This window comes from Marmota flaviventris, chromosome 12 (genome assembly GCF_047511675.1).
Source record: "Marmota flaviventris isolate mMarFla1 chromosome 12, mMarFla1.hap1, whole genome shotgun sequence".
Lineage (NCBI taxonomy): Eukaryota > Metazoa > Chordata > Mammalia > Rodentia > Sciuridae > Marmota > Marmota flaviventris.
The window spans coordinates 104,329,767-104,389,223 of NC_092509.1; the positions used below are offsets into that span (position 1 = coordinate 104,329,767).

Below are 59,457 nucleotides of genomic sequence, written 5' to 3' on the forward strand. Positions count from 1 at the left end.
GCTTTCCAAACAAAGGCGAGTCTGGCCTCTGGTCTGTTCTAGCCTCCCTGTGACAACTTGAGGGGATGTTTAGCTTTAAAACACTTTAGATTTTATTTACATCCATTTATGAGTTTATGTATTGAGTACTTGTCTCCTTCAAAATACACTGGGTTTCTTCAGGGCCAGGTCAAGCGTGGGTCAGCTGGTCCCCGTCCAGCTCGGCCTGGGGGTAGGTGCCTTTCATGGTGCGGCTGTGGCCACACTCGTCCCACTGGGAGACTAACACTGCCTTTCGTGATGGTCCACGCATGTCTCGTGCCCTGTCCACCCCTCTCCTGGCCTTGAAGTCAGGAACTGCTCTAACTACGCCTGTCTTTTTAGCATAACAGAGTTTGGACCCATAATAAGGACCCAATATTTACTGAACACTGGCTGTCGAAGGAATAAGCGGTCCCCAATACCAAACCGTGTGCCTGTTCCAGAACTTCAGGACAGACGCAGTACCTTTCTCATGGTAAGCGCTGGGAAATAGTGTGACACAAATACAGATAGGGCCTGATTAGGAACCGATTGACGGGGAGGCTATCAGAACATAAAATTAACACAAAAACCTACATAGACACACTTACTCATGTAATTATGCCTGGACACTCACCTCAGGTCTCAACAGAAGGAACTTTCTTCCCGGCCTGGGCCACATTACCTTTCTGCACATGCAGATGTGTGTCAGGGCCTCCTTGACTTAAAGGGCACATCAGCAGGTGGTATGACATGGCGGACACCATCGTCAGTGCCCAGGCTGTTGATTTAGTGTGTGTTCTTCCCCAAAGCCATTAGGTCACGTACCTGTGCAGCCAGACGACTGAGCTCAACAGCAATGTCGGATCCCGAGTTCCCCAGGCCGATCACAAGGACCCTCTTCCCCCTGAAGGCTTCTGGGCCCTTGTAATCACGGCTGTGGAGGTAGTTGCCTTGTAATTGCTCTAGGCCTAGGCGCAACGGGGAGGGGTCTGAGTGATTTTTGGAAATTGTGAAGACTCAATTTTTTACTATTTTTTAAAAGCCTATTATCAGCCTTAGTTTTAAAAATTCCCTAACTGACGTGCCTTCCCCATTTAGTTCTTGACACTAAGCCCACAAATAATTACCTCTGGTGTCTTAACATCTCAAGGTGTTAGAATTTCTGTTTGGACAATCATATAATAGTATTTAATGCGTATGCAGTGCTTACTGTGGGCTGGATCCTCTGCTAAGTGCTTGTCATGTTTTAAACAATCGACTCTGGATAACAGCCCTGAATGGTCAGCATTGATATCTCTATTTTAAGAGGTGAAGAAATTGGGACAAAGAGCTTCAGTGGTCAGGCGCTGGAGGAATAGGGAGTGAATCCCAGGAGTTCTGACCTCACACAAGTAACCGCTGCATCTACTGCCCACTAACATCCACAGTTGGGTCTTCCATTCTTCCTGACCTTCCACTATTTTTTGTCCTGTGGACCTCAAGCCTGGAAATGGGACTCTATCTTTGAGGGCACTGTGTTCCTTTTGCAAAGAAGGAAAGAAGAGTAGTAGAGGGGGCAGAGAGGCTGTGACATTTGCCACTTTGGGACGGCCCAGGAGTGTGCCTCCGTACACACCCCACAAGCACACACACACTCCCAAACCACTGGGATTACAAGAATCAATTTGCAAATTGTGGAGGAAGATGAATTTAGAGTCTTAGGGTTTTTCCTATAAATAAGAAAATGTGCCTGGGCTGGGGGAAATCTCTGGTAACTTAAGAACAGTTAGGTCCCATCTATTGAAAGATCTGTTGTCAACCCTGATGTTTGCATATGAGCCCCAGATTATTATATATTTTTTCATACTTACCAGGAAAAGAAGCCGTTGGCAGATTGGGGTACACGTGATGTCCTGAGCAAATCATCACAGCGTCAAAAACAGTGGATTCCTGCTTCCCGTCCTTCTCAGTAACCACTGTCCATTGGCCAGTGACTAGGAAGCCAGGACATTTCTTGACACTGGTAACCAGAGTCTTAAAGAAAACCAGAAACGTTCCTTTTATTTATAATTTTTATGTTTTTTTTTATTTCTTTCTTGCAGTATTTTCTGTGGAAGAAATCATTGTTGTGAGCTTTCCTGGCCATTGGGAAATGTATGGAAAGATTAAAATAGGAGTCAAGGCAAATCTTCAGTGAGTCTTCAAATTGCATAAGGAACATCACCCAATCAACTAATGAGATGTCTTTCTGACATCTCATTAGTTGATTGGGGGTAAATGACATTGAGCCTTTTGTGACTGGTGCCTTGGAACAATCCAGGCCATGCTCACTGCCGCCCCTTGACATGGCTTCCTGCCCTCCCTGGCTGGCATCTGTGAGGTACAGATGGTGTGTCCCCGTGGACGCAGAGGCTCTCCCTTGGAAATGTGAGCAACTCCCACGGGCTGAGCTCACGTGCATCACCGTGGACTCCTTCCTGCCGTCCCGGAGGGCTACTGCCGTGTTTTTATGATGATCTACTTACGTTTTCTCCCAAACTGGTTTCCATGTTTGTATTTCTTTGAAGATGACATGAACCTACCAGCCACCTGGCTTTACCCACAGCTTGTTCTGCGTGGTATTTCTTCATTCTCCTCTGAAGCCAAACAAACCCTTATCTCAAATCTCACTCTTGTTCTCTTGGTTTTCCTGACTCTAATGTGGCCTTGGGTCCAGTTCTGATAACCCCGTGCACAGGTTGCTGCAAGGGTCTCTAAGGAGCCTGTCTTCCGTCCTCTGATGGCCACGGGCCTGCTCATCACATGGTCTTTCTAAAGATCACATTGATTCTGTCTCCTGCTCAAAATTATTTCAGTTACTCCACAGTATCTAGGATCCATTTTACACATCTAGTGCCATAATTAAAAGTCCACATGATTTTGTTCCAATTTACTTTTTAGTCTTATTTTCCTATAGTCCCACAGTGGGCTTCCCCACTATCTAATCCCCTCCTCCCTTTCTAACTGAACCCTGATTTTGTTTGGAGTGACCAAATAACCAGCAAAGGGATACACTTCCCAGGCTCTGAAATGTAAGCAGACAGCGCTGGATAGGCTCTCCAGGGGAGTCTGTGAAGGGCACTGATTCAGACAGAGAACATTCTTTTGCCCCTCATCCCCTCCTCTTTTTCCTTGCCTAGAAGGTGGTTGTGATGACTTTAGCTTCAGCAGCTGTTTTGGATGGTGAGGCAACCTTGATGATATAACTTCATGCTAAAATGGTAAAGACCTTGATGGCTGTGGTGCCATCACCCCTCTTGGGATGGGCCCAACCCAGGTTTGATTTACATGGCTGCACAGTCACCCTCATTGTTTTTAAAGCCACGGAACATGCAGGTTTACTGATGTATGTGGCTAAACCTCTCCTAACTGATATGATCTCCCTCTTGGCCAACTTGGTTTGCTCACTATTCTCTATATAAGTGAGTCACGTTTCCCCTCCATAATTTTAGTCATGTCACTCACTTACCCAACACCTACCAACTCAAATTTTATTTTTTTTTTTTTTAGAAAAGTTCCTTCCTCAAAGGGTATCTTTCTTATTTTTTGGTACTTGGGGTTGAACCCAGAAGTGCTTTACCACTGAGCCACATTCCCAGTAAACTTTTTATTATTTTTTATTTTGAGGCAGGGTCTCACTAAATTGCTTAGGGCCTTGCTTAGTTGCTGGGGCTGGCCTTGAACTTGTGATCCTCTTGCCTCAGCCTCCCCTGTCACTGGGATTACAGGTGGGCGCCACCACGCCCAGCCCCAAAGTACACTCTTGCTTTATGATCTCCATAGTGTTATTTTCTTTATGAACTATAGACAGCTTTTTAAACTTTCCTCTTTTGATTTAAATTGTCACTTAAATCTTATGTTGTCACTTACTCTAAATGTTCACATTTACGTATTTGTTTTGATATGTGTTTATTGAGGGCTGAGTCTCACAACATACAGCACAGTGCAGAGCCCACGTTGGGAACTTCATTAATGTCTAAAGTGAGGCACCTCGTGCATTTGGAATATCATAAATAAGTGAAATGAATGAGTGCAACGAGTAAATGAGTGGAGTGAAATGACAACTAGAAAGTTTTATTTTAGCTGTGTGTTTGGAACTACTCCAGGTAAATTCTTATGTAAATAGGACCCCCAACCCATAATTTTGCTGATTATTTTGCCCATTCTCTGTGTGTGCACTGAACAGTTGAGGCCAAGGGTTTCAAATAAGCATAAAACATCCTCATCACAGAAACAGCACTTCGTGTCATAGCCTTTATGACCCTTCAAGGAGAAATGCAGTGAGCCAGGTGGGTGAAGGGTGGGCCGTGACTCTGTCGGTCCCTAAGTTGTACCTGTTCAAAGTGTCAGAATTTTTAGCCCAAGCCACTCTCCCCTGAGGCACAGCTCATTGACATTGAACCCACAGAATTTGAAATACTGGCTAGAGAAGTTTGGGTTATTTCCCAAACATCAGAGCCTGCGGGTGGGAAGGGCAGTCTTATGGGATCTCAGCCTCCAGCATTTTCTAAGGTGTTTTGGAAGCTCTAGGAGACCAGTGGGGAATGAGCCTGGGAGCAAAAATCCCAGTGAGTATTTTATCATCTGAACCAACAACGGGTTGGAGAGGTTTGGGAGCACTCAGCTCTGCTTTCCACGGCAGGTGCCCCCTTCTCCAGCCTGTACCCCACGTGAACAGCAGCCGTGCGAGTCCCAAGGACCCACCTCAAACCGTATGTGTTCTAGGAGGCTCTTGGTGTGAGCGAAGGCCCGGAGGTACTCCTGGAGCTTGCTGTGGTGCATGTAGTTGGGGTAGTCGTCGGGGTACGGGAAGTCTGGGAAGCACATCATTTCTTTGGAAGAGTTGGTGAATACGGACCGGTAAATGCTGGCTCTGCCTTCCTCTGCGTGCTCCTAGGAACAGCAACAAGGCTTTAAGAGATGGCCAAGGAGGGTGTTCCCCTGAGAATATTCCACTCTTATTTGACTACAGCCTTTTGAATATTAAAAAAAAAAAGCAAAAGTTAAAAGTTCTCTGTAAGACGTGGAGTGGAAGCCTGCACACAGAGCCTGGCACAGAACCCGGCCATCTTCCACGTTAACCTTCCTATCCCGATTGCCCTAAGGTCAGCTCTGCTCTTGGAGTCCCTTAGCCTCTTCCTCTTCTGATCTTGCACCACCATGTTCTGATCTCAGGCTTATGTTAAGAAACAACATCAAAACGATCCAAAGGAGGCTGTGGCTTTTGGCCTGTTTGGTTGCTGCACGAACATCCAGCTCGCACTTCCCTGGCCCCAGAACCCCATACTGAGGTGGCTCATCAGCTCTGATGTGATGGGTCCCTGGGAGGACTGGCGCCTCAGAACAGGTTCCTGGTCGCGCCAACAGAGTCTCAGATCTGGCAGGGCCTGGGGGGAGTGCGTCTAAGGCGTTCCAGGAACAGCTCCTGTTGCTGGCCCAGGAAGCGCAGTCTGAGAACCCCACAGTCAGTGGACTCTGTCCTGGAAGACGTCCTGAACTCACCAGTTGTTGGTGTTCCCTCTTCCCCAAAGAAGCACAGGAAGCCAGAGGCCTTAGAACGCATGTTAAATCTTGGTCCTTCATTTTAAAGCCATTGTGTCATTGAAACGTGGCTTCGTGTTGAGAGACGGTCTAAAGCTCAACTGGAAATAAACATTTCCTCTCTGTGGCAAGGACAGGATGGAAGTGTACGCAGTGTACTGCCCTGAGAACCCATCAGGAGGCTGGCAGCCTCCAAGGCTCGTGGAACTCTTGTGCAATGGAGGAGGGGGGACTTCCCCCTGTGGTCTGTCTTCTCCCACCCCAGCTAACTAACCCCTGGGAGAGGAGACACACTGCTGGAAGAGGGGAGAGGCGGGTGTCTCTGGGGGCCGGGGGCTGTCTGTGTTTCTTCTCAAGTTGAAAACACAAGCTTCCTGCACTGTGGTTGCTGTGTGTCTCAGACCTTCTAACCTTGGGATTTTCACCTTTTTCGTCTCACTTGGAAATTTTGTAGAGTTGGGAAAAAGGCACAAAGGCTTCTGGCCCAGGGCTCGGGTCTGAGTGCGTCCTGTTTGCTCTCAGATTGTGTCTTCCGCCCTTGGCTGGGAGAAGAGGGGGGGGACGAGGCTCCTCAGATGCCCCCGGACAGGCAGAAGGGCGGAGCCCTGGGGACTACAGGACTCTGCTCTGGGAAACAGAGGTGAAAAGTCTGGGATTATTTTCATCTCGAATGACTCTCTGTTCCTATCCCTTGACCCCAGCCAATCTTAACACAGAGAAAAAAACATTTGGAATTTACCCTCAAAGACTGTTCTTCAAACAGAGGAAAAGAAAACATGTTATATAACCACAATGCTCCAGGGCCCGCGTCTCGTTATTTCAACACGTGGAGAGGCCTGAGCCAGTGGGCAGGCACAGGCTGCCTCTGCCTCTGCGGGGACACCTTGTCCTGGACCAGAGGTCCACGCCGCTGCCGGGACCTTATCACTGCTGGCCTCGCAATCTGTGTTCCTCCCCCCTCTTCTCTAGGACATAAGTACTCAGGGCAAGGTCAGGGGCTGACTCTCCAGCACTCTGGCCTGCTGTTCCCCCATACTCCATCTCTGTCCACCTGTCCTGCCTCCTTGCGCTTGCTTCCCTCTCCTCTCACCAGTGACTGAGTCTCCTCCACCTCCACCTGCTGCCTTTATGCTGTACCCAGGTCTTCACTTCTGCTATTTTAACCCTAGTTTTCTCTCTACTTTTATGATACAGGTTCCCTGGTGCAGCGATAGCCTGACAACACCCTGCGCGTAGTGTACTTAGCATGCATTGGTTGAGTGGATAAATTAATCAGTGGGAAAAAAATGTCCACAGAGTCCAGTTCTATTGTTTTTCTTTTTGCGATCAAAATGACACTAATCTATTGCACATTGAACAATGTCTTATTGCAGTAACGATAAAACCTTTTGAGGTCCTGAGGCCCTGTATGGGGTGTCTGAAACGTAAAACTTTCTCACATTCAGGTTGCTAGTGTTTAAATCCCACGTGGTTTCCATTTCTCAGAAAAGCACCTAGTGAAAAGTTCTGAGTTATCAGATTTCTGTCTTTCCACACACCTTGTGTGAGGTTTGCAGGATAAAAGCTTATATAACACATTAAAAAAAAAATTCCCTGTTGAATCAGATGTTGTGCCAACACCACTTTCCTTAGAAAAGAAAGAAGGGATGGGGTGCATTGAGGAGGCTAAAGTTTCAGGTATTTGGACACGTTCACATCCCCACTGGGCCTCTGAGTAGGATTTTGCATTTACAGTGGGTCACACGAGTCTGATTCTGCATCTTACTGATGTCACTTACTGCTCCCATAAACTTCCTGATCTGGTGGCAGCAGTAACATGTGGGTTCTTCCCTGGATGCAGGAGTTTACGCCTTCTCTGTGCCTTTCAGGGGCTGTTGATGCCCTGGGGTACTGGGGCTGGCTCACCTGATGACTGTCACTGAGTAGGAACAGTCTCTGGAATCCCATCTCACAGTGGTCCTTTACTTCCTGTGCCTGAGGACATCCTTCAAGGCTCAGGAATTGGCTTTGGACCCACTAAGATTTCCCTAGTCCACTTCTAAAATCTCAAGGCCTTTGCCCGTTGACAGTCATCCGGGTTATCTTGTTATTATAAAGTTCAATCATCTTTTACTTGAAATTCTTAGGGCCAAATCTATTTTGAAATGTGTACATTTTGGGATTTTGCCCCATAACACTCCTGGTGAAATCCTGGGTTTCAAACTGTAATTTAATGTGTTAAAATGTCTGCCATATCACACAAAGTGAGCCTTAGTCTCACGTCAATTCAACTTGTGTATTTGGATCTAATGACTATATATATATATATATATATATATATATATATATATATATATTGTAGTTGGACACAATACCTTTATTTTATTTACTTATTTTTATGTGGTGCTTGCACATGCTAGGCGAGCGCTCTATCCCTGAGCCACAACCCCAGCCCTGGACCTAATGACTTTCAATAAATGTTTTGCCAGTTAAATGAGTTTTGCCCACTGGCTTCCAAAAAGCTGTGGCCTTATATTATGGCTTGCTTCCTCCAGTGGATGGGACCGTTTTAGTAGAGGGGTCATGCCACATATTTACATCTCATTCCTGGCGCAAACCCTGCCAGAAGAGAGGCTCCTTCAGCATTTAGATGTTATTGAAGAGATGGTAGAGAGCCACTTCATGATTTAGTTTAAGAAAATTAAGCAAATGCAAATGTGAGAGAATGGGATTTTTGGAAAAAAAAATTAACTCTTGATTATTCTGTAATGGAAAACAAAATTAGGGACCTTGTGTAATTCTTTTGATTTAATAGAAACAAAGATGTAAAGCAACAATAAATAAATAAATAAAGACAAAAGCCACACACCTTTTGAGATGAATACAAACGTGTTTTGAATTAGCGCTGATCAATTCTATCCAAGGAGTCCATTGATGCAGGTTGGACAATAACTAACAATGGAAGATGGTTATGGGACCAAGGATGTGGGTTTAATGTCTTCAAGCCAAACACAAACCTTTGACATCCAGTCACAATGGGAGAGTCAGGACACAAAGGCTAGAAGCCTCTCCAAACCTGGCTTTTGAAATCTATGTCATTTCTATAAATGATCAGATAGCAAAGACCACCATTTTTCTCTCTGGGTTTGGAATCAATAGATGACCAATAGCCACTTACATAATCAGCATTTATAATCACATGTATCTCATCAGAGGTGTAAATTAATCATAGACTCATATTCTGTTAGAAATGGGAAGCTCATTAGAGGGAACCTATCTTCCAACTTCTTTTTTTAACAAATGAGTATTCAAGGTCCAGAAAGGAAAAAAACAACTTGCCTAGGAAAACCTAAGAGCTGAGACTAGAACTCACGCCTTCTGGTCTTAGTTCAGATTTGTTTTTCTTTTTTTTTTTTTTTACCTTATTCTTGACCTTTAAGAGCAGTGATTGACAGAAGCCTTTCAGCGACCTGGGAGGGAGGTAGCGTGTTTTTATCTCATTGCTGGCACCAGACCCTCTGTCTCCAGTCATAAGTCCTGCTGCTTTGAAGTAGTTTTGAGTGGTCAGATGTTAGTGTGACCGGAGAGGTAAGATTTTTACTTTCCAGATCGGGAGCTTCTGTGGTCTGCTGTCTGGCTCTGAATTAGAACTCATCAGATTTGTTCTGCGCTGGGAACCCGTCCCCTTCCTCTGGTGTCCCAGAGATGTGCCACTCACCGAGAACTTCCACAGCCCTCCCATGTCATCGCTCCTCTCAAAGCAGGTGGGCTCCAGCCCCTCCTCCAGACAGCACCGAATGGCGGCCAAGCCACTAACGCCAGCTCCAATGATGGCCACCCTCTTGGCCATGGTCGCCTGTAGCAGAGTCTGGAAAGGACTTCTTCAGAAGAGCGTGGGTTGACAGGGTTTCTCAGTGAAAAGGTTTGCGTGTCAGGATCCTCACCTTAGCACAAGAAGGCACAGAGGCACGTTTACAGTTGATGCTCATTATTTGTCCCATTTTACTATAATAAGATATGAAATTTGGCATCTCCTGATTATTCAGTATGCCAAAAATATAGCCGTCAGTGAATGCTACGCAGGAAGATCACCAATCCTGTGCTCTCAATTGCAAAGGAAGCTTTGATACCTTGAATTCAAAATTACTTCTTCAAGGTTTAGAGCTAACAAATGAAGGGGTCAGAACTAGGTGTGAACCTGCACAAAATCCTCTATGCCAGATCCCCTCCCGCACAATGAGTGCCTGACTGAAAGAGGCCTCACCTCCTGATCAGCCTCCTTCCCTCCCGGAGGACCAGCGGTTGTCTAGATGTGGAAGGGATGGCTTTTAACAATGTCTTTTGATGGAAAAACTGAGAAAAGGGGAGGAGTTATTGCTCTTAAAGTAAAAATTCCTCTTTCTTTGTATTCTTCATGGTGTGGAGTCCTGGTGAGATCTGGTGGAGAAGGACTGAGCACGGCAGGAATGAGAGGAGAACGGGGAGGGGAGGGGAGCAAAGAAGAAAAGGCTGGGGGAGGGCTGATCGAGGCCCCTTGTCCTGGTTCCAAAGGGCCAAACAGTGACTAATGTGCTCCCCGGAGCTGTAAGGTAAATCCCTAGGAGATTAAGGGAACAATGGCTATTATTTATTTTTGCTTTGAAACTACAGTATGTATAAACAGACTCGATGCACCTGGGCTAGTTTTGTTGCACCAACGGGGGCTCAGATTTCTGGAAACATAGGAAGGTCTGAATGTGAGGAGCCGAGCTAACCCTTGTAGGTGATGAGTTTGCAAAACTGGAGATGCAAAGGACAGAATTGCAGAGCCACTGAATCTCATCTCTGGCTGCCACCCCTTTCCATCCCTGCCGTCCCCCCTCATCTTCCTCCCCACCTGCCTCCCTTCCGCCATTCCTTCTACTTTGGCAAGTGCCTACCACATGTCAAGCATTTCAACAGGGTCTTAGGGGCTCAGGGGCCAGCAGACGGAGTTTCCACCTGGAACATTCCAAGAGACAGAGAAGGGACGTGTGACAGCGAGCTGGGTTCAGTGCACCCAGTACTCAGGAAGGAGCATCTAAATCTGCCTGGGAGAAGAATAAGAACTAATGACTTTAAGAGAAAGTGAGAAGAGGCTGAGGGTCAAGGGAAGGATAAATCTTTGCCAGCCAGAGAAGGGGCAAGGAGCGTGCAGCAAGCAAAGAGAAAAGTGTGCCAACATACAAACGAGCAAGGAGGATGTGACCTGCAGTGAGTGACCTGCAGCTGGCCCGGGATTGCTGGACTACAGGGGACAGGAATAGCAGAAGATGAGGGGGTCACAGGTTGTGGAAGACACCGCAGCACCTCACTCAAGGGTTTGGACACCATTTTCTAGGTTTTGGGAAATTCTGAACATGGAAGTGATGAGATCAGACAAGACCAGATTTGGAGGCTGGCCAGGACGGGGTTGCAACAACATAGGCCAGAGAGGGGAGGGCAACGGCAGAACACTGGGTAGGAGAGGATGCAGGGCACTAGGAACAGAAACCAGGGGCCTGCCACAGGACAGGTGAGGTCACACTGGAATCACATCCAGCAGGCAGGGCACTATTGGGGTCACTGCAGATGCCTCCACTTCAGGAAGTAGGCCGTGAGGCTCGCCGAGTAAACTTGGCTGGTGAACCGTGCTTGCCCATTCAGGGGCAAGAAAACTCAGCCTTTGCTTCCCTTTGCTCCAGCCCAGGTGTCTGCCCAAGTTGCCTGCAAGCTCTACCTGCAAAGGAGTCTTTGAAGAGCAGTTTTAAACTTTCTAAGTCCTTGCAGTATAGGAAGGAGCCAGAGCAGGGTAATTAATTTTTCCTAATAATTCAGTTTCTACCAGACCTCCTTCTTCTGACCTCCCAAATTTTCTAATCAGTTTCACAGCATCCTATGCTGTTGTTTAACTCTGCCACATCTCAACAATGAGGCCCTGAGCTTCTTCAACCCAAAGACAAGCCTTACTCATTTCTTATTCCTCTGCCTGGGACCCAGCTAAGCTCATAGCAGGCATTCAACAAGTATGCTCTCAGTGAATGGCTGACCGGCAACTTAGAGAGTGCGGTGTGCTTTGAAATTGTGGAGCTCCATCTGGTCATGGGAAGCGGGAAGGGATTTAAGAAGGCTGTCCCTCCTTTGGATACTGATGAAGAGTTCAGTATGGGAGATGAGATAAGAGCCTGCTCAGTCTCTTGAGTCCTCTGCAGACCTCAGCTCTTTGGTGGTCTGCGCTGCGGCTGTCACCCAGAGCAGGGCGGTTTGAACAGGCTGCCTGGTACCTGGCTTCCTGGGGCAGCAGGCTAGGGTTTGGAGGCCTAATGGCTTTCAAGTTGAGGGAAGCCATGATGCTTGCCGGACAGGCTGATTATTTTAGGATTTGTGAGGGTTTGGGGAGATTTTCCAGATGACTTTACGTTTGTAATTCCCATTTTTATATTTTTCTGGACTTAAGGGAGTCCTAGGGGATCCACAAGCACAGCCAGAGGCCTTGACAGATTGTAATTTGCAAATTCTTAGGCTTCAATCCATCACATCTGCTCCGAGGCCCATTCTTCCTACAGAGATAACCCTCCCCCGAGCCAGTCCTAGCCAGTTCTGTCTCATCCCACGGGTAGAAGGAGGGAGGCAGAGAGGAAAACTCAGCATTCTCTTTCCTGAAAGTTTCCCAAATGCAGGGTTATGGTTCATCACCTTTTAGTGACCCCTCGGGCTAGCCAGGAGGAAGTCCTGGACCAAGTGGAGGGAGGCTGGTTGATGGGCAGGCAGAGGGCAGAGCAGCGGACGTTCTTCCTTGTCTCCCGCCCTGCCTTCTTGCTGCCACCCCTGCCCTGCAAATGTACAGGCTCAGGCCTGTTCTTTCTGTGGGCTCTTTGCTTCAGGCCGTGTTTCCTTCTTCCTGGGGACTATCCTTCCAAAGCTGGACTCGCCAAGGGCTTCAGGAAGTGTTTCCTAGGGCACACAGTGCTCTGTGCTCCTCCTGGGGTCCCCTGCTGCCCCCCCCCCCCCCACTGCTGGCTGACCCAGCCTCTCCTTTCCTCCATGCACCCCTGTCTGGGAACCCGCACTCAACCACGTCCCTTCCCTCTCCCTGCGGGGGGTCATGCTCCCTGCTCACTCAGGCCTCTGGAACTGTGGGTGGGGGTTCTCCCACCTTCATTTTGTCTGCGCAGGTCTGTGCATGCGTCAGGACCCTGACCAAACCTCCTTCTCCACTGGAAGCCTTCCTAGCACTTCCGTGCATTGGCCAAGTTTCCTCAGGTCCGATGCTGCGTCCCTCACCACCTGATGTCGCTGGCTTCCGGGAACTCTCTGAATCGTCTCACGAGCGTTCATTATTGTCCTGTGGACAGATTCACCTCTTGCTGTCAGGACTGTGGATTCTGATTTTTGTCACCTCCCTTGACACCCAGTGGGTGCTCCGTGAGTAGGTGTGGATTTAACTTGACAACACTTTTAAAGCTCTCCTCTTTCCTGTGAAGATTATTTGCATCACTGCTGCATAGATGGGTGCAAAAATTTTTATTTTATTGTTTATTTTGAGTTTATTTCTTTCTCTCCAGCCTCACTGAGGTATAATTAACAAATAAAACTACATGTAAGGCGCCCAGCACCATGTTTTAACATACACATGTATCCCCAAATTGTAGCAAGTTTGTTGGCGTCTCTGTCACTTCACTCAGGCCCCACTGTTCTTTGTGGCCGAGAACACTTTGGACCTACTCTGAACAAATCCCACGTGCACAGCACTGTGTTTTGAGAAGGGTTTGTCAGGCCCTTTACCCCTGTTTAAACACTGCGCTGCATGTTACATCTCCAGACTTACTCGTCCTGCGTCACTGAGCTCTTAGGCTTTGACCACCAGCCACCATCCCTCCCAGCCCAAGTCACGGCCACTGCCCATCTACTCACTGGTGCGTGGTATTCACATCTCTATGCCTGTCTGATTTCACTTAGTGCAGCGTCCTTCCGGCTTCCCCTTGTCATTGTGAAAGATGAGATTTGCTTTTCTTGAGGCTGAACAATGTGTGCAGGTGCAGCGCCTTTGCCTGGGCATCTGCCGACAGAGGCCAGGCTGCATCACAGTGTGGTGGACAGCGCCTGCTGGATGCCCCCGTGTGGCCTCTCTTCCGCATACTGCTTTCCTGTCCTTTGGCTATGAACCCAGGAGTGGGACTGCTGGGTCCTAGGGAAGTCCCGTTTTAATTTTTTGGGGAAACCTCACACTGTTTTCCAAAATGGTTGGTTGTACTAATTTACATTTCCACTGAAAATGCACCAAGATTCCCTTTTTCTTACATCCTCTTATCTTTTGTCTTTTGATTATGGCCATTCTAACAGGTGTGAGGTGAGGTCTCATTTTCATTTTGATTTGCATTTCCTTGATAATTAGTGATGTTGAGCGTGTCCTTCTTTCCCCCACTTTTTAAAATCAGTGCGTCATGGTTGTATACAATGGTGAAATCCGTTGTTACGTATTCATACCTGCTCACAATGTCACAATGTCATTTGGCCAGTATCACCCCCACCCCCAGGGCTGCCTCCCTCCCTCCCCTCCTCCCATTCCTTGGTTCTGTTCCTCTATTCATTTTTCTTCTTTTGAGAAGTGTTTATCCAGGCCCTTTACCCATGTTTAAATAAGGTTGTTTGTTTCATTGCTGCTGATTTGTTTGAAGTCCTTACATATTTTATTATTAACCCCTGGTTACGGTGTGGATACGAGATGTCCCTCAAAAGCTCCTGTGGTAATGCTGGAATATTCAGAGGTGAAATGATCCGATTATGAGAGCTGGAACCTAATCAGGCCATCCTGGTTGGAATGGACTGGCTGGACGGTAACTGCAGGCAGGTGGGCGTGGCTGGGGAGGTGGGTCCCTGGGTGTGCCCCGAAAGGGTTCAACTTCTGTGTGTCAGCTTCTGTGTGGCCCCTTTCTCTCTTCTTTTTCTCTCTCCTCTCTCTCTGTCTCTGTCTCCTCTGTCTCTCTCTCTCTCTGCTTCCTGGCCACCACGAGGCTAGCCGTTTTCTACTATCATGACCTTCCATTATGGTGCTCCACCTCTCTTGGGCCCAGAGCAGTGGAACTGGCCAACTATGGACTGAATCCTGACATCATGAGCTCAAAACAAACTTTTACTCCTCTAAGTTGACTTTGTCCAACGTTTTGGCTACAGTGACATCAAGCTGACTATAGTGCCTTCTTCTATGGGTTGTCACTTCACTCTGTTAGTTTTCTCCTTTTCTATGATGAACCTTTTTTAAAAAATTTGATGCTATTTCATTTATCTTTTTTTACTTTCACATCCCTACATTTGACACATATATTTTTATAAAAGACTCATTGACCAGAATAATGTCAAGGTGTCTACTCTTTTTTCCCTTATAGTTTTACAGTTTCAGATCTTGAAGTTTAAGCCTTTAATACACTTTAAGTTGTTTTTTTTTTTTTTCTGTATATGCAGGGTCCGGTTTCCTCCCTTGCGTGTGTATGTCCAGCTTCCCAGCGTCCTTGCTCCTTTCCCATGCTGCGTCCCTTGTCTGGTTGTCTCTCTCCTCAGATCTAAAACTTGCTCCATATGTTTAGGTGTTCCAGTGTACGGTGCACATGTATGTATCATGTTACACACTCGTGACCAGCCCTCCTCCTTATCACTTCAGAGTGACCTTCTTTATCCCTTGGGATGGTTTTCAACTTTGGGTTTTTTTTTTTTTTTGCCATAAGTGTAGCTGCTGTGGCTCCTGGGGCTTCCATTGGCTGGAAGGTTTTTCCCATTTTGTCTTTTTCTGCCTCTGTGTGTCCTTAAATCTAAAACGAGTCCCTTATGGACAACACATATTACATACATTTGGATTTTATTTTTCTTTTTAAAATCTATTCAGTCATTCTTTTTATTAGACAATTCAGTCTGTTGCAAGTAGGGATATACCAAGGCCATCTATCAACTGTTTTCTGGATTTTTTGTTAAGTCCCTTGTTCCTTTATTTTTTTGCTGTCTACCTTTGTGACTTGATGGTTTTCTGTAGTGCTTATGCTTGGTTTCTTTATCTTTTGTGTATTTGTTACACTTTTTCTCTCTCTAGCATTTGTGAGGCCTATATAAAACAATAGTCCAGGGTGGACTATTAGCAACTTAACTTTACACACACCTAAAACCTCTACTTTTACCCTCCCTCCTGCATTTCATATTTTGAAGTCACAGTTTACGTATTTTATATTGTGTGTCTCTAAGCAAATTATTGTAACTGTAGTTATTTTTAACAGTTTTTTTCTTAACTTTTGTATACAAGTTTTGTATACAAGCATATATACAAGTTTCTACACACTGCCCTTACAGTATTAGAGTATTTAGAATTTGACTACATATACCGTAACCAGCATATATCATGCACTTATTTAAAAATTTTTTTTAAAATATATATATATATATATATATATATATATATATATATATATATATATATATTAGTTGTAGACGGACACAATACCTTTATTTTGTTTATTTATTTTTATGCAGTGCTGAGGATCAAACCCAGGGCCTCACACATGCAAAGCAAGTGCTCTACCACTGAGCCAGACTCTCATACTCTCATGTTTTCAGGTTAGTAACCAATTTCCTTTCATTTCTTTTGAGGAACTCCCGATAGCATTTATTAAAAGGAGATCCAGTGGTGATCAACTCCCTCTCCTTTTGCTTGGGAAAGTGTTTATCCCTCCTTCATTCGATGGTATGAAAGCTATTCTGAAGGTCACCTTGGCCAGGTTTAGTGTTCTTGGTTGACACTTTTTTTCCCAGTTCTTTGAATATATCATTCCATTCTCACCTGGCCTGCAGAGTTTCTTCTAGGAATGCCACTGACAGTCTCTTAGGGGTTTCCTGGATAAGTCACTATTCTCGTGCTGCCTTTATAATTCTTTATCTTTGACTTTTAGAATTTGATTATAAAGTGTCTTAATGAACCTTCCTTCCTCCCTCCCTCCCTTCCTCCCTCCCTCCCTTCCTTCCTTCCTTCCTTCCTTTCTTTCTTTCTTTCTTTCTTTTTTTTTTAACCAGGGATTAAACCCAGGATGCTTAACCTCTGGGCCACATCCCTGGCCCTTTTAAAATATTTTATTTAGAGACTGGGTCTGCTGAGTTGCTTAGTGCCTCTTTAAGTTGCTAAGGCTGGCTTTGAACTCACAATCCTCCTGCCTCAGCCTCCTGAGCCACTGGGATTACAGGCCTGCACCACCATGTCTGGCTAATGAACATTTCTTTGTTTAATCTATTCTTTCATTCATATTCAGGGATCTACACATTGGTTTCCTTTTCCTGGTTTGCAAAGTTTTCTGTCATCATTTCTTTATGTAAGTTTTTCCCCTCTTTCTGTCCCTCTGCTCCTTAGGGGACTCCCATAATGCCTATGCATTGGTTTGCTTTATGATGTCTCATCAGTCCCATAGACTTTCCTTTACTCTTTTTCATGCATTTTTATTTCTGTTCCTCTGTGTAATTTAAAATGACCTCTTAGACCCCATTGTCTTTTTTGGGGGGCAAGGAGGTTACCAGGGATTGAACTCAGGCACACTCAGCCACTGAGCCCTATTTTGTATTTTATTTAGAGACATGGTCTCACTGAGTTGCTTAGCTTGCTGTTGCTGAGGTTGGCTTTGAACTCGTGATCCTCCTGCCTCAGCCTCTGGAGCTGCTGGGATGACAGGAGTGCTCCACTGTGCCCAGCTTCATTGTCTTTTTGCTGCCTGATTGATTCTGCTGTTGAAGCACTCTATGAAATTTTTCATTTCTGTAAATTTGTGCTCTTCAACTCCAGAATTTCTGTGTGGTTATGCTTTACGGTTTCTAACTCTTTGTTGAACTTCTGATTTTGCTCATGCATTGTTTGTGTATGATCTGTTTTAGCTCACTGAACTTCTTGAGGCCACTCTTGGAGTTCTTTGTCAGGCACACGTGGATCTCCATGTCTTTAGGGTCAATTGCTAGTTCTCCCTTGGTGGATTCGTGTTTTCCAGGTTACTCGTGATTCTGTGGCCTTGTGTTGGTGTCTACACGTTTAAGAAGCAGGCATCTCCTCCAGTCTACCATAGCCTGTGTGGAGATTCTTGGTGTGCTGACTCGGAGTCTACGGCTGGTTTGATGTTTCAGGCCTCAGGAGGGCTGGGCCGGTGCCTAGGTTAGTAGGTGGGAGGCCACCCTGCTGCCTGTGTCTATGGGGACAGGCCTGGGACCTGGGTCTGCTGGGGAGACCTGAGACTGCATCCATGTGGGCAGGCCCAGTTGCAACATGTCCACAGAGGCCAGCCTCGTTCTGTGGTCTACTATGATGGCCCTGTTGACTGTGTGTGTTGGGACAGGCCAGAAGCCAGCATCCCCAGCAGCCAGCTTAGTACTAGGCCTGAAACCAAGGTCTACAGGGGCAAACCTGTGCTAGGGCCAACCAGAGGCCGGGTCCCTGAGGATGGGCCTGGCTCTGTGCCTGGGGGCAGCGCGGTCCTGGTATCAACAGAGGAGAGCCAGGTGCTTGGGAGCCTGGGCCCGGCTTGGAGCCTGGCCTGTGGGGCCATCCGAGGGGCTGAACCTGCTCTGCAGTAGCCAGCTTGCTTCCTGGAGCCTCAGGCAGGCCTGGCAGCCTGGTCTTTGGGGGTCAGCCTGGAGCTTGGGGCCAGGGCTGGCTTGGTACCAGGTGAGCCTGACAATGGGTTTGCCAGAGCAGGCCCAGTGCTGGGCCGGGGCGAAGCTGGGGCTCACTTCCATCCCTCTCCCCACGTAGCGGGCAGCACTCTGCCCTCTGTGCTGCCTGGGATGGAGGGAGGGGCTGTGTGGGTGAGAGAAACCGCCCCTGCCCTCCTCCTCATCCTTCCCCTTTCTGTGCTCCCCAGGCCCTGTAGTCTCTCCCTTGGGTCCCCAGCTCCTGCATTGTGACGTATGGCTGGCCATTCAGGTGCATGTCCCCAGGAGGGAGTCAGCGCTGGAGCTCCTGTTTTTCCATCCAACGGATGTCCTTAAAGACTGTTCTTATTAACCACATCAGCAGGGATTACTCCACAGGGTGTTCTGGGCTCTCTGCTTTCCTGGAATTTGCAAGAGACTCTGTCCTTTCCACGGGGGTGAGGGCCATTGTCTTTTGTTTTGTATATCATACTCTGTGTTTATCTTTCCAGAAGTCTGTGCCAAGCACGATTTTTTTGGTCTTTAGTCCTGGTTGCGAAACTCGTTCTCTGTATTTGTTGCTGTGGGAAACTGGCTTCAGGTTTTGGACGTTAGTCCGTGTGGGGGATTTGGCAGTCACCTTTTGACTTGGTTAAGGGAAGAAGAGGAAGTCAGCAAATTAGGTTCTGGGTGTGAGATTCCTTTAATCACTCCAAGGAAAAGATATTTTCTTCAACAACATACGGTATAACCACAGCATTTTCATATTCACAATCCCCAGAGATCCCTCATCTGACTTCCCTGAACTGCTTTCAATTCAGTTTAATTCATTCACAAACACACTACACACACACACACACAAACACACTACACACACACACACACACACCCCTGTGTGCACTCATGCGTGTGAGCCCGCATGCACACACATGCGCACACACACGCACACACACACACACACAGAAAGCCTGGTTGTCAGTTCTAGGCACTGGGGACCCAGCAGTGAACAAGGGTAATATAAAGTTGTCATGAAGCCAAAGGAGACAGGGAGAAAAAGGAGCCATTTTGGCAGGTGTCGTGGGTCCGGTAACATGCGGGTGTCAGCATGGGGAAGGTTGAAGTGGAGAGGGAGGTACCCACACAGGCACAGGCGAAAATGTGCTGCAGGAAAAACATGACACCAGAAAGAAACCAGGTTCATGTACGGATTCAAAGGAGAGGGAAACTCATCTAGGGGGATGTTAAGAAAGCCTTTGGGGTGGCATTTGAAATGGGCTTAAAGAATACCTGCTGACAGTCACTTCCTCCCAACCTCGACCCTGTCTTCACTGCTGGGCTGTCTGAGCCGGCCCACGCTCGTCCTTCCTGTCTGAGGAATCTCACAGGCCCAAGAAGAAAGGACTCGCTCCTTCCTTGCTGCTCCCTGATGCTGTCACATGTCGCAGCTTCCCCTGGCCACCCTGCCGTGGGGGTGGTTCTGGTTTACGCAGCTCAGCACCCAGGCCAGTTTCCTCATGCTGCCTCGGAGACACGTGCACCAGCCAGCCCGCACCCCGCTCGGAGCTGGGGTACCAGCCCTACAAGTTCCCTCCAGGCATGGACGTTCGATGACCCCCACTGGCTCCTGTCCTCTCCTCAGGCCTGGGGCACTGCGTGCTCCTCTTTGCTCTTAGGTTGGCTGATGCCCTGTTGGCACTTTCTGACATTATATTCTTGTTTTATAAAGTGGTGGGGTTCTTCTTCCCTGAAAGGATCTTGACTAATAGAGAAGTTGGTGCCAGGAAACGTCCAAGGAAATGGACACTCAAAAATGAGATTTGGGCATAAGGGCGGGCGTGACCTGGACTGGAACGCAGACGGAGCTCCTGGAGTGCCCCACGCAGCCACCTTTGCCTGACTGTGAGGAAGCACCTGGAGAAGCCAGTCCCCTGAGGGAGTAGGTAGGTGACTGCTGCACTTTCCCGTATGACAGGGGTGGTGGCCATGAGCTCCAGGGCAGAGAGGGCTACTCCTGGTGTACTGAAGCACTAAGGAAAGGCATGATAGGCTCAGGCTCCAGACTCTCAGCTCCCGCCATGCCATAGAGCTGGTGTGCTCATGTGGTGGACCCAGAAGGACCTCATTTCTTGCAGCTTCAGGAACAACTTTGTGAAAAATCAGAACAAATTTTAGTTTTGAAAGTTTCAGAATGGACGTGTAAGTGGATTACCCGGCCAAGGCTTCCAGTGAAGTCGAGAATCCCGAATCCTTGACTCACTTTGAGCTTCTCTGGCTGGTGCACGACAGGTCTGAGGGTGCTAAAGGCTGCTACTGGGGCCTCCCCTGGGCAATTGCTTTGCGAAGGGATGCTACTGTCTTCACCATCTGCCCCAGCCCACCCTTTGTTGCCAGTAGCCTCATAACTGAGTTAGATCTCAGCATGCTCCAGGGGAACCAGTACAAGTCTGAGTCAGGAGGAAACAATATAGATGGGTCATCTCTCCAGGCAGGGAGATGAGCATAAACACAAACTTGGAGGTTGCTCTGGGTTGTTCCCAGAGCAAACTGTGAATCATATAGTTTGTTTGCAACATAGTTACAGGAAGACTGGGAAAGTAGGTAGATCCATGTTGGGAGGCACCTTGCATGTGATTTAAATGGAGAAAGAAGAACCAGCGACCGAGCGTGAGCAGGAGTGACGCGCTTAGAGGCTCACTTCAATAGGTGGGGCTGGGGCCAAACAGGGTGGATGATGACTGGGACACTCAAGCCTGGGCCAGTCAGAAGTATAGTTATTTCAGTATTAAGAAATAATAGCTGGATCTAAAGTGGAGTAGGAAGTGGCATAAGCCTTGGGCTCCGTGACTCTGGACCCTGTTCCCTTTACACCAGCCTCCAGTTGAGCTCACAGCTTCCCACATATCAAAAGTAGCAAGAATGAAAGTGCCAGTCACCTTTGTGAGTGTACTGCCTCCAGGAAGGTGATAGTTTTAGCTGTTATCCATCTTTTTTAGTGAGAGTAACTCGCAGGCCCTTTATTGAGATTAGTGTGAAAGTGGAAGAGATGCAGAGGCAGTGGATATTTGAACATGAAAACTTCCCCAAGGGCACAGAAGCAGAGGGGGGAGGCTGGTGACTTTGAAGTCACCCTGTGGCCTTCCGGGTTCTCCAAAGTCAGGCAGCGCCTAGGGCTTCCTACATACCTGCCTCATGACTCGCTCCTTTCTTGTGGATACCTGCACAGTTACCCAACCAACAGGAGGCCGCACAGCTCCTTGTGGGGAGTAGTATTACAGCTTAATCCCCACAGATGGGCAAGTATCATGATCAGCTTATGTTTCCAAAACACAAAGCCCTTATTTTCAGTTCTTCATTCATAGTTAAACCTGGAACCGGAGTTGGTGAAAAGGAGTTGTGAATACAGTTGGTACAAAAGTCTGTAGAAAAGGTTTGCTAGCAAAGGCACAGCCTCAGAATCAGCAGGAGGTGGTCAGCATCTCCTCTGCCAAGCTGAGGGCACTGTCCCCGGGGGCTGAGCGGTGGGTTACTGGGGCTTCCCCGCTGTTCCCTGCCAGGAGATGGTCCAGTAGCCTGCAAGGCAAGGGAAACCCCCTGGTTCTGCCATGGCCTCTTAGTGTATTTATTTTCTCGTCTGTGATAGGGGCATAGAGAATTTCCTGGTAAGCCTGCTGCTGTTGTTGAAAGAGGATGATGAAGTAAACAAGAAAGTACTTGCTGAAGACACAAGGTACTGCTCTGGGCATGGAGACGGTGATGACAGCTCCCCAGGGCAGCCACGCACTTCGGACTATGCAGGGAGAGATCTGCTTCAGGGCTTAGTAACATTGGTTTCTTTTAATTCGTTGATGATTCAATCTGAAATATTTAGCTTTAAAATTATGAATATTGTTGTGCCTCAATCAGTTTGGGCTGACAGAATGAAATACCATGGACCTGGTGGCTTCACAACACACACGTTTCTTGCAGTTTTGCAGGTTGGAGTCTGACCGAGTGCCTGCTTCTTGAGGAGGGCTGAGCACAGGCAGCTGTCTGTCTATGAGGTTTCACGTAGAGGCCACCTGGCACTGGCCTCCTCTTATAGGGCACAAACCCCCATGAGGGCTCTACCTCACCTTCTCATGGCCTCCCAGGGACCCCACCTCCAAATCATCGCACTGGAATTAGGGCTTCAACGTGTCGATCTGGGGACGTGGACACGCAGCCCATTGCCTGTTGACAAGTGGGTGTTTCCAGAATCTGGAATCATGTGAACGTGTCAGATACAGGGTGTGAGTGAGACTCAACCCGGGCGGTCACCTGGCCTGCTGTCAAGATCTTTTCAAGAAGAACAGACTGGATATTAGAAGGTTTTACTTAAGAGAACATATAATGTTCATTGATTTAGTATTAATTAATACTAATTATTAACACGATTTGCTACGGTAGCTTACTTTTGATACTATACTCCTTCATAAAAGCCAACTGTATCACCAGCGGCTATAAAAGTAAATTCACATTATATTATCTGACTGTTCAATGGAAAGATCATTTTCCATAATGAATGTCACAGTTTTTTTTTTTAAAGAGAGAGAGAGAGAGAGAGATAGAATTTTTTAATATTTATTTATTTTTTTAGTTTTCAGTGGACACAACACCTTTATTTTATTTTTATGTGGTGCTGAGGATCGAACCCAGCGCCTTGCGCATGCCAGGCGAGCGCGCTACCGCTTGAGCCACATCCCCATCCCTGAATGTCACAATTTAAGATTAAGTAACAAGCCATATTATTTTTAGTGATTAACAATGATTAATGTTTGAGGAGGTAGATATATTTAACCCATAAACATTACACAATATATACATGTATCAAAACATCACATGATAGCCCCAAATGTATATTATTTTTATGTTTTATCTGATGGTTAAAAAACAAATTTAATTTAAATTTTAAAAATGAATGTTTAAATGCACGTATGGTGTAAGACTGTACATAAAATGTATATATGAGTTGCAGTTCACATAGGCCAGTTTAATTATAAATGAAATGAATTTTATTGTCTATTTAACTGTACATTGAAGCAAAGGAGGATGGAGTGGAAAATAAACCAGGCAGAATTTATGATCATTTTCTAGTGGGAGATGAGAGGGGGGAATAGATAATGAAGAAGTCAACAAAAATCAGAGAAAACGTACCAAGAAAGGTGTGAGGTGGGGCTCTGCGGGTGTAAAGCCGTGGTGGAAGCCTCCCTCTGAGACTGCCCTGTGTAAGTGGGGACCTGAATATGAGAAAGCAGAGCTGCTCTGACTGTTCTGGGTTGGGAAGGATTAGCGGAAGGAAGGCGTCCTGAGGACAGAGCAGAAGGAGACGGTGTGAGACCAGGTTAAAGGCAGAGAGGGATCTCGTAGGTCCTGCAGGACTTTGCATCTTATTCTAGTCACAGTGGTCAACCACTGTCCAGGCTTAAGCATGGAGTGGCAAGATCCTATTTGGTTTGAGGAAGATCACTCAGGTGAATGCACAGAAACAATTAGGAGCAAGACTGGCATTAGACACTCTCAGGGGCCTCTCGGAGTAGTGGCTTGAATGAGGGCAGAGGCTTGAGGCAGAGGACGTCAATACACTTGCTGAGCTGCAGGCAGGGAATGGTGGGGTTATGGGCTGAGCTGTGTCCCCAGATCTAGATGTCAAATCTTTACTCCAAGAATCTCAAAATGTGACTGCATCTGACAGAGGTAACCAGGTTGAAGTAAATGTGTAGGGTATGTCCAATAAATGTGACCTCTTCAGGAAAGGAGACGGGGACACAAGCGCACATGTGCAAAAGACTCTGGGAGACTCAGAAGGAAGAAGATGCCATCTACAAGCCATCAAGAAGCCTCAGGAGAACCAACCCTGATGACAGCTTTACTCCATCGAGACTGTGTAACTCTGAAAAATACATTTCTGTTCTTTAAGCCCCCTATTCCTTGGTACTTTGTCATAGCAGCACCGACTGACTAATACATGAGATAAAGAAAGGAATCTAGAATTATATATAGGTTTTTGGCCTGAGAAATTGCATGTTTAGAGGTCTATTTTATTGGTTTATTTTTCATTCCATCCTCCTTTGCTTCAATGTACAGTTAAGTAGACAATAAAATTCATTTCATTTGTAATTAAATTTGCATATGTGAACTGCAACTCATCTATACATTTTAATGTACAGTTTTACACCTTCTTAACACATGTGCATTTAAATAGAATTCCCTAACATTCATGAATAAGATTGAGGAAGGAACAGTTTTGGGGTAACATAGGGTGTTGGTGATAGGGGTAATTAAGAAGTAAATTTGGCTTTTCTACATTTGAAGTGCCTATCCACATGCATAAAAAGTTATTGAGTTGAGAGTGGTATGTATAAACCTGGGAAATTCATCCATTTTGTTATACAAATGATTCAAGTAAATAAACTTGCATGTTTCCGCCCATCCCAGTCACTTGTGGATGTAAACACTAAGGGCTGGTTAGAGGCGGGTGTCACCTCTCAGTGTCAGCAGTTTGGACTCTTGTTTTGTATTGAAGGGAGCTATGTGCTGCATGATTTCTGTCTCTAAAAGTCAACAGAACTTGAATGGACACATAAGGGTCAAATATCACCTTAAGAAGCCACTCCAAATCAGGAGGCAATTGCAACATTCTGAAAACATTTACTGGATTGGACATCATGAGATGTGGCTTTGGATCCAAACCTGCCCTTTCTAGATGAGTGTAATCTGGAGTATAATCTCAGATTCACATTTTTGTGCATTTTATGATGAATTCTTAACAGCATTTTTTCCCCTCTCCCTTTAGGGAACTTTTGGAATTTGTTTTTGTTTTTGCCTGATTGGGGAATGCTGGCTAATATAGTTCCTGCAAAGTCTTGCACAAGATTACCCCACATTTCAAACTGATTTTGGAACTCACTGGGTGTGTATTTGTAGTTACAAAGCCTAAAGAGGCCCTACACATTACTACTGGGGGGATGGTGATTTTGTGTGTGTGTGTGTGTGTGTGTGTGTATGTGTGCACATGCATGTACTCTATTGACATATGCCCATGTATTCATGCAGATAGAGTATTATAAAATCCTTGCTATTACCAGGGAGCCTTGTATCAAATTGTGTTAAACCACGGGATCTGTGATATTTTGATAGGTGCCATTAGGGAGAACAATGGGCCCAGGATATATTCCTAGAGGGACTCACATTTATACTTTTTATATCATCCCCAAACAAGATTGTACATGTGGTCAGATTCACAATGATAGGAGTGAAAGATGCCTGTCTTAAAGCTGGGTTTGTAGCTCTCTCTACCTCAAGGGATTTTGAGTTCCTATTTTTATGATAAAACCCATAATTACCTTGTGAATACGTATGCAATATTACATTGTATTTGTTTGCTTTAAAATTTTTGTTTGTATGAACACTTAAAATAAATGAGAGTTTTTCTGACATTTCTTCATAAAAAAAAAGAAACCACTGGTAGGAAAATGGAAGAACTATCAGAGGCCTCAGTGCTCGACCTCTGAAAGGCCTCTGAGAAGACCTGCCTCAAAGATTGTTCTGAGAATTAATTAAGCCTGAATATTTAAATTAAACTCTAATACTCTACCATATGCTGGCAATTTCTGAAAATCTTGGGCAACTGAAAGTGCAGAGGCTGGATTTCTTTTATAAAATTATTATTATCATTAGGGGCTGGGGTTGTGGCTCAGTGGTAGAGCACTTGCCTTGCATGCATGAGGCACTGGGTTTGATCCTCAGCACCACATAAAAATAAATAAAATCAAATAAAGATATTGTGTCCATCTACAACTAAAAATATTTTTTAAAAATTGATATATATACCAATTGTACATATTTATAAGGTATAATGTGACACATCAGTACATTTGATACATGTGGTCAGTGTAGAGGCTGATTTCTATAAAAATGTTTTGGCTTGATACAGCAAAGCTAAGATTTGTTTTCAGTTCTCTGCTACACTTGGGCTGTAGTGGATGCAACAGGGACAGTGCTCAACTTGGCCTTCCCATACGACCACCCAGCATGGTGGCTTGGCCACACTGGGCTATCACTTAATGTCCAGGGAACTGATGTAAGATATTGGCAAAGACAATTTATTAATAAAACACAATCAACCTTATGTTGAATTGTTACTGAAAACAATAGCTAATGGACTTTAAAAAAAATAAAATGATACAAGTCATCAAGACTATCTCTAGGTTATAGCATATTAGAAATGATAAATAGCATTATATGTGATACACAGGCATGGAGAATCGGAAGATTTATCTGAGTAGAAAGAGAGAGATAGTTAAGGATAACAACTGCGGGTATGGGCCACCTGAAAGGAGGAAACGGAAGAACAAGCTTGTTCATCCGTCCTCACCTCCTGGGCTGAAACCCGTGGAGGTGGAGAAGGGGTTTATCACCCAGCCCAGGCCCCTGGGTGTGTTGCGTGCATGCATTTCAGACAGATTACTACTGCATTGTTTTCAAAGTACAAATCTTGGTCACCAGGGGCTCCTTTCTGGAGTTGGCAACCACAGTAGTGAAAGCAGTCCCTCGGGGCAGATGGGCAGCGCTCCAGGACCGTGGGAGACCCAGGGACATCCATTCCTGATTACAATGTTGGATTGTTTCTTAACATTTTGTTATCAAAAACACTGTAGAAGAGGCAAACTTAATGGAAAATTAATCATGTATTTAATACTGTTTGAAAAAAAAAATCCCAACCAAAGGACCTCATGAACCTTTTATTCACAGAGATGGGCATTAATTTCATGGATTTAGTGAAAGTTTGAAGTATAAATATTACCAGTATGTGAAAGGTCAGTGGTAAGAATGTTTCCTTTTCATTGTTTGGCGCAGATGCTTTTCTGCTTAGTCTCCTGGTGGATTGATAGATGGACAGCAAGGCCCCTGAGACTGGCCACACGACGGCTGTGGCCCTCTAGCGGCCTGTGCTGCCTCGCTAGGCTCTGGCCATTGGCTTTGTGGTCTCACTGTGACCCTGTCTGTTGGCTTCTTTTGTCTTTCCCTTCCCTCCTGGACTTTTTTTTTTTTTTTGCCCAAGAGGACAGATTTGGTTATTGTATTAATCATGTCTTTTTATTCTCAATTATTTATGTATTTTTAATCAACAAATGGAAATTTTATACATTTGTGGGATACACTTGCAGTGTTTTGTCTAGAACGTCTAGAATGTGGCCTGATTAAAGCAAGCTAATTAGTATATCCATTTCCTCACTTAAGGGGTCATTTTCCGTGGTGAGATGGGCTGGGTGGACTCTGGCCACGGAGCCAAGCTCGGCAACCCCGGGGCCCATGTAGCATGAAGTGGTAGCTGGTTTCTTTGGTGTGATTCCTCCATTGACCAGAACACAGAGCAGCAGCCAAGACTGCTGGGAGCCCTGCCCCTGCTCTTTCTGAGCCCTGGTAGTGCCCTCCCTCCCCGGGGACAGATAGGTGGCAGCCTCCTGTGTAAGGCTGGAGTGATGCAGAAGCCGAAGGTCCACCTGCATTTCCTTGGTCCGTGTAGAACCCAGTTCTCCGTGGCAGTGTCCGCTTGCAGGATGGGTGGCATGCCCAAAGGGAACTGTTCTCTCAGCAACTGGTCAGAGCCTCCCTTGGTTCTGCGGTCCAGGGGGTGTGTCAGCCTCACGGTTGAATTCTGGGCTATTCGGGATGCTATTCTTTCCCGTGGTTACTGGGTGGTTAGTTTCTGTTGCGGGGAGTGGAACTGGAGAGTGTTTATTTTGCCACCTTGCTGGCACACTTCCATTCTTTGTTTTTGATACTCTAACATGTTGGGACTTTGCTGATCCTCCCAGGCTAAAAACTGCACAGGCAGAGAAAATGTGCATCTCCTAGCATAAAACCCAGCACACAGAAGCAGCTTCATAAATACCTAATGCGTACATGAATTAAAATCATAGTCCCTGTAAGACTAGCTAATTCCCAAAGAACAAATGACTCACTTGCTGAGTTTGCCTGTCTAAAAACCCAAGATCCAGAGCCTTACCCCAACCACTTCTTTTATTGTGTTCTCAAACTCCCAGAAACTGTCCCTCTGCCCAGTCACTCCAGAGCCAAGTATGGGGCAACTGGGGCCAACCCCCAAGCCCCAGAGACTGCTCCCATATTAAAACTCCCCCCGACCCTGCTTTGCCTATTCCTTCCCTGAGAATCACAACGAAAGCTTTTGCCTGTTTCTCTCCGTATCTCTCCCCACTGTCTGAACATGTGGCCTCTGGTGCCCTGGGATGCCCCCTCTGCTTGGGAATCTGAGAGTGTGACACTCTTCTGTGGCAGTTGTCTCTGATCTGTGGACCTCACCGTTCCTGAACAGGATACCTGAGGTATCCCGGAGGCCCCTCGCAGGTGGGGGCTTCAAGAGCACAGCACTGGCTTTGGCTCAGTCTGGGCTGCGTCACATCATGGTGGATGGCAAGGGTGGAAACGCAGGAAGGAGCAGGCAGTGATGACATCCCCAACTGGAGCGGAGGAGAGAATGGCCCCATGCCACAGTGACCCAAGGCCCTTCTGCTAGGCCCCACCTCAAAGTTCTACTGCCTCCCGACAGTGCCACCTGGGGACCAACTGTATTCAAACTTCAGCAAAAATAGAACTAGCACAGGGGTTCCTCATTCCTTCCCAACTAAGGCTTTGTGTCTGGGACACTTGAAGGAGGCAGAGCAAACCTTGTTTCAACATAGCGAGCAGGTATTTATTGGCTGGGGACTAGTTTCCAGGTACTATTCCAGGCACCAGGGATACAGAGACAGAGAAAATATCCAAGTTCTTACAGCATTTACATTCCAATGAGGGTACATAGATGATTCCCAAATAAATATCGGCTGTGTCAGATACCATCATGTGAAAGGATGGGAGGCACAGAGTTACAGGGATTGCATTTCTGCATAGAATGATGAGGAAGCTGACATTTGAGCAGAGACTTGTGGGCGCTGAGATGTGATTACAGGTAAGGTTGAGTTCGGCCACGTATTTGCATCTGGAGGAAAGTGCTCACTTGTGGGAAGACAGTTTGGGGTTAGACTCTGGGACATCTCAGAAGGTCCAAGAGTCCTCTGGAGTGGACACTCTCCTCTTCCATCATTTCTGATGAAGCAGAAGGTAAAAGGAAAAAGGCAAAAGTAAGATAAGAAAAAAGAAGACAGAAGAAACAGGAAGAAAAGAAGAGGAGGAAGAGGAGGAGTCCTTTGAAACCAATGATGCAGACACATTAGACTTTAGAGATGATAAGTATCACATTTTTAAATAAAATGTATCAATTCTCATCTTTTTAAATAAAAACTTAGGCTTATCATGTTACCTCAGAAGTTCAATTTGTAAGAGTTATATTAGTTTTGGTAAAATATTTAGTTTAAGCCTATCTGCTCAACTAAAAGGTGCATGTGGTACTGTGCCCATTGTTGTTGTTATTTTGTTGCTACACTTTGAGAGTTGGTTTCCTTATTGAGAACATGAATAAAATGAGCTACTTTGTGTTAACTTAGTACATTGGCCAGGTCTCTGCTGTTTCTTGGCCAGGAAACAGGAGTTATTGCCCAGAGCAGGCTGCATGAAACAAAATAGAACATAAAGCCAGACCATCCTCTAGATCCTGCAGATGGTGGAGGCAGCCTAGGAATATCTATGATAACTAAGATTCTGCCTGATTTGTACTTTGATTACACGTGAAGCGCATATTTAAACAACGTTTAAAGAAGGAAATGTTTCAGGAGATGGTTTAGACCTGAAGAAGCCCATTCTGATCATGAAGTGGGAGTGGAAAGGAAGGAGAAATAGCTAATGATCTGCTGAGACCGTGACATGAATCTGAAAGGGTCTCCTTAAAAGCCTAGGAAGCAACTGATTCACCGCCCAGTGTCTGCAGGGTGCTGCAAATGATCCCCAACAGGAATGCAGGATGTGTGAAATCTCAATTTTTAAATAGCTAAGTTCCTACCAGTAGTAACCCAGAGACTCTGGCAGGAATGGTGGTTAGACCCACGCAAGGAAAACAGCAAGGAGCAGAAGGGGAAGAGCCAGGAACTTGAAGAGCTGGGTGGGCAGGCTAGGCTTCTGCATCTCCCCCACTGCACGCGTCCTCGTGGGCTTCAGTGTCCGGTCCCACTGGGTCAGGATGGCGTTCCTGGCTCCTGGCCACTTCCCTGGGCCCACCAGCCTGAACTGGTAGGGGCTGCAGGGGCCGAAGAAAACTTCCACGGCCAATCTGGGATCCGTGAGGAACAGCCACGGGATGCTGGGCTTCACCCCAATGAAGGAGGCCAGTTCGTCCATGTAAACAATGTAGTCCGTCTGTATGGTCTCGCTTTTGCCAAACCTAGAGGCAGGGGAGGAAACGCTACCGTGGGTGACCAAAGCCAAACCTTATTTAGAACAGGAACAGGGAGAGTGCCCCATCCTTTTCCTGGGGTACACCAGCATCAATCTTTGATTGCTTGTTTAGCCTACACTGAAGTTTTTTCATAGAACCTGCATATTGACCTCATTTGGAAATTCCCCAATGTTGCAGGGCAGCTGAGAAGGGCATTTTGTATCACCATTAGCAAACAGATAAACTGTCCCTTGGTCAAGTTAATCAGGGACAGAGCTGGGAGGGGGGCGTTGCCATCCCATCCCCGTGTTGGTGAGTCATTTCTATCAGGCATCTGAAGAGTCATGGCCACCTTGAAGGGTGCATGGGCCAGAGGACAGAACTCCACAGCTGGGAGCTCACAGCCTTTGATTTCTGATCATCCCTGGGTCTCTTTTCTGGGAGGTATTGCCAGAGACCCAGAGGGACACAACTGACCTTGACACGCAGATTCCCCACCTGCTAGTCACCTTGTGTCAATGTTTAATAGTAGATTTTCACTAGCTCTTCTTTGTGAGACGGATGTGGCTCATAGCTGTCACCCTGATGACCTCATTTAGGACCCTTTGAGACAACGAGTCCCACAGATTCCCACACCCCTGGACCTCTGTCAACAACAGGCTCTCTTACCATTTGAGCTTTTTCCCCATTTTCTCATCAATGTCACTCATCATGTCTTTCCTAGAAGGCAAACTACAAGTTCCTGAGAGAGATGGAAAGAAAAGACAACAGGTGAACAACTCTCATGTAGCAAGAGCCTCCCACTTTCCCTTGTTAACAAGTTAAAAGTCACATTCGTTATTTCCATTTTTTTCAGTTTAGTAAAATAAGATGCTGAAGAATTGAACAGGTGATTTCTGAGACAGACAATGATCCACTCCTCGTCTTCTCAGAACTGAGACACCTCACAATAATTCAAAACCACCGTCTGATTAGCTTTATCTTTATTCTTAAACTGATTACCAGGTGTTTCATATCAGTTTCAGGGATGATATTCTAATTTTTCAGTCATATTTTTAAGCCACACAGAGGTGAACTGGCAGGATGTTTTTTCAATATTTTTTAAAAAACCAACCAAAAAAACACTCCATAGGAAATAATTCTGCTTTGCTGGAAGAGGGAATTTCCAGCAAGTAAGATACAGAATTTAGTGAAACCTCCAGGCTCCCATGGACCACCCACAGGTCATCCTGAAAATGAAGGACATGCACTGTCCCCAAGTCACCAAGGACATAGAGGAGCCTCAGAAGACAAGATCTGACATGGAGCTGCTCACAAAGGTTCACAGAGTTCTCCGAAATAAGCCCGAATGGTTTCTGCCCAGAGACCCTTCCAATTTAGGATGGCGTCTTTGGCGATCTTGGAATCGCTTTGGATGGAATTAGAACTCCTAGCTCAGACCTGGCGGCTCAGGCCCCACTGGCACAGCTGCTCAGTGGCCCCTTCCATCACTCCTGAGAGGTGGGGTCACTGAGCAGCTGCTTCCACACCTGGGAACCCGTCTTGTCCTTGGGCAGGAAGAGATTTGGGAAGAAACTGTCTGTGTTTGTGGTCCACCAGCTGCTGCCATTGGGCTGCTTCTTACTGGCCCTGATGTCCTGGTCCTCTGGTTCTCCCAAAAGAGGCTGCTTGCTGTATTTCCTTTCTGTCCTAAGTCTGAGCGTTCCCTTTCTGTAGAGCCCAAGTTACAACTCCTGTCCTCAGAGAGTGAGTGTCTCCCTTCCTTAGGTTCCAGTCTCTCTGGGCTTGAGCCCTGAGTGGCACCAAGGGCAACCTCAAGCCATCGCCTTCCTGTCTGCTGCCTCCCTGAGCAACATCAGCCTCTGGGCAGCAGCACCCTCTGCCTGGGGTCGGGGAGTCAGGGAGTTGCAGGGAGATCACTGAGTGTGGGAGGCCTGGTGGTGAGGGGGCGCCAGGATGGGTAGAGGTAGCCTCCAAGTTCCTGTGAGTGGAAGAATCTTTAAACCCCATAAGTCATGGTAGGACCGGGAGCCTCAGATATGGCTGTAAAAGGCAGCAGGCCACTCAGCCTTTCTCATCCAGAAATTTTATGCTCAAGGTGCAACTCAACTTTATGCAATGACCTTTGACGTCCTTTGTTCCCCTCTAATCATGGGAGCCTACTTAGTCTTGTGATGAGCATCTGTACACAACTGCATAAGTTCTGTGCATCTGACCCCAGGGCCCGCCATCGGAGGACACTGATGGCCTTCCTTACCGGCCCCAGCCAAGTCTGTTGCGTCCTTTTCCTTTTATTAATAACATAGAAAGTCATTCCTCTTCTATCTTAGAAACGGACCCTGGGCCACACCTGGCACTCTCTGCCTCTGATCATGCACTGCTTCTCCTTCACGGACACACAGAGGGAAGACCATGGTAGCATCAAACCTAGCACCAGGCTGACCATGGCCATGGACACCTGAGCGGGCTGGATATGGGCTTGAAGCACCTTTTCCTATTAACCTTCCAAGTGATGTCATCCCACTGAATTTTGAAATCACAACTTTATGAAGCTGTCATGCACTTCAGATTAAGAACTCGGGTGTTCTTAAGTCTAATGAGTGACCATGGGTGGCTATCAGCTGGAAGGAATCATAAGTGACAAAAAGCTTCCCTAACAATCTCTTACTACTGCACATCGTAGTCCAACGTGATAGAGTTCAAATGGCTTATAAAATAGAGCACTGAAGAACATGGAGTCACAGATGCTCAAAACCAGATGGGATCCTTGTAACGAGGACCATGGTTTTCACAAGGACTCAATGACCTTGTCATTGGCACCCGTCCCTGAACTCTGGCTGCTTACCCTTTATGACTCGGGTTGCCCAGCGGGCCTGCAGGTCCGTTGTGGGGATGGCAGCCCCCAGAGACTGGACAAGGCCAATCACAGCCAAGGTCGACTTCTCGAGCTGAGGGGGGAAGATGCCTTTGTACAAGGTGACCTCGTTGTTCCTGCTTTTGATGATGGAGTCATCAAGGAAGGGGTAGGCGTTACTGTAGCCTGTGGCGAAGATGACACAATCGATGGCTTCAAACACCGTCCCATCCTCAAAAATGGCCGAGGTCTCTGTGAACTTTTTCACATTAGGCTTGATGGAGACCCTGCCGCAGAGGATGTGGGCAGGGAGGTCATCATTGAACACGGGCTCTTTCCTCAGGGCTCTGTAGGACATGGAGACAGCATTAGAACAGCAACATTCCCCCTGGGTCTATACAAATTGATAAGAAAGGGGACACCACCAGGATATTTTCTCTGAGCTGTGGAGTAACCAACAGTTAAAAACACAAAACCACAGGGAGGCAGCTTTGCTGACCCCGTATCTGTTTTCTGTGCTGCTCCCCTTCTCGCCCATCCCTCGCTCGTTCCAAATTCAAGCATGAACCACACCCAACCAAAACGAGGCGGTGCGCTTTATAGCCCATTCCCCCTAAATTGAGGCTTTGCCTTTACAACAGTTTCCCATCATTTGCCTTTTCTCCTTCTTTCAGAGCCCAAGTTACAATCCTATGCTCAAGAGGAGTGAGTGTCCCTCCCCTCCTTTAATTCCAGCCTCTCTGGCCTGAGACCCAAGTGAAACCCGGTGAATACTCCTATTTCCTTATAGGGAAAAGTCCTAATGTGAGAGTGCCTGCTACTTGTACTTTTTTCTTTGCTACCTACTTATTACCTGTGAACCTGGATAAAATTAAGGGTTCTTAGATTCTCTCTGCTTCATTTTTCTCGTCTGGCACTGACACTCATACCTGCCTCAGGTGGCTGGGGGACCTGAATAACATGAAGAATTTTGCAGTCTCTAGCTTGGGCTCCAGTGCTGAAAAATGTCAGCTGCTGCTCCTAGTGAACTCCAGCCTGGCCGTTGTAATACAAAGAAAGTCCAACAGGAGCAAGAAGGTGGAAGGTGGGCTAGTGCACCTGGGCTGTCACAGAGGGACGAGGCCTGAGCTCCCCCAGGTGAGGGACAGGGCACCTAGGAATCTCTTTGGCCAGGAAAGGAGGGGGCCGGTCTGAAGCTTTGGGCCCTGGAAGTCTGAAAAGAGCGAGTTCCACTATTTTTTACTCAGTAACATCCCTAGTGGACACAGATCCATCTGAGCTCACTGTGGAACTGGAGGAAGGGGCTGGTTATTATGTGGCAGCAGGTGCTATGAGAGCCACAGATAGACTCTCATGGGAGGAAACCAAGCCAGACCAAGAGACCGGTGGAATCCTGCTGGGAAACCCTGGGCTCACTGGGCTGTCACCTGCCACTCACTTAAACCACTGGCACCCACCCCACCACCACCACCGCGAGCTGCTCTCATGGGGCCACCAGAACCCGACGGCCCACTCTTCGTTTGGCTCAGCTGATTGCAGTGTGTGCACAGTGGAAGGCTCCCTCCCTCTCGAAACAGCGTCCTCCTCTGGCTTCCGGGTCATGTGCCCTCGGTTCCTTCCTGTCCACCCCCTGGGCTCCTCAGAATCCTGCTGCGGCCTTCTCCTCCTGAGGCCTTCTCCTCCTGACTTCTAAACAGTGGCACATCCCGGGACTCGGCCCCCAGCCCTCACCTCTCTGTCTACCCTCACTCTTCCAGAGGGCCCATCACATTGAACCTGAGGATTGAACCTCTGTTCCACCTTGATGTCACACTCCACCTCCTACCTGAAGCTACCAGGCATCCCGAGCTCCTCTGTCTCAGACGAGACCCCTGCTTCCCCACCGGGTTCCCCCACAGCGAGTGTCAACCCCACCCTGCTCCGTCCTCCAGCGCCTCCTTGCTCTCACACCCTTGATCCAGCCCAACAGAAGATCCTGTCTGGGTCTGCCTTGGGGCTCCCTTGGAATCTGCCACTTCTGACCCTTCACCGCCGGCAAGCCGTGTCCAAGCCCCCATCCTGTCATCTGGGTGTGATGGTAGTTCTGAACTGGTCCTTTACTGCTGCCGGCTCTGCCCTCTGCATGGGGTGGCGACCACAGCGGTGGAGTGACCTCCAGTGCAAACTTAGATCTCGTCCCTGACATGCTCAGATGCCTGTGGCTTCCTGTCACCTTGACAGTGAAGGCCACACTCCCCACAGTGCCCACTAGGTCCCACGGCTGGCTCCTCTGCAGCGTTTCTCCCCCTCCCAGGAGTCAGGTTGATCCTGTCACCAAGCCCCCAGGCAGTGGGCCATGCCCTCGCCTACACACCCCCAGGCCCATCCCTCACCTCCGAAGTCTCCCTCAAAGTCCTCTTCTGAGGCCCCCGCTGAGGACCCTGATGGAAACTGTCCTGATGGTGCGTGCCACCACCTTGCTGGCCCTTTCTTCTCATGGCAGCCTACCCACGAGGGCCACTCTTTCTAGCTCGTCGGGTTCCTGTTACTTGTTGCTGTATCCACAGGACCTAACCGGGGACTGGCAGGTAATAAATGCTCAACTGATACTTATTGAGTTAATGAATTCACTCTGAGGTTTGGTCTTTTCACTCCACATCAGAGTCATTTCTTACTGTGAGATGGGCTTGGAGGAGTTAGAGGAGCCACTGAGGAGGAAGCTCGAGATGTGGCCATAGTTCAGTGAGGGGGACCCCCTGGGGGTGTGCAATGAGAGTGTCCCCGGGGAAAGCTGTCTTGCCTTGTTTGACTTTGCCACTAAGTGAGAGGCAGCGAGCACGTGGCCAAGAACAAGGGGCTCTGGAGTCAGCAGATCTGGCTGTTTTGAATGCTGCTTCTACTTGCTGGCTGAGGGACTTTGGTAAAGTTACGAACTACATTGAACCTCAGTTTTCTTGTCTCTAAACTGGGGATGCTAATGGAGCTCTCTTCAAAGTTGTGTGGACAAAATGAGATAATACACGTTGGAGCCTAGCAGAGGCTTAAGAAGTCTCTGACGTGAATTAAGTACATAAAACATTAAGTGCTATTATCATCATCATAGGAAGGAACTGATTGCTTAAGCCTTGCGTGATTGTGCAGCCGAGTGAATCTGCTAAGGAGGATGTATGGAAATCACTCCTAAGACTGGCAGCTCTTGATCCTCTGATGTATGAAATGTGATCACTACACCAATATTTTGATTTGCTTTGTGATTACAACACACTTTCAGGGTTGTTGACACTGAAACAACTCAGCAGAAACACCACATCCAGCTACGTTACCCGTTTAGAGGCATCAAGCCGTAGTTCTCGTGCTTGAACTTTGAGTTCATCTGCTTCATGTACCACCAGTCGGAGATGGCTGTGGGCAAGCTGTTCTTGAGGAACGTCTGAAAGCGCGTGATGAACACCATGTCCCAGGGGTAGCCATCGTCCCAGACCCGGCTCAGCACCCAGGAGCCACTTCTGGAGCTGACGACGACCTGCAAACACCAAGTCAACCATGAAAGCTGCACATTTACAGTGGACGTTGCGATGCTCTTCCCCATGTCCCCTGTCGGAATGGGGTCATCACCCGGCTCCCCGGAGGTTGCTGCAGGAATCCCTCAGCACCCAGCCCTCTTTGGGAGTTGATTTGGCTGAAGTGATGGGTCTCCCTCGAGGTCTTGTGCCCTTCCTGAGTCCCCTGCAGGCAGTGACTGGCCCATGCAGGTGTAAAAGGCTCAGACCATCAGTCACCTCGACTTGGGAAAATCTCAAAGGGATCCCGAGAGCACTCCCGGGTCATTCACTGGAGCTAATCCCATCTGAGGTCAGCTGCCCTGCTGGGTGGGTGCTGGCAAGTGTTCATATTTTAACCCAGTCTTCCCTGGCTTAGGTGACGGATAACGGAATTCTAGCCATGATTCCTTGAGGGCTTCCCTGACCGCTGCCATCCACAGACAAGCAATCATGATCTAACAGCGGGGTGTTCTGAACTAAAACGCCTGCCTCCGTCCTAAAAGAAGGAAGGAATTTGGAATTGGAAAGCCATAGGCTCAAATCCTGGCTTCCTGGTGTCAGCAAGGGGAGGAGCAGTGCCTCCACAGGACATCTGTGCGAGGGCTAATTTAATGCTACCACCTTCACGACGTGGCTAATAGCACTGAGCATGTGGCACCTGCTCAGGTTTTGTTCATCCCAAACAGTGTTGTTTTTTTCTTTTCTTTTTTTTTTTAAAAAACACATTTTTATATATAGTGTCATTTAAAGGCATTTCTTATAAGGGAAGCTAGACAAATAGCAAAAGACTGAAGATCAATGAATTGAGAGCCTTGGAAATGGTCTTTCTTCCCGCTCATCGATCATGGGGACAAACCCAAATTCCACAGCACCGTGGTGGTTTCGTCATACCTTTCCTTAGCTCAGGAGGCTTCAATAATTTACCTTTACTTGTGGATAATGTCTGATTGTTTAGCCTGCTGTTGAAGTCCTTGAAAAGACGTCGTCACCCGACCCCACCCTGTCCTTCCTGACTCAGTTCCTGCAGCTACTCGGTTCTGGGCATCCGAAGACCAGAATTCCAGCTCCAGGGTTGACTCCCTGTCCGGCCTCCACGAGGACGAGGGCAGTTCTGGTCCTCAGTCCCTTTCTGTAAATGGCAGGGTGAGGCGAGCTCCCGTCGTCCCACCCTCCCAGGACTCGTCTCCACGCAGGTGTTGAGCACCGTGGTGCAGGACGCAGGTCGCCAGGGGTGACAGCCTCCATCCCGCAGCCGAGAGCGCGCGGCTCCTCCTGTCTTCACGCCTCTGCTCCCGCCCTGAGCGCTCCAAGCGCAGCGTCTGCCTCCTCCACCCTGAGCGTCCATGATCTGTCGAGTTCGGGCTCTGGTCCGCCTGCTGTGAGGCCTCCAGGTCTGCAGTCACTTAGGCACTGGGTCCTGGCATCTGCCCTTTCCTCCAGTGGCAGCCCCTACACTGCGGTCACCCGTTCTGCTGAGCTCTTGCCGTCATGTTGGATCCGCACGCGTCCGTGAGCTAGATCTTACATTCCTTGGAAGAGAGGCCGTGGGGCCGAGTTCCTGTGTTCCTCCCTGTGCCCCGTGGTGTGGTAAACAGGCACACAGGATGTGTGTTCACGCCCTGTGTCCCGTCACCATCTCCCCACTTCAGTGACCGCAGCACCATGAGGTCAAGGTGGACATGTGTTGGGGATGGCCGGGGCATCTCTTGGGATGACCCATGTTGGGGACCTATGACATCTGGAGATGTGATTCCTATCTCTGGGATTCCGAGTGCCAACCCTTACAGAATCTGCCCAAGCTAGCAGGTGACGTCTGTATGAGCTCATTCCCTGAGGACCCATGTCACCATCTTCTCCATCTTCCCCTGCCTCTCCTCAGCTCGTCCTTCCCAAACCCCTGAGCTGCAGCCACAGGACTGTGAGACACTGAGCCCCTTGCTTCAAGACCTTCTGACGTCTGCCTCTCTCAACTTCTAGTTCTCAGCATACAGGTCATCAGGGCAAAGGGTCCCAGGTCCTTCCAGTTGCCCCAGGAAGTAGGTGGCCTCCGCTGATGGCCTGGTGACAGGCTGTCTCTTGATTTTCTAGTCCTTTCACAGCTTTAACTTGCACATTTGAGCATTTACTTATTCCATGTGTCTTTTTGCACTAGACGGAGTTCCATGTAAGGCCAATGTCTGCTGTGTTTCTCGCTCCCTCCAACATGCACCCCAGTGCCCGGCACCCAGGAGGCTTCCCACAGATACCCTCGGATGCAGCACGAGGAACCTGAGACTCAGAGGCAGTGAACAAGTTGCCCACGAGTCTCAGAGTCATGACCTTGACCCTGAATCCACTCCAGTTTTAGAGGAGTCAATCAGACAGGTGTGAGGCACCAATGTGTTGAAGAAAGACCACTGGGCCAGGTGTGGTGGTGCACACCTGTAATCCCAGCGGCTCGGGAGGCTGAGGCAGGAGGACCGTGAATTCAAAGTCAGCCTCAGCAAAAAGCAAGGCACTAAGCAACTCAGTGAGACCCTGTTGCTAAATAAAATACAAAATAGGGCTGGGGATGTGGCCGGGTGCCCCTATGTTCGATCCCTGGTAGTCCCCCCAACACCAAAAAAAAAAAAGATTGTTGGATGCCAGCATCGCTCCTTGCCCCCGCCTGTCACCTAGGAAGCTGGGCCTTGTGAAATACCTCTTAGCTTTCACCAGGTGCCCCCTCCCCATTGCAGACCCCACCTCTCCATGTCGTCATGTGCTTCTGTGCTGGCCCTGGTTGTGTGGGGTGGTACCTTTTCAGCCATGCGACTGAGCTCTATGGCAATGTCAGAGCCTGAGTTCCCCAGGCCAATCACCAGCACTCGCTTCCCCCTCCACAGGCCCGGGTCCTTGTACTCCCTGCTGTGGAAGCACTGGCCCCCGAAGTGCTCCAGACCTGCGCGACAAGTGGGAGACGTTTCCATTAAAATGTCAAACTCCTTTAACCAGGCGGGCAAAGCCACAGAAAGGAGGGATTTTAATGTTCCATTAGATAGAGCAGGAATGTCCTTTTACCTTGGCATTTTATTTGAAGGAAAAAGACACTTGGGTATGGGTAGAGTGTGTCCCCCAAAGGATCCCGTGCTGGGAGTCTGGTCCCCAATGTGGCGGGGTGAGAGGAGGTGGGACCCTCAAGAGGGGGGCCATGAAGGAGGAAATGTGACCCCTGGGGGCGCTGCCCCTGGAAGGGGGTAGTGCTAGTCTGGTGGAGTGTTTAATTCCATGAGAGCAAGCCAGGCTCCCCAATCCCTCTTGCTTCTGTCCCACCACGGAATCTACTCTTTTGGCAAATGGCTGGCTCCCTTTCCATTTCTGCCCTGTGTGATGGTGCAGCCAAGGGTCCCTTGCTAGAATGCTAGCACCATGACACTTGGATGTTCCAGCCGGAATCATGAGCCAAATGCACCTTTATTTAATAATGTGTCCAGCCTCAAGTATTCTATTATAGCAACAGAAGTCATAGTAATACAGACATCATTAGTTTATTCCTTTTTGTCAAATTTGTAGATGGTGGCCTACATTTCAGACTCACCTGGAAAGGAGTCTTTTGGTAGATTGGGGTATACATGATGTCCAGAACAGATCATAACAGCATCAAAGACAGCCGACTCTTTTTTACCGTTCTTTTCAGTTTCAACATCCCATTGGCCAGTAGTTGAGAAATCAGGACGCTTACTTATACTGGATACAAGTGTCTGAGAGAAATACAGAAAGAAAACCTTCTTTTCTATACTCATAGGTAGATTTGGAAGAAATAGTATGAAAAATACTCTTAATAGATAGTGGCTTAGGAAAAAAAATTCATTAGTAAGATTCATATTCAAAATTCAAAATTCTCTTCAAAGAAATAAAAACATGACATGTGGCGTGGGTGTGTGCTTTTTTATTCTCGCACGGTTTCTAGCGTACCTCCAGTACTTTCTGCAGTGCAAGAAGGACACCCTTTGAGATATAACAGTGAGTTCAGTCATAGTTCACAAGAGGCACATGCCACACAGAAGCACGCTGGTAGCTAGCACTCTTTGCAACAGCAGCCGCATCCTAACCTCTAGACATTTCACTGTTAATATTAGTGTTGTATGAAAGCGAGAGACACCGTCTGTATCTCAGGCTTTCTTAGGTGTCAGAGTTGCCTAGAAAGCTTGTAAAAGCACACGTCCAGATCTCTGGTTCAGTGGGCCGAGGGAGAAGGTCTAAACCTCCCTGGGCCTCCCAGGGGAGGGGAGGTTGCTGGGACTGTGCGGAGCAGCTCCAGTCCCCGTCATCGGTGAACCTTTAGTCATGGCTAAATGGCTGCCTGCTCCTTCTTTTTAAAAAATCTTTCAATTCTTCTGGTTATATTGAAAGGATAATTTTTTATTTGGTGTTAATTGTTCTTAGAGATTTTATTATGCAGTATTCCATACATATGAGAGAACACACACATATGTGTGACACTCTACTCAAGAAGTAATATAATAGGACGGTCACATATGAACCCATCAGATCTTGTACCTCATTCTTTAGAATCACATTATTTATTTATCTATCTACCTACTTATTTAGGCTCTTGTAAATCATACCTGTTTTGGATCATCGTTTCTGTTTGCTGTTGGCTTACAGAAATGTAATTGATTTCTGTATGTTGAGTTTATAGGCTACTTCCTTGCCTAACTTTTTTGTATTTCTACGAATTCTAATATTTTGTAGATTCCTTTGGATTTAGTACACAGACGATCATATCATCTACAATAATGATGCTTTTCTTCCAAGTTGGGTCATTCCTTTTATTTTTCTTTATTTACTCCATTGTTTCTTAAATTTCAGATTATTGAAGAGCAGCAATAGGAGTCCTCTCCTTCTGGATTTTGAGGGAAATGTTTCTGTTTGCTCTTCAGCACATAACTGTCCATTAGTGATATCGTATGCACAACATATGTAATTTAAGAATTTCCAGCAGTCACATTTAAAAGTGAAAAAATGTATAATTTAACCTGATATAGCCACTACAGTAGACTTTCAGTATGTAATCAAAATAAAATTTGTTAGTGAAGTAGTTCATATTTTTTCATAACAAGATGTTGGAATCCAGTGTGCGTTTTACACTTCAAACACATCTTTTTCCAGTGTGACTGGAGGCTGCCATATTGAACAGTGCAGACTGAAGACAATGTTCATGGATATTTTGAGGGGTCAAGAAAAGTCCCTTCTAATCTTGGTTTGGTGAGAATTTTCTCCTTTTTTTTAAATCTTTCTTTCAAACACAAATGGGTGTTGAGTTTAAGTGAATGTCTTTTTTGAATTTGTTAAACATATGATTTTCTTCCTATGATAGGTTTTTATAGTGGATTACATCTTTATATTTTATAATATTAAAATCTTGCATCCTTAGACCAAACTCAATTCAATAAAGACTGTTAATCTTTTAAAATACTCTGTTGCTATCGTTTTTGAAGGACTTTGGGATTGATTTTCCGGAGGGAGGCTGGCCTATAATTTTCCTATTTCATATTTACATTTTCTGCATTTGATTTTTTTTTTTTTTTGAGAGAGAGAGAGAGAATTTTTTAATATTTATTTTTTAGTTTTTGGTGGACACAACATCTTTATTTTATTTTTATGTGGTGCTGAGGATCGAACCCAGCACCCTGTGCATGCCAAGGAAGTGCGCTACTGCTTGAGCCACATCCCCAGGCCAATTTGATTTTTTTTTAATTTGTTTTTAGTTTAAAAAAATTTTTGGACCTTTATTTCATTTATTTAAATGTGGTACTGAGAATCGAACCCAGGGCTTCACACATGCTAGGCAAGCGCTCTACCACTGAGCCACAACCCCAGCCTTCTGCATTTGACATTAACGTTATAATGTTATAGGTGAGTTTGGAAAACACCTATTTTTAACTTCCGAAGGAATTTGTAATAATTTGTAACAATAACTGAAATAATTTGCCCATTGCAAATTTGAAAGTACTCATCTATGGAACTATCTTCTTACTTTCTTTATGGAAGATTTCTAATTTCTGAGTCAAAAATTATAAATCACCAAATACTTATCAGGCTTTCTACTTCTTCTTGAGTGAATTTTGGTATGTTAAAAAAGATTTTAAGGGGTTGGAGTTGTGGCTCAACAGTAGAGCACTCACCTAGCACATGTAAGGCCCTGGGTTCTATCCTTGGCATCACATATAAATAAATAAAATAAAGGTATTGTATCCATCTACAATTAAAAAACATTTTTAAAAAGATTTTAAAGATTTGAACAAATTAAAATATTATTTAGCAAACACTTTTATAGTATTCTGGTTATATTTTTAAATTTTACCTATATCTATTCTGTCTACTTTTTCTTTCTCAATGTTATTTGTTTGTCTTGGCTCATTTTTTTCCAACTATTTGTCTGTTGCTTATTTTATTAGACTTTTCAAAGGATGTACTTTAAATTTTGCTTTCTATTTAATTAATACTTTATTATCACTTTCATTCTATGTTCTTTGGGTTCATTATGTTTTTCTTCTATAAATGTCTTAAAATTCCTTAACTTATGACTTTTAAACCTTTCTCACTTTCTATTGCAAACATTTAAGTTTATAACTTCATGAAAGGATAGCTCAAGTACTAATGCATACAGTCTAAATATTCAGTTCTAGATATTTAAAATTTTCATTAAATTTCTTCTTTGACCCATATGTTATTTAGAAAAAATGTTTTTTTCTTTTCTTTTTTTTTTTTTTTGCTGTTGTTGTTATTGTTTGTGACAGCAATTGAACACAGGGGTGGTTAACCACTCAGCCATATCCCCAACCCTTTTTATTTTTTATTTGAGACAGGGTCTCACTAAGTTGTGTAAAGCTGGCCTCAAGCTTGCAATCCTCCCACCTCAGCCTCCTGAATCACTGGTATTACACGTATGCACCAGTCACCTGACTAAGAGTCTTTAATTTCTAAATTTCTGGATATTTTGCATTTATTTATTTGTTATCGATTTCTAAGTTAGTGCCATTTTGGTCCAAGAATTTTATGTAGTCAAATATTTGTAAATTTCTCATATGTTATAGACAATAAGTTATGTTCTCTGAATCTAGGATTGGAGAAGCCACCCTATTTAAAATGTCAAATAGGAAAAGAATACTTAAAAGAAAAATGGAACTTCTTCATCAGGACACCTAAGGTTAGCTATTTCTTACCTCAAATTGTATGTGTTTTAGAAGGCCCTTTTCTCTGGCAAATGAGGTGATGTATTCCTGTAGCTTGCGGTTGTGCATGAAGACGGGGAAGTCCTCAGGATAGGGGAAGTCTGGAAAGCACATCATCTCCTTGGAAGAGTTTGCAAAGACTGATGGGTAGATGCTCGCCCTGCCCTCCTCCACACGTTCCTGTGAGTGAAGGAAATTGGTACCTGAGTGGACTGATCGTATTCACAGTTCTGCGCAATCACACAGGTGAGTTGGCCTTCACCCACAGGGAGACTCAGTAAGACCACACAGAAGTCAACTTCACTTGAGCAAATCTTCCACAGAATGTGGAAGGACGTGCTTTTCTTCACATATTTTCTTTCTAAGGGAACTAGTTTCATTATGTCCTTTAAGAAATATATAACTAGAATCATTTTATCTCCTCAAGACATTAAACATGGTGATGGGTGTTTTCCAAATTTCAATCTTGAATGATTTCAATGTGTCACCTCATGAGCATGAGTGGTCAGTTTATAAATGAGTGTTCAATGTATAACAGCAAACAGTGACAGGTGGTTGCCAACTGCCAACTATTTATGAGATATGTAAATGTTAACACTTTAAAATGTAATCTTTTAAAAATTGTGCTTTCCACCACATATAAAGTATCTATTTTGAACCAAACACATTGCATTTATGGTACTTACGTAGGCAACAAAGTTTTAACTTTCAGAAATGAAAAAGTATCCAAATTGGTTCTACTAATTCTGAGAATCTATAGAAAAAAACTACCCTTCTAAAATCTTAGAGAGGCCATGAAGTGATGATGGAGAAAGAAAAAGAACATTAAGGAATGATAGTGACGAGAAGATCGGGACCCCGTGTTGTGGTTCTCATCTTGGCCACATGCTGCAATCAACTGGGGCACTTTACAAAACAGAGTCTGTCCCACTCTGAGAGTGTTGGCCAGGAGCTTTAAATGCACCCAAGGAGCTGTTCAGCGAAGGCTGGCAGTCCCAGTGCAGAGTGAACAAACAGAAGTCAAAGGTCACTGTGCGAGACTCCTGCAACACACCTGTTAGAGCTGTGAGCTCTGCATGCAAGACAGTGACACGAGTGAAGGCATCAAACGGAAAATTCATCTTAGGTTAAGAAGAGACGAACCTGATACGGCTCTGCGGAGCCACCAAGGCACTCTGTGACCACACCACAGCTGCAGTGCCTTTCTATCTCAGCAGCTCCCCCAACAATAAATCAGCAAACTGGATTTTGATGAAAGATCAACTGCAGAACTTCCTGTTGCTGGTTCAAATGACAAGTACCAAGCACTGGGAATCTCTAATTAGGGTTCATGCAACTCACAGCTCTTAGGACCCCCCAGAATATGAATGTTTAGTACAAATTAGAATGTTGCACACATGCCCAAAGCCAGCATGTCTGCAGCCTGGTAAGTAATTCAGTGAATCCAGGAAGTTTGACAGAAGCTATATCAATAAAATTAGAGAATAAACATCAAGGAATAAGTTGATACAATTTGAGCATCTCAACCTGAAAATGCAAAATCTGAGAAGCTTTCAAATCTGAAACTCTTCAAATGCCAAACGCAGGTGGGAAATCCACAACTGTCCTTACATGATGTGTTGCAGATGAAACACAGGAACAGTAAAATATTGCACAGCATTGCCTTTTCACTACATGTGTAAGGTGCACATTAGGAACAGATGAATTTTGAGTTTAGACGCAGATCTCATCTCCAAGGCATCTCATTGTATATATGCAAATATTCCAAACTCTGAAAAAAATCCACCCTAAAACCTTCTGATCCCAAACATTTCCAACAATAGACATTCCTCCTATTTGTAAACTAGAAAAGATACAGAGGAAGTTAAGAAAGGGTGAATGCAGAGAAAAGAGCCCCATCCATGAAACTTCTTGCCTATATCCTTGAAATTCACCGATACATTGTTTGGAGAGCTCTGAGAAAGAAAGACATTTCACCTGTGGCCTGGTCATAAAGCACCTTATTTCATCTGTGCTCAAAGGATAGGGAACTATGATATTTGGGTTTGAATCAGGTTTAGAAGAACTAGGTGGGCAGAGGAAAGTGCTCTAGGAAATAGCAGCAAATGTCAACTGTCAGCACCCTTAGTTTCTCACACTTAAATGGCGTCTGATGCCTTCTGAAAGAAAAGACAGTTGAGAGATTGTAAAATGCTGACTTCAGAAATTCAAGGTAATGAAAATGTAAAACTGTTGGAATTTGGAAATACCACCTGGGTACAGGGGTGTGGCTGCAGAGTCCTAGGTGGCTGAGAAGCACTGCTGTTCCCACAGCATTTGTGATCTGTAACCCCCTGGTGGGGGTGAAAGAGTTAGGAACCCCTGAGTAAGGGACTCCATTCATTTCTTGTGGCTACTGTAGTAAATTACCATCAGCACGGTGGCCTAAAGAACAGGATTGGTTTTCCTGCAGTTCTGGAGGCCAGCATCAGAAATCAGCATCTCTGGGCCCCAAAGTCAGCAGGGCCATGCTGGTTTCCAGAGGCTCAGGAGAGGACCCACTCCTTGCCCCTCAGAGCTCTGGTGCACACCAGCATTCCTTGGCTTCTTTGTGTCCAGATGCATATATATATATATATATATATATATATATATATATAGAGAGAGAGAGAGAGAGAGAGAGAGAGAGAGAGAGAGAGAGAGGATTGAACCCAGGGATGCTTTACCACTGAACCACACCCCCAGCCCTTTTTTGTTTTTTATTTAAAGACAGGGTCTCACTAAGTTGCTTAAGGCCTCACTAAGTTGCTGGGGCTGGCTTCAAGCTCACAATCCTACTGCCTAAACCTCCCGAGTTGCTGGGATTGCAGGTGTGTTCCACTGTGCCTGGCTCCATCTCGATATTTTAAACTTAATCCCAGCACAAACATCCCTTTCTCTTGTAAGGCAACTTCCACAGGCCCCAGGGATTAGGACGTTTGATGAGTACATTTGTGCTTATCTGCTGGTGGATTTCCATGATGGATGATGGAGACGGGCACTTATTTTGTCACACAGCTGTCTCATTAATTATGTGGTTTTACAAGGCCAAAGTCAGTACCTGAAATGCCTTAATTTTTAAATCCAAAAAAAAAATTTCAATTATACACATTGATAGGGTTCAGTGTGATGATTCAATACATGTATACACTGTGTAATGATCAAATCAAAGCAGTTAAAATTTCCATTTCTTTATACTTTTTTTTTTTTTTTAATAGGATCATGCAAAGTTTCCCAGGCTGACCTCAAATACCTGAGTAGCTGGGATCACGGGCGTGCACCATAATGCCTGGCTTGACATTTTAAATGACCTTGAGACTGATGTGTAATAATGGTGCACATCCCAGGTTGATATTTCAGTGTGCGGGTGTTATACATGCTGTTCAAGTCGGGGTGATGAACTTCCCGTCTCCTTGTCGTTACTTTGTGTTTAGAGCCTTCAACTCCTCTATTCCAGTAACCCATAGATATAGAATAGGGCATCGTGAGCTGTAGCTCCCACACTGTTCTGTAGAACACTACAACTTATTACTTCTAATTGTGTGTGGGTGCCTGTTCTCAAACTTCCTATGTTCTTCCCAGCCTCCTGGAATCACTACATACATTATGATTTTTTTTTTTAAATATCCACAAATGAGAAAAAACAGCAGAATTTGTCTGTGTCTGATGACTTCACTTAATATAACGTCCTCCAGTTCCTTACATTTTGCTGCAAATGAGAGGCTATCATTCTTTATAAGGCTGAATAATGTTCACTATGTATATACAGCACATTTTCTTTCCCCATTCACCTGCTATTGGATATACCTAGGCTGGTTCTTGAAGTGTTTTTGTGTGTTTTCTTCTCGTACTTTTATGGTGCTAGGTCTTACAGGTTAGGTCTTTGATCCACTTTGAGTTTCATTTTCAAAGGGCAAGAGGGGTCAAGTTTCAAGATTATGCATGTGAATACCAGTTTGCAAAACACCTTTTACTAAAGAAGCTGTCCCTTTTCCAACCAATAACGAGGTTGCTGAGAAAGAAATCATGAGAGGAGTCTCATTTACAACAACAACAACAACAACAACCTATGTATAAATTTTTTAAAACTTTTTTTTTTACTTGTAGATGAACACAATATCTTTGTTTTATTTGTTTATTTTTTTATGTGGTGCTGAGGATCAAACCCAGTGCCTCATACACGCAAGGCAAGCGCTCAACCACTGAGCTACAACCCCAAGACCTCTTCAATCAAAATGGCACACAGTCTCATGAAAGAAATTAAACAGGAATTCTCAAAAATACACCTCCCATGTTCGTGGATGGGAAGAATTAAATGTTAAAATGTCCATACTACCCAAAGCAATTTACAAATTCAGTGAAATCCACATCAAAATACCAATGTCATCCCTCACAGAACTAGAGACAATAATCTAAAATCCACATGGAAGTGCAAAAGACCTTGAGTAGCCACACCCTGATCCTGAGCAAAAAGAATAAAGCTGGAAGGGTCTGGTCACCAACTTCAAAGTACACTACAAAGCTGCAGCATCACCGAGACCATGGCATTGGCATGACTACAGACTCAACCAAGGGAACAGGACAGAGCGCCCAGAAATGACCCCAGCTCCACAGCCAAACAATTCTCGGCAGAGGTGACCACCCAAGAGCAAAGGCCCCCGAAACTTTAAAGTCTGTGGACAGAATCACTAGGAGGACCTTTGGTAGCCTCGGGTTTTCTAAATGAGTGAAATAATTATATGCGTGTATTATATAAACCTAACTAATATTTGACCCTGGATTTTATATCCAAATGGCGGTTATTAATGATTTGCCCAGAGGTGAGTTCTGGCACACAAGGCCAACTTCCAAAGGTAGCCTGTTGCCTAGGTGACCTCTAACTTGAGAGGAGTTTGCTTCCCAGCCTGACGTAGTTTGTGGATCCCAGTAGGGATTTTAACTACCAGGCGGCCAGTTAGGAAGCCGTGTTCCACAGTGTGCTGCTTACCTCCCCTCTGCTCGCCCTGCCTCCTGCACCCTCGCCCACTCACCGAGAACTTCCACAGGCCACCCACGTCATCGCTCCTCTCGAAGCAGATGGGCTCCAGCCCCTCCTCCAGACAGCTCCTGATGGCAGCCAAGCCACTGACACCGGCTCCCACGATGGCCACTCTCCGCCCCATGGCTGCCTGGGCAAAGGACATTGATTGCATCAGTATTCCTGAAAACGTATTTTTTTTGTGTTGTTTTTTGGCATAATAAAAATCTTTCCTTTTGCACCCAAGTATGAAAAAAAAAAAGACTTCAGAACTCTGGTTAGTAATCAAACTATATTCTGTATGTCTCTAATTTCCAAAGAAAATGTTTTCTTCCAAGACATGAAACACTTTTAGTCTAATCTCCAAAACTGAGAGACTGATGATCCATCATATATATATATAATTTATATACAGATAATTTTTCTTTTTTTGTGTTTGGCCTTTTGTTATTCACTCTTACCAAAGACAATGAGCAGAAGAAAGGAAAGGAGAGTCACAACTAAGCCACACACCCAGCACCCAGCCACCTCCTGTGCATGAAGGCCTGAGTGAAGAAACCAGTATTCATGTGTGTGTGTGTGTGCGTGGCCACCCTCAGTACCATGGAGAGTTGTTTCCAGGCCTCCACCCCACCCTGGACACCCAAATCTGCAGATTCTCAAGTCCCTTATATGAAATGGCCTAGTATTGTATCTAATCCATGCACCTCCTCCTTGATACTTTAAATCATTGATGTTACTTTTAATATCTGATATTATGCAAGTGCTATGTGTATAACTGTGCCCTGTATTGTTTAAGGAAGAATGACAAGAAAAAAGCCTTGTGTGTGTTGGGACCAGATCCAGCCATCAGAGGACCACCCATCCATGGTTGGATGAATCCTCAGGTGTGGAACCTGCAGACGCAGGGGCCAGCTACACACACACACACACACACACACACACACACACACACTCACACCTGCCTTCTCATTCTACTTGACGTAGACTGGGGGGTCTACATCTCCACATGCCATGGAGCCAGCCCCTTCCTTCTTGATGACATTCTTCCTATTCTTCCTTTTCTCTGAAAAGAGAAAGGTTGTTCCTGACCACAACTTCTTCCCACTGGCTGCTCCCTGCCTCCATTCTCGTCTAAAACTTACACTTCCTAGCCTTCCCTGTTCCTGAGCCTATCGTTAGACCCCACTACTACTTCTCTCTCTATTTCTTACTTTCTAGACAAAGTCACCAAAGTGTATAAAAACAAAACCCAGAATCTGCCTGGACCGGATGTCATTCTCCTCCCAGCCACACATCGGCCAAACCCACAGCTGTGCCCCTTCACGTACCAAGCTGCCGTTCAGCCCTTCACAACACCAGTCCTTTCCTCCTCTCGCCTTTTCTCTGTCTTCTTCTGTATGTCCAAGTCCTGTCTGTCCTGGGTGATTTTTAAGAGCAAATGCTCCACTGGACTCAGATTCTGGAGGGGTTATTGGAAAGGGAGGAGCTGTTCTTAAAGAGGTAGGGATTTCCTTGATCCTCTAAAAACAAGCACACCCCATCCTGTGACATGTGGGGCGTAGGGCCTGTCTCTGGTCTCCCGGCCCCACATTCCTGTCAGTCCTGGTGAACATAAGCTAGGGGAGTGCCCCAGGCTCCTGGCTCCAGGAGTCAGCCTGTTCCTCCCTCCCAGGTGGTTTGTCATTGTCCCCTCAAATCCCATAATGTGGGGTTTCAAAGCTCACATTTTTTTTTTTTAGAGAGAGAGAGAGAGAGAATTTTTTAATATTTATTTTTTAGTTTTCGGTGGACACAACATCTTTATTTTATTTTTTTTTTAATGTGGTGCTGAGGATCGAACCCAACGCCCTGCGCATGCCAGGCGAGCGCGCTACCACTTGAGCCACATCCCCAGCCCTCAAAGCCCACTTTCTTTTCATTGTTCCTAGTTCCTTAGTGGGGCGCTCACAGTAGCCCATCAAAGGCTCTGGGAAGTTAGGCTCTGAGCTGAGAGAGCCAGCAGCAAAGGTGGCTTTTCTCTGCCACATAAACTACTCTTAGATTGGAAGTCACAAGGACAAGTGGGGCCAAACTTGGCCACCAGTTAACTAGGCTTCAGAAGAAGCACATGTTCAAGTGAACCATTGCTCAGGGGTTTTGAGGATCTTCTGAGGAATGAGCAGACTTACAAGCTTCAAACTAAGAGCTTGCAACTGGGTCTTGAAAGAATTTCATGGGAATTTCCAAATGAAAATTGAGATGCCTCTTGCAATTCAATTTGCCCCTATAGTGCTCCCTCTAGTGGACAAAGGTATTCACTGCAATCCTGTTCCCCCCAGGTAGGAGGCCTGGTGGGGACTGCACCTTTCCAACTGTTGACTCACCTGCTTACTCAGAGGTGAACCTCAACCAGCTGCAATAGTGACCAAGAGAGATGTAAAATGAAGGTTTGAAGGTTAAACAAATAAATAAACCAAGGCCCAAAATTTGTAAATAACAATAGATGTGCATTAGTCTGAATGTTGTGTACATTACCATCAAGATGAGTTTGCTCTAAGAAAGTCTCTTGAGTTCTGCTTTATGAGGTCATTGATTTCCCAAAATGGGTGTTCTTATTCAGACATATGTACATTAATAGAATAACAAAGTAGAATTCATATTTCCAGGTGCATTTCACGCCTAAGGAGTGTTGTTGAAGGGTAAATATGGAAAGAATTTCTTTTTCTTAAAAAGAAAATGTTTGCCATTTTGCATACACAAAATTATCCTGAGAAGGAATTTAAAGTGACTTATGCTCAACCCTTGACTGCCATGGGTCTGGGATTTTATGGTTGAAACTGGGCGGTGTGTTCTTGAGGGGTCAGGAAGTCAAAGGCATTGAACCAGACTCTTCAGAGAGCATAGAGAAGGAGCTAGAAAAGCTAATCTGGCCTCGTTGGAGAGGTAGGAGAGTCCCAAACAGGAGAAAACCCCAGGATTCAGAGGGAGAGGCAGACAGCACCAAACAGATTGTGAGTGAAGGGAGAAGGCCTGGGGACTAATGCTGTTGAGGTTAATATTGATATAATTCTTGAATGTACCAGGAGTCAGCCTAGCCTTCTGAGGATTTGATGAAGATAATGGTCAGAAGCCTGTGTGCACTACACACAGCAGCTACCTTCACGGAATGGAAACCACTAGCAATCTGAAGAGAACTCCGTTAGAAGACTCATTCCAAGTTATAGTGGAAATTTTCAAAATGGCTTTCAGGGTTGTTCTGCTTGAGTGAACACACATACTGAACCTGAGTATCACACCATCAGTAGATGGAACTAAATACAATACATATTTTTTTAAATGATATGTATGTAAATGCCTTATATTCTTGAAATAGAGTACATGTGTTTAAAACGTATTTGTCAAGCATTCACAAAGCTTGATTAGGTAATTAACCTGTCAAAGGGTTCTCTAGAGGAACAAAACCAACAGGAGTTACAGATCCGTGATTATCCAAAGGGGATTTATTTGATTGGCCTCCAGGATCAGAAGCTGGATAGACCCGGTGGCCATCTGCAGGGTGGAGAACTGGAGGAACTGGCCACTGCTCAGTCCAAGAAGTCGGAGGCTCAGACAAGAAGGACCATGATGTAGCCGCAGTCCAGGATGGACGGGAGCTCCCTGGAGAGTCACTGGTCAGAGTCTGGTTTGGAGTAGTGAAGGAGCAGGACTCTCCTTGATCTTCACCTTCCATTCCCTCCAGGCCCCCAGCCCGTTGACTGTGCTGCCCACATTTAGGATGGGCCTCCCTCTCAGTGTGCTGTCCCACAGGCCCATAATTCCTGGGGACATCCTCACCAACACACCCAGAAGCCTCTTAATTCAGGCATCTCTTGATCTCATCACGTTGACAATTCAGATGAACCAGGACGGCCTCAAATGAAACCTTACCAAAATTTTTAAAGTAATTTTTACAGGATTTATCATCTGTTAGTAATCCAGTAAGTGCATCTTTAAGTTATTCAAAGAGTCATATTTATGAAAAGTTGCGACATAGGCTGTTTGCTCAGTGAGTGTACTTTCCACCTGAGCCACCTCCGTGTGAGTCCCTAGGAAGAGAATGCCTGGCACTCCAGAGTAATAGGAGGTGAACACGAACACCAGGTGTGCAGTAACCACCTCTGTGCTTTGAGCAAGAGGTGCTACTGAGCTCCTGCCACGATCACTGACCAGGGTGGAGAAATAGACAGGTGGACAGTGTTAGACTTTGAGGACAACACAGTTGGGTGTAAAATAAAGACCAGATCAAAACCTACCTACTTGACTTGCTAAGACATCAGTTTTGTCTCTAAAGGGAGATTGATTACATCAGCAAGTAGAAATATACACATTCCATTTTAGCTGGAATAATCAAGTTATCAAACTGTGTCCAAAATAATTTTGCTCTGATTGCACAATTTTTTGTACCCACGACCACGACGTAGGCATGTCAGGCGGTTGTAAATTATTCTGCATATTTTTTTCCTACCAATGATGATAACAGCTCTGGGGTGTCCTGCTCTAGGACAGACTGGCTTATGTATCCTTGCAGTAGTAAAGTCTGGAGCAAGTGCTAGGGAGAGAATGTGGAGTGGCTGGCTGCTTTTCCTGTGGTGTCTTCCTCTGATTGGCTGTGGTACCGAGACCAGTGTCTACACCACTGGACTGGGATCCACTGTTAAATCTGCAGCTGTTCCTTGATGAAAACTGATATGAATCCAGTCCTGTCAAACTTTCTCGTACCTCCTCGTAGAGCAGCATAGATTTCCTTAATTTTTTTTCAAGCTTTATTGAAGGATAGCCAACAAATAAGTGTATATATTGAAGATGCACAATACTTCTTATTTTCTCCAAACATTTTAAGGTGTACAGCGTCTCTTGTTTCTCTGTGGCTGAGAATTAAATAGCATGAGTTTGTGGAAATGCACATACCGTGTAAAATGGTCAACACAATCGGAGTGATTAACCTCACCTATTGTTACTTGTGTGTGTGTGGGGGGGGGTGAGGACACTTAAGACCGCCTCCTTTAGCAGATGTCAAGTATATAATACGGCATTATTCACTACAGTCGTTGTGCTGCCATAGCAAACTGACAATGAGTGATTTTTAAATAAGTTTTTGTTTTGTTTTGTTTTTCCTCCCAGTTCTGGAGGCTTGGAAGGTCCCAGGTCCAAGTGCTGGCAGGTGCAGGGTCTGCAGAAGGCCTGTATCCCCCACTTGTCACCACGAGGTGCCTTACGTAGTGGAAGAGATGAAGGGCAAAGAGCAGGCCTTGCTGATTTCCTCCAGTCCTTTATAAAAGTTTTTAAAAATTGCTAAAAAGATTGTACCTATTATGGAGTAGAGTGCGGTGCTTAAATACACACATACATTGTGCATAATCATGATCAAATCACTGTATTTTTCATCCACCTCCTCATACATTTATCATTTAAAAAGTCCTCTTTTCTAGCTATTTTGAATATTAATTGCAATATTGATAACCACAGCTACCCTACTGTACAGAGGGATATCAGGACTTATTTCTCCTGCCTTCCTGTGACTGTGTACCCATTGACCAGTCTCCCTACCTGGCCTCTCAACCACATATCCGCTCTCTACCTCCATGAGATCAACGTCTTTTCATTTCATAGGTTTTGCTTCTAAGTGAGCTCATGTGGAATTGGGCTTTCTGTGCCTGGCTTATTTCAACATAGATTGCTCCAGGTCATCCATGTTGCCACACGCAATCGGGTTTCATTCACCATTCACCGTTTGCAGCGGCTGAGTTCTCCTCTGTGGTGTACACACACGGCCCTTTCTGTCCACATTCACTGATGACAGACACCTGGGCTGGTTCTTTATCTTGGCTATTGTGCACAGGGCTGCACTGAGTGTGGGAGACATATCTTGTCATATTGATTTCTTGCCTTTGGGAATACACCAAGTGGTATTATGGAAAACAGTATGGTGATGGCTGGACCTTACGAGTTCTTTGTTTTCATATTTTGAGGAATCTCATACTGCTTTCCATAATACTTGCTACTGACTGGACAGGGCTTGAGGGTGTCCCCCAGTGCTTCATGTGTTGGGATCTTGGGTCCTCAGTGTGTCAGGGTTGACAGGTGACAAATCATTGTAGGTGCTGTCCTCAGAAGGAATTTGCATAGTTCTTATAGGACTCTGGCTAGTTCTCACAAGTTACGAAAGAGCCAGAATGACTCTTCCCCACTCCCTGACCTCTTCCTCTCACATGCATTCAAATATACATGCTGCCCACCATGTGACAGCCATGGGGCTCTCACCAGCCTGACCATATGTCAGCACCATGCTCCCAAATCTCCAAAATGGGAGGTGAACTAGACCTTTTTTTCTTTATTAATTCCCAGTTGCAGGAGTTTTTGTTATAGCAATGGAAAAAGTATTAGCAATGACTATTAATTCACATTCCCACCATTAGTGCACAAGTTCCCCTTTTTCCATATCCATGCCAGTAATTGATATTTTTTTTTTGTCTTTTTGATAATGTCTATTTTAACTAGGGTAAGTGATCGCTTGCTGTGGTTTTGATTTGCATTTTCCTGGTAACTAGTGATGTTGAATATTTTCATAGAACTATTTGTGTGTCTTCTGAGGAATGTCTATTCAGGTTTCAGAATCAACATTGATGTCTAAGTTCAAAGTCTCATCCAAATATAATCCAAGTCAGATACAGGAGAGTCCAAGGCAGGGGTCATTCCAAGGTCAGCTGCTCTCCAGCTGTGAACGTGGTAGCTCAGTTATAGGTTCTGGAATAAAACAGGGGGACAGACGTTCCCACGCCAGAAGGGGAAAAGGGTACAGAGAAGGAACAGCTCCATCCCGAGTAAGTCCAAAAGATCATCTCAACTCTGAGCACAGATGATTTAGCTTCTTCCTTTTTGATATTGATGTATTTTCCCTTTTTTTTTTCATGCCTGAGTGCTTTGGCTGGGACTTCCGGTACCATCCTTTGTGCAACTTGTGGGAGAGGTTACCCTGGTCTTGTTCCTGATCTAGAGGCAAAGTTGCTTTTTAGCCCCTGACTAGGACGCCAGCTGTGGACTTGCTCCATTGGCCTTTATTTTATTGAGGTAGATTTCTTCTGTACTGAATTTCTTGTTAGTGTTTGTCATGAAAGAATGTTGAATTTTGTCAAGTATTTTTTTTTTCTGAATCCATAGAGATTATCATATGATTTTATCCTTCATTCTGTTAATGTGACAAATCACATTTATTAATTTGTGTATGTTGAACCATCCTGATCATATTGTATGACCCTTTTAATGTGTTTTTTAACTCAGTTAAGGATTTTGCACTGTGTTCATCGGGGGCATTGGCCTAGAATTTTCTTTTCTTGTAGTTTTTACATGTGCCTTAGTTATCAGGGTGATGCTGGCCTTGTCAAACCAGAGTGGAAGCATTCTCTCCTCCCCAATGCTTTGAAAGACTTTGAAGAAGATTGGCATTGACTCTTCTTTAAATGACAGGTAGAATTCACCTGTGAAGGCATTGGGTGGAGTCATTTTTTGTTGTTGGGAGGTTTTGATTACTTATTTAATCTCTTAATTTGTTATTGGTATGTTTAATGACTCTGTTTCTGTAATGTTTTGATCTTTATAATTTGATCTTTATAATTGTGATCTTTATAATTTATAAAGATCAAAACATACAGAAACAGAAACATGAAACAGGTATTTGTCCACTAATTGTTCAAATATCCCTGACATTTCTTCGCATTTCTGTGATATTAATTGCAGTGTTTCTTCTTCCATTTTTTAATTTAACTGAGTGGAGTTTTCTTCTTCTTTTGGCTAATATAGTGAAAGATTTTCAATTTTTATTATTTTTCAGAAACAAATTTTTATTTTTTTAGTTGTCTTTCTACTATTTCATTTATTTTGGTTCTAATCATGATCATTTCCTTACTTCTGCTCACTGTCAGCTTAGTTTGTAATTTTTCTTATGCCTGAGGTGCAGAATTATCTTGCCTGAGACCAATTTTTTTCCTTTGTGTGTGTGTGTGTGGTTCTGGGTTGAACCCAGGGCCTTATGCTTGCTAGGCAAGTGCTCCCCCACAGAGGTATGTCCCAGTCCCTTTTCTTTCTTAATGTAGGAACCTACCACTAAACCTCTTTGTGAGACGGCTTTCCAGCTTCCCATGAGCTCACTGATGCCGAGTTTCCATTTCCGATCATCTCAGGAGGCATTTTGGTTTCTCTTTTGATTTCTCCTTCGACCTGCTGGCTGTTCAGGAGTGTGTTGTTCAATGTCCAGGTGGTTGTAAATATCATAACACTCCTCTCATTTTGATTTCTAGTCTAATACCACTGTGGTCAGAAGGATAATTAATAAGATCTCAATCTTCTTATAAATGTTAAGACTTATTTGTGGCATATCATATGACCTAGCCTGGAAAGGGTCACGCGTGTGCTTGAGAAGAGTCTGTATTCTCCTGTTGTGGGAGGGAATATTCTGGGTGTCTCTTGGGCCTACAGTACGAGTCTGTCTGCTGTTCCCTTATTGATTTTCTGCCTGGATGATCGTCCACTGTTGAAAGTGAGGCACTGAGTCATTTTCTGCTATTGTGTTGCTGCCCGTGTCCATCTTTCTTTCCCTCTTAATATTTACTTTATATATTTAGGTGTGCCCAAAGTTGGATGCATATATATCCAAAATAATTATATTCTTTTGAATAACTGGCCCCTACTTCTTTGTAAGTTTTTGTCTGAAAGTCTATGTTGCAAAATATTAGTCTCGACACCCTGCTCCCTTTGGTTATCATTTGCACAGAATGTATTTTGCCATCTCTTCCCTTTTAGCCTTTGTGTGTCCTTTAAGACAAAGCGAGTCTCTTGCATGGAGCAAGATTGTGATTAAAAAAAACAAACAAACAAAAAAACCCATTCAGCCATTCTGTGTCTCTTTAATTGGTGACTTTAATCCATTTACATTTAAAACAATTATTGATAGGTTAGGACTCAGTAGGGCCATTTTTTTCCTGTTTTGTAGGTTTTTCTTCCTGTCATACTGTCTTTTGTAGAGGTATGCTTTGATTTCTTTCTTGGTATCTTTTGTGCTTCCACTGGAGGGTTTTTTCCTTTGTGGTCGACATAGTCCGTATACAAAGTATTACATAGTATATTTAAGTTGATAAAAACTTCAAATCAATAAAAATCTACATTTTCACTTTCCCTCAACATTTTATGCTAAACAAGCCACACTTTGCATCTTTTATATTTTATGTCCATATACAAATTAACATAGCTATCATTATTTTTAAAACTTTTTTTTTGTTCCAAATTTTATGGTAGAAGTTAAAACATACTCACACAACACTATGACATTATTACTCTGGATTTTACTATGTATTCACGTTTTCCAGTGAGTTTTATGCTTCCATGTTATTGCTGAGTATCCTTTCACATTTCAACTTGAAGGATTCCTTTATATTTCTTGTAATAGAGGTCTAGTGTTGATAAACTCCCTCAGTTTTTATTGCTTGGCTTTATCTCCCCTTTATTTCTGATGCATAGGCTTGCTGCATGCAATACTCTTTATATACAGTTTTGATAAATTGCTGTTTGTCTTGGTACTTTCAAAATTCTCTTTGTTTTATTGATTTTTGACAATTTGGTTATTATGCATGTAGGGTGATCTTTGCGTTGATATTACTTGTTGACTTTTCAGTCAACAAGTGGTGGGAAGTTCTTAGTCATTATTTCTTAAATAGACTGTTTTTGCTCCTTTTTCTCTCTTGTATCCCTCTGGAATTCCCATAACCATATGTTTATTTGCTTAGTGACGGGTCTCATAGTTCCCATGTTCCTTCTCCACCATTTTTTGTTCATTTTTTTTTTCATTCTGTTTCTCTAGGTGGCTGATTTCAACTGAATTATCGTTGATACTGATGGTCTCTTCTGCATGATCAAGTCTGTTATTAAAGCTTTCTGTTGAATTTTTCAGTTCTGTTATTGTATTCGTCAGTTCCAGAACTCCTTTTGAGTGTTTCCTATTTCCTCATTAAATGTTAATTTTGTCTATGCATCTTTCCCCAATTGGCTATCTCTGTGCTCTCTTGCATTTTAATGAGCACCTTTAAGATGAGTATCTTTAAGACGAGCATTTTGAATCCATTGTAGCTTTCTGTTTCTTTGGCCTCCATTACTGTAGCTTTATTGATTTAATTTGGTGGCATCATGTTGGTTTGATTCCTCATGATCCGTGGAGCTTTATATTGGTGTCTGTGCATTTGAAGCAGTAAATACCTTGCTAGTCCTTACATATGGGTTTTGTCATGAAAAGAGCTTCTTCTGTTGACTCCCTG

The 59,457-nt window shown here is 45.2% G+C and overlaps 2 protein-coding genes across 4 annotated transcripts in view; both read right to left on the minus strand.

Annotated features, from left to right (window-relative positions):
• The window catches only part of Fmo3 (flavin containing dimethylaniline monoxygenase 3), an 18,734-nt gene extending 9,343 nt beyond the window's left edge, over positions 1–9,391 (minus strand). The window contains exons 1-4 of one of the 2 annotated variants that reach the window (XM_027934973.2): positions 9,260–9,391; positions 4,726–4,914; positions 1,854–2,016; positions 829–971 (exon numbers count right to left, since the gene is read on the minus strand). In XM_027934973.2, coding sequence (XP_027790774.2) covers positions 829–971; positions 1,854–2,016; positions 4,726–4,914; positions 9,260–9,391 — 627 coding nt within the window. Of the gene's footprint in view, positions 1–828; positions 972–1,853; positions 2,017–4,725; positions 4,915–5,523; positions 5,798–9,259 lie in introns of those variants that run through there. The other variant, XM_071600326.1, reaches the window with a different exon arrangement.
• A 19,519-nt stretch (positions 9,392–28,910) lies between these two features.
• LOC114092418 (flavin-containing monooxygenase 3-like) lies at positions 28,911–50,574 on the minus strand. 2 transcript variants are annotated; one of them, XM_027934999.2, is made up of 9 exons: positions 50,467–50,574; positions 49,149–49,282; positions 44,092–44,280; positions 40,461–40,623; positions 39,682–39,824; positions 36,686–36,885; positions 33,375–33,730; positions 31,199–31,271; positions 28,911–30,535 (listed from the first exon to the last, which is right to left on the minus strand). In XM_027934999.2, exons 2-9 carry the CDS (start codon positions 49,278–49,280, stop codon positions 30,193–30,195), a joined length of 1,599 nt encoding a protein of 532 aa, XP_027790800.2. In that variant the 5' UTR covers positions 49,281–49,282; positions 50,467–50,574; the 3' UTR covers positions 28,911–30,192. The 2 variants fall into 2 exon arrangements, with proteins under 2 accessions (XP_027790800.2, XP_071475858.1); XM_071619757.1 differs by having other exon boundaries at positions 49,149–49,286.
• Positions 50,575–59,457: the final 8,883 nt, after the last annotated feature.

Bases quoted from the DNA above. Each gene is read 5' to 3' on its own strand.
- LOC114092418 (XM_027934999.2), bottom strand. From the start codon at position 49,280: ATGGGGCGGAGAGTGGCCATCGTGGGAGCCGGTGTCAGTGGCTTGGCT. The intron at 40,624-44,091 runs GTAAGAAATAGC...TATTTCTCTCAG, and splicing joins TAAAACACATACAATTTGAG to ACACTTGTATCCAGTATAAG. The intron at 39,825-40,460 runs GTGAGTCTGAAA...CTTGTCGCGCAG, and splicing joins ACCAAAAGACTCCTTTCCAG to GTCTGGAGCACTTCGGGGGC.